This window comes from Conger conger, chromosome 12, assembly GCF_963514075.1.
Source record: "Conger conger chromosome 12, fConCon1.1, whole genome shotgun sequence".
In the NCBI taxonomy this organism is placed as follows: domain Eukaryota; kingdom Metazoa; phylum Chordata; class Actinopteri; order Anguilliformes; family Congridae; genus Conger; species Conger conger.
The window spans coordinates 43,653,849-43,725,937 of NC_083771.1; the positions used below are offsets into that span (position 1 = coordinate 43,653,849).

General features: G+C 42.5%; 1 protein-coding gene across 2 annotated transcripts; it reads right to left on the reverse strand.

The window, feature by feature from the left end:
• Positions 1 to 9,929: 9,929 nt before the first annotated feature.
• LOC133142152 (zinc finger and BTB domain-containing protein 7C) lies at positions 9,930 to 35,300 on the reverse strand. Of its 2 annotated transcripts, XM_061263184.1 has the most exons (4): positions 35,125 to 35,300; positions 24,032 to 24,238; positions 15,668 to 16,912; positions 9,930 to 14,419 (listed from the first exon to the last, which is right to left on the reverse strand). In XM_061263184.1, exons 3-4 carry the CDS (start codon positions 16,894 to 16,896, stop codon positions 13,813 to 13,815), a joined length of 1,836 nt encoding a protein of 611 aa, XP_061119168.1. In that variant the 5' UTR covers positions 16,897 to 16,912; positions 24,032 to 24,238; positions 35,125 to 35,300; the 3' UTR covers positions 9,930 to 13,812. The 2 variants fall into 2 exon arrangements, with proteins under 2 accessions (XP_061119168.1, XP_061119167.1); XM_061263183.1 differs by lacking the exon at positions 24,032 to 24,238.
• Positions 35,301 to 72,089: the final 36,789 nt, after the last annotated feature.

The window sequence follows — 72,089 nt, forward strand, 5'->3', positions numbered from 1 at the left end:
TTTTGGACACAGTTTTTATATGCCAACCACAAGGAGTTGAGGGTCAGCAAACACTTCCAGCATTTCTGGCTCATTCCCCTCTTTGTCACCGCTAATTTGCTGATGTGGGAATCAATGAATTGTAATTTTTTATGCAGATAAATAGCAATTCAGTGAGAGTAGGGTTTATCACTTAACTCTTACCAAAATTGAATGTACGGTCTGTTAAATGGAAAGTGTTTAAATATGTATGATGTCGGTGAACATAATAGCTGGTGATAAAATTATTAAACGGAAGAAAAACCATAAAATTAAATGTGTGCACAAGCAGTCTATGTGTTAAGGTACTTAAAGCATGTCAGGCATACAACCCTACCCATTTATATTTGTACGCCTTGTATGTATGTGGACCTTGTATTCAAACTGGATTTGGTCCATCTGGTCTGCCAGCAAAGCCATACATGTATACTGTATATTGTTTACAGACAGCCTTTTGCATGCATTTTCCAAGTGTAGGCTGTAGATGATCTAGTTCGGATCAAGTGAATAGACCAGTCAGTGCTGTTATTAACATATTTTAATGAATGAATGTGTCATGTTGACAATTTGTTCACATTAGCCAAGACTGACACGTAAATCACGGAAATCCAATATACTACTACAACAGAATGCGCATTGACATAATGAAGACTAGGATAGTGAAAATGATGTTGTACCTACATGTAAAATTATGTTTGTTTTTTCTTTTTTTTTTAACAAACTCGTACCTATGTACGTTTTTCACCCAGTTTGGGAGTTGTAACAAGTCTTCCCCACTGCTCTTGTATAATATCCTATATTTGGGTATTTGCTGACAGCCATCATTTCTTGTCACTCTCTAGTCTACCTGCTGAGCTGCATACTGTAATTAATCATAATTGTTGCTGCCATCTCTTATACTCCTTGGCCCCTACACACAGTTCCTGTCTCCGTGTCCGTACACTTAGAAGAGCCTGCAGCCTGTGGATCTATAGTCATGACATCGCCCTTAGCTTGTGAGGAGTGCTTTTACTGACCTGCCAAATGGGAGGCCAAATATATTAATTATAAATAATCAGCGCATACATTTTTTATATTTCCTCATGCATTTTCCGCAGTGAAGGATGTCTTCCCCGTTTCTGTGTTTGACTCAACTTTTGTCGATATTGAGCACTCCAGAATGATGTTTGCGCTTGATATGAAAGCGCAGTACTGCTCAGCAGAAGCTGAAGTTCAGTTTCCTGGGCACTGGTCTATGCTTTTCTGAAAGCTTAGGACTCTGACCTATGTTGGGTTTTTAGCTCAAGATAGAAAAGGACTTTTGTAGCCCAAAGCCCAGCAAATCGACCTTGAACCAATCCAACATAAGCAGCACATTATGTTTAAGAGCGAGTTTTTATTTTGAGATTGTTCGCTCAGTTCCTATGAGGGAGCATGTTTTTATTGTCACACGCACATTGTATCAGACCCAAAATAAACAGCAAGGCACGGCAAATTCCTCAATACATTTGTGTTGTAACAGGCCATTGCCTGGTTGAAGTCTTTACCTTTTCATGATTTTTCGAAACAAAGGTATTTGCCCTGTAATGAGCTACAGTACTTACGAACAAAAGATTTACATTACCATTTTCACTATATTTTGAAATGATATTTTAGCTATATTTTTAAAGAAAGATACAGTATACACTCAGTGTGCACCTTATTAGGTAGCAACAACTCAATGCATAAAACCATCCAGACATGGAATCGCATGTCGATAAACATACACACTTAAAAGTGGAGTGCACGAAAAACTAATCAAGCACGTTATGGTCATCAGCTAAGTCATTTCCATCCTCACAGATCAATCTAACTTTGGCTCAGGCAGACAAAATATTCAGACCAATATTCCCTGTATAACAGCGCTGTCACTGTGTGGAAAGGTACTCATCAAAAACACTTTTTACAGCCCCATGAAATAAGCCCTGCCTGTAAATAAATATGTCTCAAATAACATTTTCACATTTCAACGAGGGCTGTAATATTTATTAGTGCAATTACTCAATTAATCCTTAATGTTTAAAAATGATCGGTCATTTTAATGTGAAATTTTCACTGTTCACAAAAAGAATTTTCACAACATCTGGGTTGTTAAATCTGACAGGTAAAAGTTAGAAGCAGAGAGAAAGTTACTGTCAAAAGGGGTGCTGTCTGCATTGTACAGTAAAACAATTATGAGGGTTGTTTCACATGTTTACATTATCACCTGCAAGCAATGCATCCCTTCATCGCTGCCATTAGCCAGCTCAATACAAATGGAAACGGACAAACTTTCAACAACCCGCCTGACTCAGCTAGACTGCCGGTACATAATATTAAGCAAATGACTCTTTGTTTCAGGTCAACACTCTGAGTGCTTGAAAAGAAAAGCACTTACTATCTTTCAGTGGGGCAATTTGTTATTGAACTAACATTGTAAATACTATAGCATGCTTATTAGGACAGATTGGGTGGTATACGATGTGCAATATTCACTTTAAGAGTAGCTGCATATACCATTGTGGGAGAATTCCCCCTTTTTACAAAATATTCAAGAGTTACAGCTGTTCCAGTAAACATTTCCATGCCCATAGGATTAGATTAACATCTCATGGACTTTTATTGAGGTTACTTCCGGCATTGAAGATTAAAAACTTTAAGAAGTAGAAAAAAGCAGCCATGTTTTTTAATATATATTTTTATCTTTGAAAACCCTGTTGGGGACTTGTACAGATATGGACGATAACAAAGTTTAATCTGATTGCTCAAAAGTTAAGTGAAGAGTTATAGGCATTTAAATGTATTTACTGCTTATAGCTTCACCTATTTGCTGAGAAATTGGCGTGTGACCACAGAATCATGGACCGACAGTGTACCAAGTTTGGTGAGGATCAGACCTACTGTAAGCTTAATAAGTTACAGCTGTTTTAGAAAAAACATCCACACCCACAACAATTTAAGTAATGGATAAATACCAGCATGCTCTCTGTCAAATTTGGTGAAGATTAGATTACATTTATAGAATTTTCAAACTGGTGGAAAAATTCGGCAGACACGAAATGAATCTGAAATATACTGTACATTTTGTTTGTAAGCCAAGGAACCTGGGGAAAAAATTGGCTGATAACCTGAGTGGTGGTGTAGTAATGGAACCTACCTGCCAGCTTAGTAGCTCTACATTTTTCAGTTTATGCCACCCATTCAATTTTATTGGAGCAAAAAAATTATTAATAATAATAATAATAATAATAATATTAATCATCATCATCATCATCATCAGAAGCCATCACATACCATCGCCATAAAAAAAAAAAAAGAAGTACGCCAGTGGTTTTGGCATCCCTGTTGCCAGCCTGCTACCTTATTCCCCTAAAAACCTTGATGACAAAAAACACAATTAAAAAAAATGTCAAGTGGTGTGTTGTGGTTCATTTCTGCCTCACGTTGCACCCCATAAATATTTGATTAGTTTGGCTTTTGCGACTGGTGCCTTCCTGCTTCGACAGAGAACCAACGGGAAATGGAAGAGAGGGCTTTATCTGCTAGACTTCGAGTCTGGAAGAAGGAGGCTCACTCGTGGCACCTAAGGAAGCGTATTGATTTTTGAAATAGTCGTTTTAATTTTCTGGATATCCGAATAACCCTACGGCATTAGAACACGCTGGAATGTAAACATGACAAGAAACAAGGTTGCTCAACTTTCCTTTGTTAAAATGACTTTAAAAAAATATGTGCGAACTAAATAATTGTTTTGATAGTTACAAATAAATCAACAACCAAAGAAAATAAATAATCCATCCATCCATCCATTATCTGAACCCGCTTGATCAGGGTCGCAGGGGGGCTGGAGCCTATCCCAGCATACACTGGGCGAAAGGCAGGAATACACCCTGGACGGGTCGCCAGTCTATCACAGGGCACACACACCATTCACTCACACACTCATACCTACGGGCAATTTAGACTCTCCAATCAGCCTAACGTGCATGTCTTTGGACTGTGGGAGGAAACCGGAGTACCCGGAGGAAACCCACACAGACACGGGGAGAACATGCAAACTCCGTACAGAGAGGCCCTGGCCGACGAGGATTCGAACCCAGGACCTCCTTGCTGTGAGGCGGCAGTGCTACCCACTGCACCATCCATGCCGCCTAGAAAACAAATAATGTGATATTTATTTATATTTTATTTTTATCCTGAAAACAAAAAAGTTATTGTACTGTCCACTGCTGAGGATTCGGTACTGGCTCAGTCCTACCTGTTCAGGAATTTTGGACCTCAAGCAAGAACCACTCATACGAACAGATTTGTTCTTAAATGATTTAAAATAACTTTTAAAATGATTCCTTAGGTAGGAACGACATTTACGAGTGGTCCCGACCTGTCATTTGAATCATGTAAGCAACGCAGTCCATTCCTTTCCTATTTAAAGCCTTGCAGTGCAGAAACTCGTTTCAAACTTTCAAACTAAGTGATGCAGATCAAATACGAATCAAGATTCAGGAACATATTTCAGTGGACTGTTTATGAAGAATAAGAGAAAGTTTATCAACGGCCCGCCATATTATTATATTAAGATAGCTGGTTGTTCACAGGGCTTGTGCTATTGAATCTCGCATTTACAAGGCAAATATTCAAACAGAGGAATTAACAAATAGTGTATCTATCACACGACACACTAATTGAATTATTTCAAAGTGTGACAAAGTGTGATAAACTATGATAACTTATTACGATAAGTCCGCTTTACAGATTATGTTGCCACCCTTCATTTATCTTTTGTATTATTATGTATTGGGTCACATGTAATGTGATGCTAAACAATGGAAGCTTTTGAATAAGGGCTATTCCTATCAGGGCCAGGAAATCCCCGGATAGATCCAAATCCATAATTAATCCCTACAGCATTCATTTCCTCGTATTGTTCCTAGTGGAGATGATGTGTGGGGTCAGCCTGCATTTACTCTCTTGTAAAAGCCCCACTGTGTGCGTGTGACATCAGATCTGCTGTATTTTGAGGGTATTTACACGAGTGGTCCGTGGAGGAATTACAGCACTTTATACACCCCCTCCCCATCAGCTACTCATCTGTTCCCTGGCCAGCTATGTGTCTTCGCATCATTAGTTCATGCTCAGGAAAGCCAACAGAATGTCTGCAGTTGATTCTAGATGTGGACTTTATATTGCCTGTTGTCTCTTCACTTGACAACCGAATAAGTGTCAACGCCAGTAAAGCAGTCCGGTGAGGCTGAAAACCTGAATAAATCGATGAGGCATATCCAAAACATTGTCAAAATCATGGCTCAGGCAGTAAGAGCAGTCGTCTGGCGGTCGGAGGGTTGCTGGTTCGATCCCCCACTGTGTCGAAATAGCCCTGAACAAGACACCTAACCCCCAAATGCTCCTGACGAGCTGGTCGGCGCCTTGCATGGCAACCAATCGCCGTTGGTGTGTGAGTGTGTGTATGAATGGGTGAATGAGAAGCATCAATTGTACAGCGCTTTGGATAAAGGCGCTATATAAATGCCAACCATTTACCAAATCAACTGTTAGGTACATTATTAGGAAGCAAGAATTCACTGGTGAGCTCAGCAATAGCAAAGACCTGGTAGGTCACAGAAGACTGTTGTAGTAGATTGTTATGTACGGTGCAGAGAACCCAGATGCAGACCACAGGATAATCCAAAATCGTAGTTTTAATGTTCAGTAGTCAAAAGCCAAGAGATCCAGTACACAGCCAAAAACGAAAAGCAAAAGAATGGTCGAAAAACAAGCAAGAGGTCAAAATCCAGAAAATCACAGGGCGAAGGTACAGAAGGGCAAAAACAAACTCGTCGTCAAAAACACAAAGCGAAAACGTCGAAAAACCAGAAAAACAAACAAAACAAGAGGGCAAGGCAGGTACGGAAGTCAAGGCAAAGGGGTGTCTATCAAGAATCTCAATAATAAGGCTTACATAAAATCGGCACTTACTATGATCAACGTTCTGACAAAGAAGCATACTGAGAATGGGGTTTAAATACAAGAGGGAAGGTGACAATCTAGGCGGGGCAGAGGAAAAGGTGGGCTAAACAAATAGACAACAGGTGGGGAAACATAATAGGGTAATAACATAATAACGGGAGGGAGACGAAAACGCGGACTGGATGCACGAAACAAAACATGTAAAACATACGGCTCCGGATTAGGGAGTAGACATTTGCGTAGACGTAGTGATAGTTAGAGACAGGTGCGAACACTTCGCTGAAACTAAACGAGTAATCAGGGATAGCATAGGGAGGCGGAGTTACAGAACAGTGCAGAAATACTAAGAGATTGCGTTAGTGAGTTAGTTACGTGAATATTTCTAAACTACCCAATAAAAGTGATTGTTAGTTAGTTAGTTAGACAGACAGTAAGTGTATTAATCGGATTAGTACTGTACAAAACCTAGATTAGTAGTAGTTAGTAAGAATCGTGCTTTACAACATTTAACTACCAAGAAAAAGCAGGAAGTAAGAATCACGAGTTTTAGAAGAAATGTTGAAAACCCGAAAACTACCGTAACCACCCGAATAGTGGGACGCAGACAGGGGAGTGATTAGACTGGTAAACATTCAGACGCAGACATAACAGGGGAGGACAATAGAGAACTGTAATGGAAAACATAAACCTGGTAACTATGAAAAATGAATAATAAACAAGAATAAACATGAAAACATACAGAACAAATACTGAAACATTACAGTAGATAACCAAAGAATGCTTGCATAAAAGTGTGAACACATTTCACACGTTTCAACTATCAGGCAGATCAACCTGCAGGATGTATGCATGGATTAGTCAAAGATTAGCATAAAAAGACGTACATACCATATCACCATAACTACAGAGAGTTCACCACAAGATGCAAACCCATGTTAAGTCTCAAGAACAGAACGTTCAAGTTTTTGGCGCACATTAAAAAACGGTAGAGTGTCTTATGGACAGATGAGATGAGTATTAAGCTGTACCAAAGTGATGGAAAGAGGAAACTGTGGAAGAAGAAAATAACTGTTCTTGATCTTGATTATACACTCATTGCACAACTCCGGTGTTACTTTCACTTTTAAATTTTGCGTTTAAAAGCTTGAAAACTATATTGCTACTCTGAATTTGGCATTAAGATGTGCATATTATGATATTGTTCTGCCAAATGAAGATGAAATCCCAAAACAGCCTAAAAGAAATAATTTTAGATAAATGTGAAATTTGCTCATTATGATAGAACGGGTCACAAATGTACCCAATCAAGTGAACACTGAGTGTATTTATCGTCTTTCTTTGCTTCATTCTGTATGATACTGGGTTTCATGGCTTAGGGGGGAGTGCACCTTTATTTTAGGTGACTACCCAATCATAAAGGTCAGAGGTCAAGGCATTTCTGATCAGTTTCATTGTGGTATATTTAGTTTAGTAACATCCATGGCATGCAAACTGCTATGCAAATCACTACAACATTATCAAACTTACTGGAAATAAATGGGGAGCTTCACCTTTCGTGAGCTTTCGTGACTCAGGGTTGACATCACTTTCAGATCTATCAATGTATCTCAGAAGCCACTTTTTGCTGTCGTTGGAAGCGTTTTTTCTGACTCAAAATGACATAACACGAAGAGGTAGCCCTCTTGTGGCTGCACAGTGTGTATACTCTGTGCTAGATTTGTGTTTTTTGTGAATTATTTGTGTTCACTTAATTATGTTTTAACCAAGTTATGTGAAATGAATTATGTCATGTGAGTGCAGAAATACTGTTGAGGAATTCAGAAATAAACAGATACCACAATGACTTCATATCACCAATCATTCTAAATAAATAGAATTGGAATGGCTGAATGGCTTCTCTGAGTCTGCGATATCATGTTACAATGACTCCCTCTTGAGGAAGAGATGCATCATGGACATGTCTGAGATTTTGTAAAAAGCTGGTTGGTGGAGTGTCATGTTTACAAGCTGTCCTGTGTGCAACTTGTAAACATGAAAAGGTCTGTGGCGTCTTCATCTTATTCAGATTAGCTGACATTAGTTGATACTACTACAGTGTCTTATAGAAGCCTCTCAGCAAAATCACACGAAAGCTAAGAAATGTTTTCAGAAGGATTGGAGAATTTGCTGGTGTAAGCAGTGGAATAGGGCACATAATTTCTCGCCAATTACCGTTATCCAAAAAAGTATGGGTAAACATCATATCTACAGTGTTGATGTAAAAAATTAGCCGTAGCTCTGTGTGCGCCTGGTGTTAGCTGCCTTTCACTCAGCCGTTACTGGCAGGCTATTGCAGCCTATCCCCCGACAGGCATCAGGGATGGAGTACAGATGGACTGCGGAGGTTTGTATCGCACAGGACTCAATAAAATCATTGTTTATGTGAAGTCAATTATTTTCGACAGATGAATCATTAATTCGGCCTGAAAACATGTGTCCTTGCATTGATGATGCATGCCTTTGAATCAGAGGGCCCAGAATATGTTGCAAGATGTTAATAACTGAGGCGCTGTAGGATATGTTGTTTTTGAATTTTCATTACGAATATGATCAGGTGTGTAGAATATTTCACATGAGTGGAAATGTAAATAAGTAGAAATTAAATGGCTGCCAGGAGTCTTGAAATATTAGTGGACTGATGAGATTAACCATAATTAAAAATTCATATACAGGTAGTGGCCAAAAAGGTGGAAATGCCAATATGAATTCACTTGTAATAGATCATTGGGCCACCATACTGCCATAACAGCGTGTATCTGATTTGTTATAGAATCTACTGTACCAGCATCTGTAATTCTGTAGGAGTGATACACCACAATGAAAGTCAGTCATCTCCTGCCTTGTTTATGGAGGTATGTATTTTTTCTTCCACTGTTTCTTGCAGTTGTGCATTCCCTGATGAAATGAGTGGTTTGTGCAGTACAATCTGACAATAATACTGTATCATGTTCTCTAGAGCTCTCGAGAGACCATTCTTGATTAAACTTCCTGCTAATACCCACGATTTAAAACATTTTCAGCAAATTGGTTTAGAGTTGGCGGCACGGATGGTGCAGTGGGTAGCTGCCTCACAGCAAGGAGGTCCTGGGTTCGAATCCTGGTTGGCCAGGGCCTCTCTGTGTGGAGTTTGTGTGTTCTCCCTGTGTTCGTGTGGGTTTTCTCCAGGTACTCCGGTTTCCTCCATGCAGGTTAGACTGATTGGAGAGTCTAAATTTCCCAAAGGTATGAGTGTGTGAGTGAATGGTGTGTGTGCCCTACGATGGACTGGCGACCTGTCCAGGGTGTATTCCTACCTTTCGCCCAATGTATGCTGGGATAGGCTCCAGCCCCCCTGCGACCCTGTTCAGGATAAGCGGGTTAGGATAATGAATGAATGAATGAATGAATGATTTAGAGTTGGCTTGTTTGGTCTTCTACATTACCTCAAATGAATGTACACTGTACATATTGTATGCAATTCTAACCACTGTTTACCTTTGTTGTGATGTCTTTCCAAGCTGATCTCACCTTAGACACCATGTTCCTTATGAAAAATCAGCTAGTTCAGCTGTCTTCATTTAATCTCTGGAGCTCCTGCAAAACAATATACCCCAAAAATCCACCCCTCTTTCAAAAACATAGAGGTCCTTCCTTCTAGACATGCTAGCCATTGATATACACAACTAATTCTGCACAGAATCTCTATGACAAGCCTAAGCATACTGGAATGTTAATTACTTAATGAACTCAGGAACCAAACCAATGGGAAAGCAACTGCTTTCAATGTCTGTCTTTTTCCAAAGGGGTTCCGCCACTATGTGTGGTATTCAGACTCAAACCACTATGCACCAAGCAGAATAAAATAAATGAGTACTTGATTTAGAGAAAAACACATTTGAATTTAAAAAAAAACAAGAGATTGAGGCATGTCATCTGATTGGAAAAAATGCCATTTTATTTTCTTGAACAGTTTTTAAAATTAATATAGTAATTGCACTGCTTAAGCAGCACAGGCACATTGTACATACGTGAAGTCTAATTCAAACTGCAGCTCTGCCTCATGTTAAGACTGATAAAGTGCATAACGCGAGTTCAATATGTTCATTCAATTCATTTAAAGGAATTTTCAGCAATTTAAAGGAAAGGTAACAGTTAAGCATCAAAAGTAATTAGTGCAAATACACTTTGTTCCACATTTCAGGGCACATTATTTCTTTTTTAAAAGCAAGAGCAATCCATGGAAATGATCTGTGCATTGAAGAGATTTGATTAAATGTCTTATGTTATCCAGAGAGAAATAGATACTGTCTTGCAACACACCAAATTAATGTTTTTGTGAATATAAGATTTTATAATGTTTAATGTTTGACCTAAGTCACGTTTCATTGTATTGCAAGATACACTCAGTGAGCACTGTATTAGGTATTTATTAGAGTACTTATTGGTCAAATAAGTCTGCTGCTGTAGCCCGTCTACTAAGAGGTTTGATGCGTTGTGTGTTCAGAGAGCTCTTCTGTATACCACTGTTGTAATGCGTGGTTATTTTCCTGTGACTCAACTTTGACCAGTCTGACCATTCCCCTCTGACCTCTCTCATTTTTTGCCCACAGGACTGCTACTCACTGGGTGTTTTTCTTTTCTTTTTTTTTTTTTGCACGATTCTCTGAAAACTCAACAGACAGCAGTTTCTGAGATACTCAGTCCACCCTGTCTGGCACCAACAATCATTCCTTTGATCATATTTCTTCCCCATTCTGACATTTGGTCCAAAAAACGGCTGAACCTCTTGACCACGAATTGCTGCCACATTATTTACTGATTAAATATTTGCATTAATAGTCTGGTGTACGGGTCTGCCTAATAAAATGATCACTGAGTGTAGATACTTAAAACTTTTCTATCTTGTCTGGAGGTTAGACAGTATATTTGACCCAAGCCATGAGAATGGGTATACTTACTCGAGTAACACCTCAGGGAAAATCTATTAATCTGTAAACACAATTACTAGTTGAATGCCCTTAGTTTGGAAAGATATTCTTAATTTGAAATAAGAATCGTCCAGTTCGTACCAAACACATATAAAAACAACATGCTCCCATGGACTGCACATCTTGGAACAGGACCCAGCCCCAGAGGAAATATATTTTAGTGTCTTTATAAAACATCTTAACAAAATATAGCCAAGGCAAATTTAAATATGCATAAATAGAAAATATTTTCCATCTCAATTCAAACCAACATGAATTTCACTATATTTCTTTTTTTAAAGAACTGTAAATAACGGAAGAGTGCACAGTGCCCCTTTGATTTACTAAGGCAAACAGTTACACACCGAGAGTAGCAATCGCAGTTAAAATTTTCATATGTACAAAATTTTTTAGGAATGTATGCTTCTCAAAGAGACTGAAAACATACCACAACACTGCTTCAAGTTTGTGAATTTCCACATCTTTGGATAATTCCCATTTATAAAAAAAGAGACCAAACCACAGTACACATTGAAGCTGGCTGAAATTACCATGGTTAAAAACATTTTTCTGTACATATTATATTTACACTTTTGCAAGCTAGACTTGTCTGAAGCTGAAATAACCATAGAAAACTGTGGGTTAAATTGTTATGTTTATAATTATATTTATATACTGTATCAGGCAACACATTAATCTGAATTATTATGCATTTAATTATGAATTCACTTAGAAAATGCCCAGACCCTTTTCAATATAAAATACATCTACGCAGCTGGCTCATATCATATATGATATCAAACTGGCTAGCCCGATGTCACTCAAAACATAGTTTTTTGCATTTTTTGTCACAACTGTACATCTTCCACATATGGCAGCATAATAGCATTGATGCTGATTTTCTATTACAGCATAACATTGATAACATCTTATGCATGAATTTTCAAGTAAACTGTGCCATTATGTGTCTGCTGAATGGGACTTTTACTGTGGCACTGACAAGAGTGTATGTACATATTCACACATTTCTAAATATGAAATATGTCAGGAGGAGGAAAGGGAAGTTCATACCCTCTTGTTATTTTTATGCAGCGACATTATTGATACAGTCTAGAGTAGGAGAAATCCTCAAAAAGCCCAATGGTGGTTGACCAGTAGGGGGCAGTAGGAGACATTGAACTGAGGCCAATATTCACTTTAAGCCATAATATTTGAATTTGGGAAGCTGGCTGTCAAATTTAGAGAAGTTACATAACAATTTTTGTTGTGGCCTGGCCTAAATCCAATATTAATATAACCTTACTAACAAGTTAACAGATGAGGTGTGAGTAACATTCAGCAAGTTCAAATAGCAAAATAAATGTTTATTATATATTTTCTTCACAACATGCAGTTCAGCCCATTCTCACCATTGTGCAACATTGCTGACACACAATGTTAGCTCATGTCCTCTTTGTTTTAGGCCTGATTCAGAAGCTAGACTTCAGTTTTATTTTTTTATTTTTTTCTCATTTTGCATTAAATGGCTTCTCATTTTTCATTTGTAGCTCTGCAAAAACAGGTCAAAAGTCCATATTTATGCATCATATAAAGAGAATTACCAGCACCAATCTTAAGCCATAGCTGCCAGACCTTTTTAATGTTTTGCATTAGAAAGTATTTCCAGATGAATATTACACCAAAAATAAGATGTGTGAAATTAAAGCTTTGCTGTGAAAGTCTTCCTGAGCTTTTGTACTGAGCAAAGATAGTCACCTAGGACATACTTTCATTGAATTGTTTTGGAAATATAAGAGTTGTAGGGCAAATAACAGCATACCTGTTATACATTGATACTTAGCTGATTTCACATAGATGGTTTTCATTATGCGTTTCATGGGGGTTAATGAGTATAATCAATTGGCAAAACTAACAAGTAATCATATGCAAGAATAACAGAACAAGTAATATTGTCACACCGAATTTAGATTCTAGATTAGGTTGAAAAATGGCAAATAAGCCATGATTTGAATTAAAGTGTCCTGAGTGATCGTTCATACTTTTTCATACACAATTTTTTTCATCAATAAGCGACACTAGTATTTTTCAGAAGGTATTTCAAAATGTAAATGGTAATGTTACTTGTTCTTTCATTCCAACTTAATTTATTGTACAATAATGTCATTAGAATTGTATAACCAAGTCAAGTGGCTAGTGAGCTATTCATAGTTAATGTGAATCTTAGAATATGTAATCATTTCTCGTCGATCGAACCACAAATGTTTATAATAATCAGACAGCAATGTGATTGGTATGAGTTTGTCAGTGGCGTGGTGATGAAGTTCTTAATCTCACCCATGAATCTCAAAAATGAATAAGAAAGGAGATCATTTGGATCCACTGTCTTCTGCAAAGTACTGTGTATACACGCATAAGCACACAGTCTGACTTCAGGTTTAAGACCGAATCTCATCCTGTCCGTTTATTTTGTTTCGGTCCCTGGACAGTGTGTTCCATTTAATACAATTTCATATGAAATCAGCGGGAAATGCCTCCAGTCAAGTGAAGTGAAGGAAACATTCGGAATGATTTTATGACTAAACTTTGTTTTGTTTTTTTACAAAAGAAAAATGTACAGAAGTTGGTAAATATCAGATTAATCATTTAAGGTGGTAATTTATGAATTACAAAAATATCAAGATATTTACCAGTTAATTTGAGTTCTTACCCAGTCAGTCCTTTAAAAAAACAGGTGCATATAAGGTGCAGTTCATGATGTAAGAATAAGTCCCCTTATCTCAAGTGTGAAACTTCCTGGAGGCATTTATTGCAAACATCTATAAAAAAAAAAAAAAAAAAAAAAAAAGCCTTAGCTTGTTGCCTCTGGAATGGGTGGGATGTGTCCCAGCCTCAGAGCCCAGGGGTCAGAGGTCGCGGAGTAGAACGGCCGATGGGAGAGCATGTCCTCGTGCGCCAGGGCGAAGGTGAACACCCCCCTCTTCCTCTCCGCCTCCTCCGCGTGGCTGCGGTCCGACTGCCGGGCCTCCACGCTCTCCCTGCTGTTGCTGTCCAAGTCCTCGAAGCTCAAGTTCCTCCCGCCCAGGTGCTGCCTGTCCATGAAGCCGGGGTTTGTGCCCGCGCGGGCGGCCGGAGGGAGCCTGCCCCCCGCGGGGTCGCCCGTGTCCTCGCGGTGGGCGGCGGGCGGGTAGAGCAGGTTCGCGGCGCGCCAGGCCGCCGGCTTGCGGCCGCGGCGCGGACGTGACGCCCGGCAGCTCTGCCGCTTGATGTGGCGGTGCAGGTGGTCGGAGCGCGTGAAGCTCTTGTAGCAGTGCTCGCACTGGTAAGGCCGCACGCCGGTGTGGATGCGTAGGTGGTTCTTCAGGTCGTAGTTGTGCACGAACTTCGAGTTGCAGTGGAGGCAGATGTAAGGGCGCTCCCCGGTGTGCTTACGCATGTGGATCTTCAGCTTGTCTTGCCTGTGGAGAGGCCGGCGAGAGTGTGGGGCTTATTCACTGTTATATATAGTGTACGCTGAGTATTGTACATTATGGCCCATATTTTAGTGACAGCGGTAGCACAAATTGCCTGGGCTCTAGTGGAATAGTTGTTTTCCTCCCGTTCATATAGGATATTTTTCACTTCAGCCCAGTTTGGTGACTTTGTGGCCTGCGATGACGGCCTTTGCGTCAACATGGGTTGGGCAAAGCACTACTTGGGGGTGTGTCAATGGAACATTTGCCACCCAACCCATATCGATACAAAAGACTTCATTGCAGAGACTGCTCTCATTCCGTAGCCATAAACCTTAGTTTAACAAAACCAGTTTTTTCAAAATCTGCTTTCCGAACATACATGCGATTTTAACCGACTATGTCACAGAAAACATAGATGTTATTCCTTTATATCAGAAAGCAGTATAATATCGCACAAATAATGCCTAGATATGTACAGACATGTGAAACACAGGTAAACTGGCACACCATACTCTTTGGAAGTGGGCAAAATATATCTTTCCACAAGTACAAGTAATACAGTCTATAAACAAGTGCTACATCTCCATATAAAATACACAGACTAAAATACAAATAGGTGGCAAGTCTTTCTCCTGTAGTAGGGCCTTAACCCCACAATGCTCCAGGGGAGGATTGTCTCCTGCTTAGTCTAATCAACTGTACGTCGCTCTGGATAACAGCGTCTGCTGAATGCCAATAATGTAAATATAATGTAGTTTGACCGAACATAACTTGCTGGAGGAGGCATTTTCAGATGCCATGCCCCTTGACTGTGGCCTTGATGAACACATATTAAAGGGAAAGTCCAGTCCCATCCAGTACCATAGTTCATATTAAAACCAAACCCCAAATAGTCTGCAGTCACAAATTTGCCAAAATGGAATTGCTGTGAGTTACCACTAGTTGAGTCTTGATTCATGATGGCATACATACCATACATGTTAAGACTGACAGGAAACATGCTGGACAATTATGAAAACTAATGCTATAAGTATGAGATCATGGGTGAAAATGATTACATTTACACCAAAAACATATTTTAGTTTTGGAGATTTTCTTGAAAAAATTATTGCTCCTACGTCCCCAATGATTGCAACTGGCACGTGTCATATGATAAAAAGAACTGACGATAAAAATGTTGGCAAATATACAATATACATTGTTCAAAATGGCGTTCATACAGTGAATAAAATCACAGTGCTTCTCACTGACCTGGTGAAGCGAACCTCGCAGATGTTGCACATGTAGGGCTTCTCTCCCGTGTGCGTTCTCATGTGCCGGGGCAGCTTGCCCGCGCCCTGGATCACCTTGTTGCAGATGGGACACTGCTGCGAGGCCTTGGGCTTCATCTTCCGCTCCTCCTCCAGCTGCCAGGGCGGAAAGAGGGAACCCAGATGCGACGCGCTGAGGATGCTCAGGTAGGACCGGAAGTCCGTCTCATCCTTGACGGCCCCGAAATGGCCCTCGGCCCCCAAACCGAGGCCTGCGCCCATGAAGTCCTTCAGGAAGTCGCTGCGGAAGAGACTGGGGTGGATCTCCTCCTTCAGCTCTTCCTTGATCACCTCTTTCTTTACGGCTAAGTCCAGCGGCCTGTTGTGGAGCTCTTGGTGGTACAGGTGAGGACTGGGGTTTGGGTCCAGCATTTGAGGGAAACCGGGAAACTCCCCCCACAGGGGAGGGAAGAAGCCGGGGAGAAGTGGGGAAAAGTTTGACATTCTGTCAGCGGCGGACATCTTGGGGTACAGGCCTTCCTGCAACAACGATTCGATGGAAAAGTCCTTCAGGGTTCGGCTCTCCAGGCCTTCGGAGTCTGTGGTCTTCTCATTGACATGGTAGTTTCTCAGGATGTCCGACCGGTCTTCCTGCTGGGAGGTGCTCGGAGTGCAGTCCACACTGTCATCAACCATCTGGTCTTGATTCTCAGAAGCCCACGTCAACTTCTCGCTGGCCTCCTCTTCAGGGTCCTCCTCTCTCGATTCCTCTCCTTCCTCTTCAGCATCGTCGTCGTCGTCATCCTCCTCCTCCTCCTCCTCCTCGTCTTCGCCTCTTCCTCCCCCCGTGTCCATGATCTCCAGGCACACGTCGATGATGCACGGGATCTCAAGCATCTGGGCGGCACCGAGGATCTCTTTAACGTTGGAAGTGGTGACGGTCAGCGTGGAGGTGTAGGCGAACTCCAGAATGGCGGTCAGAGACTCCGGGGCGACAAAGTCGATCTCGTAGACGCTGTGCTGATCGCAGTCCATTCCCACCGTGAAGAGCTTCTTGAAGTACTGGCTGCAGGCGGCCAGGACGGAGCGGTGCGTGCGGTACTCTTGGTCTCGGACGATGAGCACCACGTCGCACAGCAGACCGTCCCTTCTCTGCTCGTTCAGACTGCAGAGAACATCGCTGCTGTGGTTTGGGAAGGGGATCCCGATCAGCTCCTCCCTGCTGGCCATCCTCTCACCAAACGCTCTGCAAAAAAACACAACATTCATTCAGGTCTGAACATTTATTCAGGTCTTTCAGCTTTCTTGGAAGTGGAGTTTTATGCTTGGCCAGAACTGCAGCTCTTTCATGAGCAGTAAGACGAGCTATTTGCTCATTGCTCATTTGTTAAGTTTCTGTCCTTTTTGCCCACTTTTTGCCCCCTTTTTAAAATAAATATATTTTGGGTCATATGTTTATAATAGCTCAAATTTTAGATGGGCTATTAGTTCATTCATTCTTCAGTTCTATCATTTATTTTTATATATATGTATTCTTTTTAATGCTTCTTACTGTGTTTTGTCACAACACAGTCAAATCTGTCCTGAAACATGAAAATGTATAATTAAATGCAGTTACCTTAATTGGACGATGTTTACCTATACAACCGCTCATATCTGCTGTCTACAATCCTGTCAGAATGAGTATTTTTATTACACAGTTAATGATGAATTTGGCAATTTGTTATATATATCAAAGTGCTGAATACTTTCTTCTCTGTTGCTAGGATACCACTGCAACAATTATCTTATACATGAACAGTTCTGTAAAATGTCAGCAGTCCTACACATAACGTCGAGCGCATGATGGAATATGTTGGTATGCAGTTGGGTATACTCCTTATCCTCAAAAACCTTCACGGAACAACACAATTTTTTAGAACTAGTTTTACATGAACAAAATATGAAATCTCCACAAAGCAGTTGGCAAAACTGAGTATTGTATGCAATGTTCCATTGTCAAAGCAGAATTTTGTTTACGGTGACCATGGCTCTTACAATTTCATGTAAGGGCGCCATTTAGGGCTGTTTCGGCCTTCTGCAACATAAAGGCTCCTTTTATTCATGCCACTGCTATTCACCACCACTATTCATATGCAGCGAGGACAGGAGAAATGCCATTGGGCAGAAAATTTGACTTTTTAAAAAATGAAAACCCTTTTCATTATCGACTCGCCGTGGCAAGCGCCAAGCTAAACTGTCGCGTTCCAGAGAAAGGAAAATAAAAAACAAATTAAAAGTGAGGACTTCGGATCTCAGCGCGATGGACGTGGAGAAAAGGATCTCGTCCTCTTTTTTTTTAAAGACAGGTTGCGTTACCGTGTGGCTGGCTGCCCCGCCCTGAGGAGCCCACAGTCACACAGCTGTGGGGCTGAAATAGCAGGCTTGATAAGAGGGGCCAGGGGCAGCGCTCTCCCTCCCACCCTGGGAAGACACGCCCACTGAACGGGCTCGAATGCACAACTCCACTCGTTCACTCGTCCAGGATGTGCCACAGAAGCAGTGGGGGGAGGAGGAGGGGGTCTCTGGTTCCCACCACAGTGTCCTGGATCACGATTCATTACAGGAGGCTTAACTCTTTCTCTCTGGGCGAGTGTACCTGGTGTAGTGTCCAGGGGCATACAGAGTTGTCATTTTCAGAGAAATAAATTAAATAGTCGCTCTAGGAACATGTGCTGGTGTTTCCTTAATACATAGCTCTACCAACCTGCCCGACACTAAGTTGCTTATAGGCTATAGTTCATCCACACAATGACAGTGACAGCATGCCTTGACCACCGCACAGTCACTGCAAGTTAACCTGGGCTTGTTTAGTACTTTACTGATGACTAACCGAATGATACAACCCTGTAAGGAAGGTTCTAATGCCACATTTCTGTTAGTCTACACATAGGAGACAGTAACTGCAAGGGGTACACTTTCCATTATGTTATTCTGCATTAACTTCAGTTTCCCTGGCTGACAAACAGCTTCATTATGTCACAATCATAGTGTGACTTCAGATTGGCAGCTCAGTCATGTGTTCATTCTGAAAAAGCACTATCTTGTTTTCATGCCAATATTCGCACGAATATCACTGAGGCAGGCAGGACTACTGTATATTCATAGCAACATGAACATGATTTATTTATGTATGGATAGACATATGCATAGATAAAATACAATATATTCCCTGTACATAAATCACACTTTTTAATTTTTATAAAGCATATTCAAAGAAAATAGCAGAGGCTGGCATTTGAGGCATTGCCTCCTAAATTTTTTGAGTGAAAAATATGTGCACAATCAATCAGTTAAAAGTTACGGCAGTGTGACGTAAGCATAGGAGAAACACCGTATCCCTGTGATCCATATGAGAAACAGTGCCAGATATTTCCACACCTGGAGTACAGATGTGTACTGAAATTGAAACTCTTACTTATTCTATTTATTTAAAAGGTGCATTAGTGCAGACCAGGCTACCGCAGTCTCTGTGACAAAGGAGCGTGAACTGCTTTCTGCTGAAAATGCCACGCACAAGCCAAAGCTGTATCTGTGACATGTGATCATTTTCCGGGGGCCAAGCAGTTGACATACTGGATACCTATTGTTTCTTTTTCTAAATTGCAATGTTGCCATTGCAAATTACAATGTGAATATGGCGCAGTTTGGCCACATGGTGGCAGTATAACGAATTAAACAATTTTAAACTTTGAAAAGGGTCAGCCCAACACCCCATTTGACCTAGGGCCCTGGAATTTGATACATACTCCATGTCCCTCTTCTCATAATGGGAACATGCAGTAGTGTGCAAAAATTTGGGTACCCCTGGTCAAAAAGCCAAAAGCTTCATCCGCCTTTCCTGGAGGTATTTTCAAGGTTGATTTGGAGGTAAACTCTGAATCATCGTCTTGCCGGAATACCCAGTCTCTTTTCAACTTAAATGTCTGGACTGACCTTTGAATATTAGCTTTTAGAATTTCTTGATATTTGGTGGAATCCATTCTTCCTTCCACTCGCACAATATTTCCTGTGCCCCCAGCTGCCACACAACCTCAAAGCATAATGGATCCACCTCCATGGAGAATAAAAAGTTACGCCCTGGAATTATTATTTATGAACAGTAAAAAATGAATTTGTATTTTAGAATTTTAGAATTTGTAGAAAATTTTTACAAGTTTACATTTAGTTCAGATTTGCTTTTGATACACATGCAGATTCAATAGACATTTAAACCAGGGGTGTCCAAACTTTTTGCACCCCACTGTATTTGAATTAATAACCTCTGTAAATAGATCTGCCATTTTGAAAAGCATTGAAAAGTATGATGAACACTGAAGTCCCACTGATATCAAACTTAGAACATTTCTGTCAACCGTCCCCAAAAATGGGTTTGAGTATTTGTTTCTGCAAAAAACAAATTACCATTCAAATGTATGTATTAATGTGCAATGTTCTTGGTGCTCAGTGGAAATGCCTGGATTAGGCAAAAAAAAAGAGAAAAGAAAAGCAAAGAAAAAGACCCTTCATAGCTATTTAGACCCTGGTTCCATTGACTGGTTATCTGCCAAATCTGCTGGATGCAGAGTTTGCAACTGGGCCATCAGATTGCTAGTTGCTATGTGATGGCCAAGCTAAATCTTGCAAATTACTGTCTCTGTTGATTCCTCCCATGGACTGCTTGGACTCCAGACACTTTCTAAACATTACATTTTAGATTGTCTGGAGATTATTTTAGCAACGATGCAATCTATATTGGTAATGACATGACAGTCCACGAGAAGGGTGAGGAAAGTGTTCAGTAGGTGAAAAAGTATGCTAATGAAAATAAGTACGTTAACACTTTTGAATGCTAATATTTGTATTCTTGATATTTTATACATTTTATTTTTACATTTGTGTAAGATGAGCCAGTATGTTTCACTGCAAAATACAGTATATTGTTCCCAAGCTTGGGGTCTGTGTGCAAGGAATTTACCATGAAATAGAAGTTAGCATTTTAAGCATTTTCATTCAGGCCTTTTTTAAATACGGAAGCTGGTGTGTTGAGCCTTTGCAATTACCATCCAATGGTTGAAGAATAGCGAAACATATTGTGGTACATACAAATTAGCACCCAAAACAACAACACCAGCTAATCCAGTTAACACCGGACACGATTACAATGAGGTATGGTGCCCATTTTAATTGTTGTAGGCTATTTTGTTGAAATGTATTTTGCCACCAATACCTGAAGAAGTATTGCTTTAAAGTATTTAACTCTGTATTGATTCCGGGCATAGCGACTTGGATTTTCAGATCCGTCATAGAAACGATAAAAGCTGATGAGCTGTTGATTAGAGTCACACAAAGCCTGGTTAACAGTGAAACTTTAAATATTCACGCTTGTTGTTATTTTTATTCTTATTTATTTTTTTGTTTACAGTTCTGGCTTGGAATCTATGCCCCCGCTGTTGTTAGCTCTGTTGCTAAACAGCCTACCTTGAGGCCAATACTGCTGTGCTAGTGCCGTAGCCCTGCCAAAGAACAAGAATGAGAAGTCAATTGAGTTTGAACATTAAAACACATGGTAGCCATGGCCAATTCTATGCCTTTCTTCATAAGTAAAAGTGGGCAGTAGCTTATAGAAATTAACAGACATATTAAAGCACAATGTTTGTTTGTCACAATTTGTCAATGTGAGTTAAGGTCATAGGAGGCAACAGAGTACGGTATGTTGCATGTTGTGTTTAGCTGGTTTTTCTAAATCACACTTTGCCACAGGTGTCTTTCGTTCTTAAAATACGAATCTTCATGAATGAAATGCATTAGCACTTACCGTGTAAAATTCAAGATGCCAACAAAATTTTGGAATTTTGTGGGAATCTTGAATTTTACCTGATGGAAATCATCATTTTAAATGGCTTTCAATAAGAGAAACAAAGGTCTCTTTCGCATATAGCCATAGGAATCAGTTGAACCTCTCTGCTCTATTTTAAATATTATACTACAAATAATACAGGGTTAACCCTCTCCCGTGGATATGGATTTACTGACAATTTATGCAATAATTGTTATCATGGCAGGAATTAGTCTGCTGTACTTACAATAGATGCCAATCTTACATTTGCAAGCCTAAATAAATCAATTGAATATGACTGCCTCGCTACCAGACGTTTCCTACCCCACTTTCCTTCAGTGTCTCCTTTCCTTTACCTTTAAACGGGTGAGTTACTGAGACAATTCAAAAGGTTTTGTCTCAGAAAACAAGATTAGTTTTCTAATATACTGTGCATTTGTTATCATATTGGCTGTGCAGCTGTGGGGTGTTGTGATATGTCCTAGAATGATTGATTGTGCCTGAATATATTGAGCTGGGCATGTTTAGACAAAATATGATTCCCTGCTTTTCTTTCTTTTTAGAGAAGCTTCAAGTTTTATTTACCTTTACATTTTAGAAGTTATCAGAATTGAGTAGCTTACATTTTATCAGCTACTCAATCAGAAAATAAAGAAATCAGAAATAACATTGGAATGATGTGATTCTAGGAGGAATAGTGTTAGTTGTTACTATATAGTTCTTCAATGCATGAACTACATCACCTCTGTTTAAAGCACCAGTCAAATTTGAGCATATACAGTGGCTACCTTGTTTTCGGTAGTACTGTATATCAAAAAGGCAAGCAATTGAATACCAGATGTAACAGACCCGACCCCAAAATTTTTGTTTAAGAATCAACAATCCAACAACTACTTACAATGAAAAAAAATGTTAGTTATTCCAGGGAGTGCAAAGTGCTGAAACTTATGGAGTGATAATTTCGTAACATTTTCGTAACATGCTTTGATAGATAAAATTCAAGGGAGGACAAAACAAAGATTTAGTATTAGCGTAGGGTCTATTTTGAGCTTTTGTATGCACCTTCACATGAAGGTGGCTAAATGAATGCCAAAACCTAAGATGATATCAACTAAGGGTCATACAATTACAACAGTCAGACAAGTCAATTTCCTATTTCACCTGCTAGGCAAAATGCTATTGGAAACAAACCCACAGATCAATCTGTGTGTCTCACTATCCAAAATAAGTTCACATTCTGAGTTCAGGCATACGGGCAAGTTTATGAAGCTAGGTTTTTATTTTACTGCTGGGAACCATGATGTGTCGTACACATTTACTAACAAAACTGTCACACACTGCCTAAATAACAAGTAAAATGCTTTGACCACAACAGGTAAAACAACTGCCCTGAAATTCCTTCCAGACTTCATTCACCAGTTTGCAATGGCTGCTGAATAATCCATGGGTCTATGACTTACACTATAACAACAGCGGTTGGCACACATTCACAGTAGTAATGCTGAGATTCAAAGCATGGTGACTATCTTACCATCTGGATCAGGCCTTCTTGTAAAAGGAAACATGTTTTCTTATTTGAAACACAACTCCGTAGAGCAACTACTAATTACTCTGTTATTTCATCACCATGTGAAAACTGCCTTTTACCTAAACCCCCCAAATGCTCCTTTCTGTCGAGAGAATCCACACTGTGCTATGATAATTACGAATATAATAACAGTCTTTCCCTTAGTTTGTGGCCCAAGTCCTCATAATATGTGGGTAGGTGAAGTAGAACACTTTGTAACTCAGTCCTGGTAACAACAATGTAAACAAAAACACTCCCACCTGCTTTAAGTTCTACCCCCTCCCTTCCTAAATATTCTCTGAATCTTGAATGCTGTTTTTACTTTTATGAAGAGCTTTTGAAAAAATATTTCGCGTACTATTTAAAACAGCGATTTGACTGAAAATGTCCTGTAAATTTAATCATTACAAAAATGTAAAAACAATAATGCCTCAAACATTTAGAAAAATATGTTTCTTGGATTTTTTTCCCTAAATATAAATTAGTCAATTTCAGTCAAACTGGATATCCTATTCAATAACATTTTCCATAAAAAAATGTTTGAATCTAGTTGCTACAGCTAGGTACTCCTCAGAAAGGTGTTTGAATGTAGTACGTTTTCGTAAATACTTTTACAGTGCCATCATTTCCATTTTATTGTTTTAGAGACGTAGAACTAACTCTGCAACCTAATTTTCTAGCAATGCTATCTGCAATGCTGTCCAAATACTTATATGAGTCATCAAATTACCGTGGTACAACAGACTGAGCTACTGTCACTGTTACCGCCAGGCACCTGATAGAAACACAGACTCAGACTCACATGCCCCTCGCTCCAGACAAACACACGCACACACACACACACACAGACATACACACACTCGCGCACACACACACACACACGCACACGGCAGCCCTCACCTTTCCTACTATGTCAATTGTGTAAAATAATTACGACCCACCTTGTCTCCCCCCTCGCGATTTATCCAAAGGTCTAAAAGGTGGTTGGCAGTGACCTTTCTCATTGCCTCTTCATGCCGAGGAGAAGCCGAGTTTCCATTCACGGCCGCCTTTCGTCAGGAGCAGGAAATATCCAGTAGTACCAGGAGAAAGGGGTAAGTTGCAGGAAGCACAGGCAGTGCTCCTCTCCAGAAACAGGCTGAGGAATACTGTAAGGGAGGAGAGGCAGGCTCGGTTTGCGCCTCGATAGGGAGGGAGAGCAGCAACACTGCAATGTGGAGATGTCGCACCACTAGTTTTTATAGCAGGGTGGGTAGCTGGAAGATAATAATACCCCATCCTCCTCCACAACACAAGTTAAGCGCAGTGTGTAATAAGCTCATGGCTCAGACACCCTTTGATTTAGGTCAGACGAAATGAATTTTTAGTTTTTGTTAGAGTGACGTTGGGCAGGGAGGGAGCAAAAGGGTTTGGGGGTGGGGGGTGGGGGGGGGGACTGCAAGGGGGTACTTTTGAAAAGAAAAATAAAACAAAGCAAGAAATAATTTCTTAAGCATATACGCCCCCCGATCCTTTCCTCCAGATGGGACAAAGCAAGTTCCAGAAATCACACGCCTCGGCTTATCTCCTGTAAACAGAGCTTGTGGTGGAAATATTGGGTTGTGCAGTAGTGTAGTGGAACAATGCTTTAGTGCAGCAAATATACGTTAAAATATGGCACTATTATTAGTTGTAGCAGTAGTAGTGCTATTATTATTATTATTATTATTATTATTATTATGAGTAATACTGTAAAAGTGGGGGATTTCTGAAGGTTTGTGCCTCATCATGACCTTCTGCCTTCATCCCACGTCCTGTTTTTTAATTAAAAATAGTCACCAAGATCAATATTTTTCACAGATTAAAATATTGTATTTTTGTAAGTTGTTGTACAGTATTAGTCTTTCCATGATACAAAATGATGTTCTCTAAAATAGGACCTATGAGTAGTACATACGGTATACATACATTTTAATTTATTTAAAAATATTATAATTACAAGGTCAATAGATGCTGCGTCTGACACACCCACACATGCACGCACACGCACACACACACACACGCACACACAGACACAGACATGTGCACACAGAACTACGAAGAAAGATACATTTTAGACATTTTGACTGAGACTAAGCAAATTAATGGCTGCCTAAGTGGTCTACGTTACCTGTTAAAATGTATGAGGCACTAACATTTGCTTCAGCTGAAACCTTTTGCTGAATTGTATTGTCATTCAGAAAATAATTAAATCAAACGTGGAGCTTCAAAATCAGCCAAAATACAGGCAACACAGCCAAGGATACAGAATGGCAACTGCATTCTTCGGGCAGAATAATTCATGCATGCAATGGGTGTCACCTACGTATTTCATTATGAAGAGGAAGCGAGATCCGTAGGATTTGTGCCTCTGTGGGCTGAAAGGTTAAATCGTTTTATGTACAATATGTTACACTTTGTATCTTGTGACTTGTATAGTGAAACTGAAGGACCATCGTTTCAGCTTGTAGCTTAAACATTTACACATTTACCAAAGTAAATACTCGTTGATATTAATAACTGTGAATATTTGTAACCTATTAACAAGGGAAATAGGACAACCTAATAATTTAAGTCAACTTGCTGTACGAATTTATTTAAGATAATACGTATTTTTGGAGTCAATAAACATTACAGTTGACGGCACCATTTATTATGTTGGAACAAGGTAATTTTGGTCCATTATCACTTAACTTATAAACATAATAATGTGTATTTTATGACAGTAAGTTATGCCAGTGATGACGTTAAGTTAATTTAAATGAATGAATATCATAAAATAAAATACTGCATTTATGGTTGGGATTTATTTTTTTATTTATATTTTATATTTATGTGTATGATGATGATGATGATGCTTATTACTATTACTGTGATTGTTACTGCTGTTATGTCCGAAATATGATTAAACATAACAGTTTGTCATTGAAGATGACAAAAAAAAAAGGCCTATGTCCACTCTTTCCCTGTGCATGTCAGTGTAAGACTCTCTGCCGCGTTCATCACTGTGGTTCTCAGGCCTCCACACGTATGACTCAGATGACTGAATTCCTTCCGTGTTGTACACTGGCCCACCACAGGCTCCATCTTACATGTCGCATTGAAACTGCCCTCTTCGTTAATATTATTTAGCTACTTTTAGCTACCTCTGAATTAATCCAGTGTTTTTACGGGTATATGTTACTATTACTATTGAACGACAGCATGGTTTAATGGGCCCGCCAGCCATGAACTAGCCGACTGTTTATGACCGTTTATAATTCTCAAAATGACTGTAGTTCTGGAGTTTCTCTTTTTACTTGATTAAAATACATGACATTTTTAGAAATATTGAGATGAATTAAGTTGAAATATTTCCAACTTCCAAATTAAACCTGCCGTACCCAGCAGCAGTGAACGATAGCTTTGAAAAGGGAGAATACGGGGGAATAGCGAATTTAGCCAAATTCATGTTTTCCACTTGTGGGCGTGTGCTGGGATGAACTAAGTTAATTATATTCAGTGGAGCCCAGGATGGACTGCCTATTTCGCATATTAGCCTGTGCACTAGTGACTGGATGAACTCTTTGCACTGCATGGTGCATGAAACTCCATGGCAACTCCCTTGCTGAACCACACAATAATGTGATTTTTTTCATTTTAACCATGTGGAAGAAAGGTACTGTTGCTACTCATAAACAAGTCATACCCCGAGAGAGGACATAACGAGATGTGTGTCTATTACGTAATCACCAGAAACCTATCAGGGAATGGGGAGGTTTTGATGCAATGCAGGAAACAGGTTGTGAAATCCTCCATTTTAATATCAATTTGTTTGGCGCCGGTGAGGTAAATATTTTTCGAGGTGATCAATGGTAGGCATAAAGAAGTATCCGTAGTCTTACTTGGACGGCCATGTAAGTCTTGTTTTGAATCACACTGCAGACTGCAATGAAACTGCACAGTGCCAGTGGCCAGTTGTTGTGTTCTGGCTTCCCTCTGTAGTGGTGGGTGTTTACATAAAAAATGCTAAGGGAAGGCAAAGTCATTCTGCTCTTCAATTTCAAAAGGGAAATGAGCTGTCTGGCTGTTGGAGCTGATGAGTGAGAAAAGGTTGAGAGAACCTCAACACAACGTTTTAGAATTAGGAGCACTGAAAAGGTCAGAACAGAACTTTTTCTTTCTCGCGTCCATACCTTTCAGTCTAATGTCAGCCTTGTTCATTTGGCCCGGCGACGATTCACTCATTAACCTCATAGACCTCACCTATGTGCTCCCATTTACACATAAAGCACACATCTCTGTCACCACATGCAGGTGCAGTACTGGATTGTCCTCAGCGTCTGCAGTACGATGTTGAATTACAGCACTGGGAGCTTGTAGGAACATCTTCATCTGCACTGCATTTCAAGCAACTGTGGTGCAGCTGCCTGGTGTCAAACAATACAGACAGAAGGTTCAGAAAGTATTTTACTTTTTTAAATTCAGAAATGGGATCACAATGAGGTACAGAAAGCACTTGGATTAAGCTTTAAGCTTATATTTGAGTTTACACATTTACAGCAGAACTCTAACCAATTGGCCAATTAAATCAGCTATTTAATGAAATCATGGTTTGTGTGATGTGTAATATACTGTATATTACAGTACATTTTGGTTCTCAATTGCTTCAGATTAAATGTGGTAGATTTGTTATGCATGTTTACAGATAGTCTCCCCCTGGGTGATTTTAACCCAAGACCTCATACTTATTCTTGGTGGTTTCAGTGTTTGTAAATGGTAACATTTTTTATATACTGTGATTCTACGCAAAATAAATAAACAGAAAGCCCACTAAATGCTACCAGACCAGCTAGCCAAGCAACCAACATCACACAGGACTGGTTATCAGAACTGTCAGCCTGTTGTCATAGAAACCCACTGCAGATATCAATGGTTTGGAAATAGTACATTGACTTTGTAATGCTGCTCAAACACCTAGTAATTCTACTTTAAACATTTTTAACAGAATTGTGTCTTCAGTGTTGCTAAAAATGGGTCTAAAGCAGTTTAGTACCATGTCCTTATATGCCCTGCCCAGCCTTCTGGTGTAAGGTGTTTTTTTCTTATCTCTTATGTATGATTTTTCATACTACATATAAGCATGACTGCTGTTTAATCATGTAGGCCTACACATGCCAAACGCATTTCAAGCCATCGTAAGATGAGGTTGTGTGGGTACATTAACACACAAATGCATTTGCACACACACACACATACACACACACAGACACACACACACACACACATTATGTACTACGTCAATATTGAAAGTAATACTTCCTTCAGCATGTTCATTTTAACTGCACTGAAAAGCTTCCCTTACTTTCTCACTCTGACATTTTCTCTCCATTTTCTATTAAACATACAGCATATTCAGAGAATTAGTTTTTTTTCACCCAAATAAAATACAAATTCTTTCATATTTGCATAATCGTCCACTACATTAAACCCTTTAAACTTATTTGGAGAAGTTGTGCTGCCAGCAAATGTTGAAATATGGTCTGGTTCAGCTGGGCTGCTCGCTGAGGGTGTGTGCAGTCTGTTCACACTCTATAGGCTGAGTAAGTGTTGAGTACTGCAGTACCTAATTGCTGTCACACATGCTGTTCCTGTCATGGTAGCCTAGTGTGTGTTCAGCTCCATATCCAATTTCTTCCTCTGTTATGTTTTCCGGAGGAAGGGCTTATGGGAGTCAAGTGTCTGAAAAGTGATTGGGAAGAGTTTAGAAAAAAAATAAATCTTTAGATGCAATCTTTGGGGCGCTGTTCCACCAGGCCCCGTTCCTGACAGACCTCGTCTCCTTTAGGAATCGCATGTGTTCTACCACTTCCACCATTTTCATACATTTATGTTTTCTGTGGGTAATAACGCTGAGCCTCCCTGGCACATCGACGACAAAAAAAAATGAATCTACATTTAACCCTTTCGTGCCACCGAATGTATTAGATTGAGCGACTAATCTCTCAATACGCTGTCACTACCAAAGAGATTCAGACAAAAGACTCAACTCAATGTTTGGGCAACAGATTCTCCCGTCCTAAACCAACAAATGGGTTCTTAAAGACTAGTTTCCTGGTGGAACCACGTGCGATGTGACAGATTCACAGTAACCACAACTAAACACAGACTGCACACACTCTAGTGGGTAGTTTGGTCCACCATCAGAAGGTACTGATTAACACCATTTTCGCCTTTGATCACAGATTTTCAAATAGGAGATTACCAGAATCGACAATCAATCAAAAGGTGTTTCCCTACCTAAATATTGGCCTTGGCATGACATTCTAACAGTTTTTTTTTTTTTTTTCCAAAAGGCCAAAGACCATTCGCGTGGTGTTTGGCAACGATAACGTTTTCCCGCAAAGTCATTACAAACAAATCAAAATGGCCGCCCATCGGGCAGGTTGGTTCACGTAAAGGCCGCGCGAAGTTGTAAAATCGGATTCATCGCGTGCCTCCGGATTGCATCAGTCTGCTGCTGCGGCCCCCGGACTGTGCTGTGTACCGGCCTCTCTCCCGCGGACGGTCCCACTCCGCCTCCTCGCCTGCTGTTTCCTGGGAAGCCCGGGGTTGTGGGAAGGCTGCGGGCACCCCCACGGCTCTCGCCTGCCAATAATGCCCTCCGCAGACAGGACCCACATTTCTCAGACCTCCTTAGGTGGGAAAACCTTACTTTCAGCCCTCCAAGGACAACACAAACACCCCCACAGCCCCAATCTTCAAACTGCAAGCAAGGTCATTACTGCTCCACAGCAAACTATCTGCGAGCGCTTGAGGAGGGAGGGCCAAGACTCATTGTGTTGACATATTTATCCTCGTTTTTTGGTCACTTGTTGTGCCTCCTGATTTTTGTTTTTGAGTTTGAGGGGTGGGGGGCTCAGGTATTGCAGGAATAACTGCTGATTTACATGTACTACTCAGTACGGTAGTTGATCGGCCCTTTTTTTTTTTCATATGCAAACACTGTGTTCGTCTCAGCCATGTGTTTTAATTCAAAAGCCTTCAACATGATTTAATATGTTTACTGTGTCTGCTGGGAGCTGGAGGTGAGCGAGGACATCTTGTCCATGTGATAACGAGGGGGAGCCGACGATAGCCGGAGTGGCCCGCTCTGCCCTCCGGCTCCTCTGGCACCTTCTAATTAAGAGCAGCCGGGCTGGAGGGCAGAGCAGACAGATGCCTGTCAATACGGCTCCTCACCGGGGCTGTGTCAGGGGCTGCCAGCGCGAGAGGCCGGCAGCCGTTTCACCTGCTTCTCCCCCTCCGCCCTGCCCGCCTCCACCTGCCCCCCTCCCCCTGCGTCCTGCCCCCCTCCCCCTGCGTTCTGCCCCCCTCCCCCTCCGTCCTGCCCCCCTCCCCCTGCGTTCTGCCCCCCTCCCCCTGCGTCCTGCCCCCCTCCCCCTCCGTCCTGCCCCCCTCCCCCTCCGTCCTGCCCCCCTCCCCCTCCGCCCTGCCCCCCTCCCTCTCCGTCCTGCCCCACAGGTGACCCGCTGCCCCCCTCCCTCTCCATCCTGCCCCCCTCCCCCTCCGTCCTGCCCCACGGGTGACCCGCTGCCCCCCTCCCACTCCGTTCTGCCCCCCTCCCCCTCCCTCCTGCCCCACGGCCGACCCGCTGTCCCCCTCCCCCTCCGTTCTGCCCCCCTCCCCCTCCATTCTGCCCCCCTCCCCCTCCGTCCTGCCCCCCTCCCACTCCGTTCTGCCCCCCTCCCACTCTGTTCTGCCCCACTCTGTTCTGCCCCCCTCCCACTCCGTTCTGCCCCCCTCCCCCTCCCTCCTGCCCCACGGGCGACCCGCTGCCCGCCTCCCCCTTCCTCCTGCCCCGCGGGCGACCCGCTGCTCCCCTCCCCCTCCCTCCTGCCCCCCTCCCCCTCCCTCCTGCCCCCCTCCCCCTCCCTCCTGCCCCGCGGGCGACCCGCTCCCCCTCCCTCCTGCCCCGCGGGCGACCCGCTCCCCCTCCCTCCTGCCCCGCAGGCGACCCGCTGCCCCCCTCCCCCTCCCTCCTGCCCCCCTCCCCCTCCCTCCTGCCCCCCTCCCCCTCCCTCCTGCCCCGCGGGCGACCCGCTCCCCCTCCCTCCTGCCCCGCGGGCGACCCGCTGCCCCCCTCCCCCTCCGTCCTGCCCCCCTCCCCCTCCCCCTCCGTCCTGCCCCGCTCCCCCTCCCTCCTGCCCCGCGGGCGACCCTCTGCCCCCCTCCCCCTCCCTCCTGCCCCGCTCCCCCTCCCTCCTGCCCCGCTCCCCCTCCCTCCGGCCCCGCGGGCGACCCTCTGTCCGTGCGCGTCTCACTCATCACAGCCCTGCCGTGCCGCACTCGGGTGGGCGGATCGATTGGTGGCCTCTTTTTTTTTTTTTTACGAGAGCTCAAACCCACACACTTATCTCTGTTAGTGTGATCCCTCCTCTCCTCGCATCAGTGGGTGGACCCAGTTTGCAACCGACGTCTTTCAAAAAAAAAAAAACGGCGAAATAAAATGTGCCAGGACTTAATGCGCGCGATCCAGACACGGGCCGAACGCTAAGCGTGCTCCCGTTTCCTCCTCGTGCTAATTCCCCCTGAACGTCTTCGAATTATGTTTCTAACGGCTTTAGTCACCGACCCCAATGTTCTCATTTGCCTAGGGACAGGATGGAAAGAGAAGTCAGCGAGTTGCCAAGGGTTACAAAGACTATTTTTGCCAGCGCAGTCACTCTTCACAGGAAACACCTACGTAAGAGTAGGGTACTGAATTACTGCAGGTATACACGCACTGAGCACTTCATTAGGTAGACCTGTACACCAGCTTGTCAATGCAAACATTTAATCAGCCAATCATGTGGCAGCAACTAAATCCATAAAAAAAACATGCACACATGGTGTTTTTTTTAGACCAAATATCAGAATGGGGAAGAAATTGTGATCTTAGTGACTTTGACCGTGGAGTGATTGCTAGTGCCAGACAGGGTAGTTTGAATGTCTCAGAAACTGCTGATCTCCTGGGATTTTCATGCACAACAGTCTCTAGAGAATGGTGCAAAAAACAAAAAACATCCAGTGAGCAGCAGTTCTGTGGGCAGAAACGCCTTGTTAATGAAAGGTCAGAGGAGAATGGCCAGACTGGTCAAAGCTGACAGGAAGGTGACAGTAACACAAATAAGCACACATTACAACAGTGGTATGCAGAAGAGCAACTCTAAACACACAACACATTAAACCTCTAAGTGGATAGCAGCAGAAGAACAGCAGAAGAACAATAAGCCTAAAAAGGAAGTCTAAAGAAGTCTAATAAATACCTAATAAAGTGCTCACTGAGTGTATATACATGGTGCTCTCACAGTAGTGTCAACAGCATAATTGTCAGATTTTGTCCACAAAGTTTAAATGAATGGACATTGTATTAAGGGATAGTTTGCTAGTAGTTCTTGATATGAATGATACATATACAAGAAATGAATACCTGAGTTATCATTTTCCCTGGTTGGATTATGGCGATGTCAGTTTTCGTTTGACGGCTTTATGAATTTTCTCCAGAAGGGTGGAGCAGAGGAAGGTGAGGATCGGGGAGTGGGTGACATTCTCTTGTGACTAATTGCTCTGTACTGTACCTACTCTGAAGTATGTGGTTCTTAAGAGCAGGCAGAAAGGCCTCTGGGTGTGTGTGAATGCGTGCCTGACAGTTTGAAAAGGAGCCGTGAGTAATAAAATGTACACAAATCCCTAAACTTGAATTTTGGCACAAAGCTTGCCTCCCACCCTGATCTCCCTCCTCAACCCTCCCACTCTTTATTCAATCGTGCCCCTCCCAAACCGAGCCAGCACTTACTCACTCAAACTGCACCTCTGTTGCTATGGAGGAGGCTCACACTCACGCGAAGGACACGGGACAGCTGTACCACACAGCATTATTACCATAAATAAAGGTCTAAAGCGCAAATACAGTGGACATGTCAATATCCACTATTTATTCTCAATCATTTAGAATGTACTGCTGGGTTTTTAAAAATGGAAAGTACCTAAAAAGAGTTCCGAGTTTTCAAATAATCCCCTGACTGCAGGTCTGCATTTGGAGAAAGAGGTGTGTGCCCAGGTGATATTTTTGATACCCCAGCTAAAATCACGTCACAAGTAGTACAGTTTACCGTATTGTACAGTAGATGGAACTGACAAAACCAATTCCTAAATCTTTAACTGTAAACATGGGTCTAACATCGATAGATATTCTTACTATCTTGTTGCAATATTCCATTAAATAATTAAATCAGTTCTTGTCTTTCGATCCAGGATATATTTATAAGCCCTCTGATAAGCCTATTCTCGAAACTCTATTCTCTTGATGTAAATCTGTGACAGTTGATACCTGTTGATGAACTGTTAAAGGCTTTAATCAGTGTGACCCTTCATTAGTGCTCTTAATAATTCCACTATACATATTTCATACTTTCTCATGTCACTCCTCTTGTGAAAAAATGAAATAAAATTCAATACTTTATACATACAATATGATGTATTATGTACATGAAATATTAGAAAGCTGCTCATTTTTACTTGTATTCAAAGTAATATTTTAATAACACTAATATTTGTGTAATATTTTCTCAATCTGCAGTTCTTTGTTCCATAAGGCTATGCAAACAACCAATGGCAGGGATTGCCACAGAGGCATTTGAACTTGTATGCAGCATAGGAGCATGAGAACAGAGTTTTTATAGACTAACTTGTATACCTGATTTTAAAATGTGACAGAGAAAAAGCCATGGCCTTTAATTAGCATATAGATAAAGACTCTGTGCGTACACAGTTCCCACACACTACAAAGAGGTAGGTAAATAAGGGCAGACTGCGGCATAAATGTTTGTGAACACACCAGTGTAAAAGTATCCTTGATTCAACAAAGAAATGGGCTCAGTTGTGATAAACCAGGTCCGAATGAGTGAAAGCCATTTGATTCAAAGGCCAGAGGTGTGGTTACTATCCTCACGTAACCCTACCAATCAGGCTTTTGTGCAGAATATGAATGACGACACACATATGTATATGAATTTTAGATTAGTTACTAAAGTGTTGAGCATGTAAACACTCAACATAATTGATTTTGATTGAAATACGGTCCCTGAACAAAGAGCATTGTAATAGTGTCACGTTCTGTTGAAATTCTTGAAACAGGTACCGTAACTTGACAGCTGATTCATTTTTAGGACTGAGTCATCATCCATTCCTGATAGCCAGCTGTGTTCCCTGCTGCATTAAGTGTTACCTCAAACTTCAATCCAGGGATCTTGCCATGTTGAAGTTTTTGGTATATTAAAGAAATATTAATATAAAATCATTTGTTCAGAGTCCAAAACAGTATTCAACAGTATTCCATTAAAAACCCGAATGGCTAAATTCTCCAGTATAAAGATCACAATATGTATACTTTCTGATTGTTTATCTATTTGGTATTGTTTTGATATTAGCTCACTAAATGTGATTGGCTAATCTAGTTTCAGCCGCGCTTCCAATAGAACAAGTTGGCTGACTTAATTTATTATTCACAGCCTCAAAAAACATACAAAGTTTAAAAAACAGTAATACATGCAATACATGTATTCAGTAATAAAACATTTTTTTAGGAGAATTGGAAATAAATGATGAAATGGTCTAAATCTAAATATCTTTCTTCAACAATATTTTCCTAAGAGTAAAAAAAAAAGTCTGCACCAGAGATAGAGATAGAGATCTCCAGTTGCCAGAGGCTACATATAGTTCAAATGTTGGCCTGAACTGGGTTAGCAATTCATCCTATGGTCCTGGCATCCGAGAATATAGTGATAGTGTACTCATGGCAGTCCCCTTGTTTGGGCACGCAGACCTGGCTTTGAAACTGAATCCCCCCCCGCACATGGCAGACGTAAAAAGCCCCACATAAAGAAGCCCTACAGGACGTGTGAGGGCACAAGACGCACAGCCTCCGCCTGACCTTAATAACCACATTCGCCGGCCACACACGAGAGCGAGGAAGAGGAGGAGAGGCGTTGCTGACCTGGTGCTGACGATCGCTGAGGCTCCGTCCCCGTGTCTCCGCGGCCCTGTCGGGACGAAGAGCCGTATCCTTTCAGGCGAGAGAGAGAGAGAGTGTGAACGAGAGAGAGGCAGGAGAGCCTGATTTTTGTGCTGGAGGTGTGTCGCCGATTCGTGAGAGGAAGACAATCCCTTCCACTAAACGCTTACATAAAAAAAGTGCACACCCACCCACCAGCACCCCTCCCTCCAAACCGAAACTATTTGGCGCCGTTCCCAACGCGTCCACCTGCGCTGCTGAGAAGATAATGACGCGCCCAGCAGCCCAGTCTGTGAGCCTGCTCATGGGCCCTGGCTGTTCAGCACTGCCCCGCGTACAGCAGGGAGACTACGGCGGCTTGGGACCGAGCTACACCGCCAGAGAAGAGAAAAGAGAGAGAGAAAAAAAACAAAAAAAAAAACAACAGGATATGTGAGGTGTGTGGGTGAGTTCATTGGCCCCCGAGTCGTATACCTGATGCAGAAGCAGAAACTAACACAACTCTGTCGTGCAATTTCTCTTTTTTACATTTTCCATAGGGCACGGTCAGAAGTGTGATAAGGGAAGTGGCTGATTCAAAAAAAGAAAACGGGTATCTCTCCACATCCTGTGAAGTGTCTTTCATGTCTTCAGTCTTGTTTCATGTACAAATTGGCTATAGCAAAAGCCCCACGATAATTTTAATATTTCAAAGGGTAGGCCTGGTATATGCTGTATGTTTGTGTATGTCTGAGGGTGTACGTTTGAGGTCAGCTTGGTCTTGGTGAGCCATAGCATATTCTGTGGCATTATTGAGAGCCAGGAGCTGATGTGGGATTGGGCGTAGCGGTTAATGTAAAGTAGTAAAATTAAATACAACTGAAAAGGGGTGTGGGGTTTTTTAATAAGCAAGCCATGTGGAAAAGCAGGTATACAACTTCAAGATAATTATTGCATAATTATACACGAGCTGTGATAAAATGCAGTGCGTCAGTGATACCACATATGTGACCTGCTCTGTCAAAATCAGTCGTATTGACCCCAAAATATATGTTTAGTTTTAGACTCCATTGGAAGGAGGAGAGTGTAAGCTTTCTAACAGTACTAAAGTTATCTATCTGCTCCATATATCAAGGCAGTTCCCGTTGAGTGCCACCAAAGTATGTTTTTGAGAAAAGTGACTTCAAAAAAAAAAGTAACTCTAGAATGGCAAATCCAATGAGGCTAATGTTTTGCATGGAATTTTTATTGAATTTTTAGGCCCTAATGTGCCTATAAATCCAGCCTTTTCATTTTCTCTACAGGCTTCCAGGTTATCCCACCCCAATATGCAAATGACATAAAGCAGTTAAAATAACACACGTGGATTTCTATTTTCAACGCTGTGCACTCTTCTTTTGCTTACTGGGGATTTTATACAACACGTCTGAGTCAGAATCCTACGTTTGAGGGTAAGCCTTCCAAAATTGCACGGAGGAGCCAAGTTAAACCCTCTGTCAATGATGTAATACAACTGATCAGACTGGGAGTGATACATTCAGGGCTGGTACTCAGGTAGTCAGAGTCTGACGAGGAAGGGTAACATTACGTTCATAAAATACCCTGAAATTGGGGGAACTATGTACAAGATTTCTATGCTATCCACTCAACGTGGATGTAAATATCCTGAAATTAAAGCTGAAAGTCGTTTAGTCATTGTTTCATTTTAAATCCAGTGTGCTGTAGTATAGAGCCAAAAAAAAAAAATATAATAATGTCACTGTCCAAATACTTATGGACTGCAGTCTGTACTGCATTAAAACATAACATACACTCAGTGATCACTTTATTAAGTAGACCTGTACACCAGCTTGTTAATGCAAATATTTAATCAGCCAATCTTGTGGCAGCAACTAAATGCATAAAAGCATGCAGATGTGGTGAAGGTGTTCAGCTGTTTTTCAGACCAAATGTCATAATGGGGAACAAATATGATCTAAGTGACTTTCACTGTGGATTGACCATTGGTGCATGAGTATTTTACTGTGGTATGCAGAAGAGCATCTCTGAACACACAATGTGTCAAACCTCCAAGCAGATAAGCTACAGCAGCAGAAGACTTAATAAGTCTAACAAAAAAAAAAGCATCGGCTCTTGATGAGATGTTTTTTCACAGTTCAAGGCATTTCATTCTAATGCTCCATGCATACACCTACGCGCAGACAATAAGTAACATTTATATGACTGTTAAAATGAATCACACAACCTATGACCCGTGCACATACATTTTCACACGTCTATTTGTCACAAGTGCCATGGTTTCTCAGGTCCGTCCTGCAGGGGCTTGAAAGAGCACTAAAATGAGTACACACTTGACATCCCCAGTTATGGTAAATGAGTCTGAAGGCACATTTTATGACACCCCAAGGCCTGGCTGGAACATCCCAGCAAATTACAATATTTTGTTTTTATAGCTGACTAGATAAATACCATTGCTCATACCTACATGTCGCCTGGTTCTTTCGTGGGATTCCAGGTCTGGGTGCCATGCATTCACAGGCCCCAAAGCATGGTCTTGCCAGAACAGAGGTGACTAAATATTAGAAAAATTCAGCTATTTTGCTGGCCAAGCTGGTCATGAAGCTGGTCTACCTGGATATGAGCTGGCCAACCAACTAGTGCTGGTAGCTTGTCTGAGTCTTGTCTGTTTCAAAACGTAGCTTGAGCTGGTTAAACCACGTCAACCTGAGAGCTGGTCTGAACTGGTCAACCATGTCGAGCTGGGAGCCGGTCTGAACTGGTCAACCAGCTACCAGCTGTTTCTAAACCTAGCTTCAGCTGTAGGCTTCAACCCAGTGACAGTACAAGTGCAGGAGCCAGTCAGTTAGATGCATCCAAAGCTGTATTTAGCGACCTGCTCAACCATAGCTACTACAACCTTGTATGTTGGATGTTCCAGAGTTCTGACACTAAAATATACACCTACCGCATATGGATTTTTGATGACCTAACCACTTTCGATGTGTTTTTCAGGGTTCAGTTTTGTCCCGGTCTTATAATTGCTGACTGCCAAAGCTGAAGTGCTCTTCCTTTAGACAGCTTGCATGTAATGCTTGTTTACCTACTTTTCATAGCAAATATGATAACCACCCCCACGCACACCTCCCTCGCCACCCATCCACCGAGCCCCCCTTTTGGAGAAAATCTGCTGAAATGAACACACTCCCCCTTGCTTGGAAGTGTAATGTCACAAGAGACCCTCATGTCAAAATACATCAGCGAAGACTCAACAAAGAAAAAAAAAAAAGAAAAAAAAGGAGGCTATCTGGAACTTTGTACTGTAGATGCATGGCTGCAAGTTCTACGGCTAGAAGCTTAACCCTCGATAATAAACTCCTTCTCCTCTCATATAATGGCAGTTAATCGGTCACGTAGATTCTTCTGCGCAACATGAAAAGACCCTGCCTCCTTTTTCCTGCCTACTCTACACAGCTCTTAGCCCTGGCCCTGGATCTCTCGTAGCTAATATGGACTGCAGCGGCACAGTTCGCCTACAGTCCTCCAGGCATATGTTTGCCACACCCTTACTCATCTCTCTTCATTGGTCGACTGTTTGCGTCAAGTTTAAAACCTAGGTGCTAGCCTACAGGGCAGTTTCGTGGAACAGCTCCAGCATACCTCCAGTCAATCTTCAGACCATGCACCCCGGTCAGATCGATCTCTCTGCTCTGTGGACCTCGAGGCATCCCCTCCCTGCACTCACCCTGCACTCACTCCCCCAGGTCCCCTAGAAGGCCTGCCTGTACTAGCCCCCTGCACTGGTAAAACACACTTCCCATGGTGGTCGGGACAGGAGAATTGTTGTCTGTCTTTCTGTATTGAAGACCCACCTCTTCAGGATGCATCTTGTTTTCCCTCTCATCCCGAACAGTCCTACCTTTTCTACTAGTCCAGTTTGTGCTATTTGTTTTAATGCCTTCAGGTTTTTCTCCTTAGGGTTGCTATAGAGGTGGTCTGTATGTCATCAGGGTTTGCATTTTGTATGTGTAATTTGCATTAGTAGTTTAGTGATGTTACACGTATATCTGGGGATGTCTGGGGAGGTTGTTAGTCAGGGCTGGCGAGATTACTCCCATAAATCCGGTGAATGCATGTTTGCTCTCCTATAATGCAAGTTGCTCTCGATAGCAGCGACTGCTACATGTAATGTGAAATTACTTGCATTTGTGTAATGAGAAAAACGTGTTATTGACCAAAAAGCATGGAATTATAACAGAAGTCAGCAGATGGTTAAGTTAAGAAAAAATGCTATATGCCAGTAAAAGACAACTGAAAACAAATAGAAGCCGTTGACCTAAAAGTTGAGTGGCGGAGAGAAAAATTGCACCCCTGACCTCAAAGTTTGTCAGTACCCTTGAAGGACACAGAGCCACTGTACGGAACATCTGGTGCTACAGACTTGAAGGATGCCCATCGACGTCTTTGGACGTCCAAAGCTGTCTTGGCTGAGTACCAGTTTTCTTCACCTGCAGGAACTTGATGATTACTGTCCTGGGCATTTTAAAATTAATCAGAATATTACTCTGAATTATCCTCATCTGTCTGTGTGGCTTTCACAGATGGAAGTGGACTGAACATATGAGGGCAAAAGCCTGATGGTTTATGAGCCTACATTGTAGATAGATGTAGGTACGGCATATTTTTTAACTAGCCTGCTGACATTAGCTAGCTAGTTTGCTAGATGTGGCCTATATTTAGTTTCATACAGTTAGTCGTACCAGTCGTTAAAACCAATGGTAATGTGATTAACTAGTAATGTAGTTGAAAAAAATGGTGTTTGTATTAAGAAAGGTAATACATATAAAAAAAATTGAGTGATCCATGCACTACAAAGGATACCAGACCTGTGCCACTGATGTGCATGTCGAAAAAACCTTGAAAAGAATCAGGATATGGTTAAAAAGCACAGTGATCTTTCTGTGTTTAATGAACTCAGCTATTGTATCATCGAGCTGAGGTGAAGCTTGTTATGCATCCTGTTCTGCTGACCCAAAAAACACTGTACTGGGGCTGAAAGAGCAGCTTTGATAGCAGTGCACTCCCTTCACCTGCAGGCCTTTTGTGATAAGATATACTGTATATACGTAATGGTGGGTGTTTCAGAAGATGCAAAATACCATTGTTCACAAGATAAATCAACACACAACCTCTTCCAGATCTGCCCTTTCTGCAATGGCAAGATGCCGCTATCAGGGACTGTGTAATCAGCAGAGTTATAATCCGCCATGAACATTTCCCAGTGAACAGCTCTCTCTGCTCTCCCCGATGTGTACTTGCAGCGGAAGGTGAGCGTTTGTACGAGTGTGTTGGGTTGGTTGGGAGGGATTGGGGTGGGGGGAGGGGAGAGGGGGGGGGGGGGGTGTCTTGTCAGTCATGTTCAGTAAGACCCTGCCAAAGCTACGCCCCCTAAGCCACAGGGCTAGCTCACACCGCTTGTCCCTCTCCCCACGCCCCCAGCCCCCACATCCCCGCTGCATGAGAAGACAGAAAGAGGAATGTGATCTAACTGCTCTCTCCCAGAAAAATTACCTCACCTCACCCCCCCCCCCCACCCATCTCTTTCTTTCCCTAGTCCCCCTCCTCCCCTCTAACAATATTGCTGCCAGGCCGGAATGTTTTTCTTAGCCTCTCCTACACACTTTCACACAGCTCTCTCTCAACATACATCCTACCCACCCAGGTTACTGGAGGAGGGGGTGGGCAGCAGGTTTATTACACTCACACTGTTAACCGTTTCAGAGCACTTGAGACAAAGTTTCGGGAAGAAGATTATTTTTAAAAGTTTGAAACTACATTCCGGGCTAATCAAAGTGAAGTTGCTAGTCCTACGGTACCACAAAAATATTGTACGTTCTGTATGATACATCTACAGGTATTCCTCAATCTGTGTACATACACAGAGTGCCTTTACCCTCAGTGAGCACTTTATTGGGTATTTATTAGACTTATTTTTTAGACTTATTACATCTTGTGATGCGGTAGCCTCCACTTAGAGATTTCAGTTCGAATAGAGTTCAGAGATGCTCTTCTGCACACCACTGTTGTAACGTGTGGTTATTTGCGTCACTGCCATCTTCCTATCAGCTTTGACCTGTCTGGCCCTACTCATCCCACAAGGCGTTTCTGTCCACAGAACTGTCACTCACTGGGTGCTTTTTGTTTCTTGCACCATTCTGAGTAATCTCTAGGGACTTTTGTGCATAATAATAATCCCAGGAGATCAGCAGTTACAGAAATACTGAAACCACCCTGCCTGGCACCAACAATTATGCCACGGTCGAAATCACCGAGATCCCATTTTCTGATGGTTGATGTGAACACTAACTGAAGCTCCTGACCCGCATCTGCATGATTTTATGCATTGCACTGCTGCCACATGATTGGCTGATTAGATAATCGCATGAAAAGGTAGATGTACAGGTGTTCCTAATTAAGTGGTCAGTGAGTGTATTTTTCTGGCAGAACAAGCTTGTTTACTTGTATTCATGACACAGTGGTCATAAGGTCAAAAGCAGGGCAAACTCTAGTCATTAAAAATGGGTTCACTATCCAGTGCATCTGACACATCCAGGTGCCTGTCTAAAGTCTTAGACAGCATAATGTCTGGCTGTGAACATGTTTGCCAACTGTGAGCTCAGTATTGGTTGATGTTGTTTGAATGGATTAATGCATGGATCACCTTTAAGTGCATTTGATGGAAGATTCCTTTTTAGAAGATGCCTGTAGTTTACACTTTTACAGGCGATGTTATATTTATACAATAGTAAAAAAGGAAAATTCACACTTTGTTTAGCGAGGTGCAGGCCTAAACTTAAAAATAAAAGTTGCACACACTTTTTATACATTTATACAATATTGATGCATTTCAGATTGTTTAACAGATTAAATGCCCTGTTTTTTGTGTGCAGAATTAATCTGTGCCACTAAACAGTATGATACAGGGTTTAATCATTAAATTATGGGAAGTAAAGTGTCAAAAAAAGAATATGAGAACTGACCTTTAACTTTATCTTTCTTCAAGGCAATCTTCTGTCATGCAATTATAACCTACAGAAAACTACATTTTAAATGCATTTTTGTTGGTATCAAAAAAACATAAATGTATTTCAAAAGCAGTATTAATATTTCATCTATTAATAGTCAGCAAGCAAACTTTGAGCTTTGAGGAAAATAAATGTGACATGGCCTGTTTGTTACTATGTGAATGAATGGAGCATGTCTTGTGATGTAATTGGCGTAAAAATTGTACATAATTAAAAAGTACATAATTAAGTGGCAGATAAGGAACAATGCACAGTTGATTAGACTAAGCAGGAGACAATCCTGCCCTGGAGCAATGCAGGGTTAAGGGCCTTGCTCAAGGGCCCAACGGCTGTGCGGATCTTATTGTGGCTACACCAGGGATCGAACCACCGATCTTGCGTGTCCCAGTCATGTAGAAGTTGCTTACCATGAGCGCATGGAAATATCCTGATATTCATTCTAGAGCATTATGACATGCAAACCTGCTGCAACTAGGCCTACTTATGACCATGTTATGTGTCATAAGGCCAGGTTAACTGAGAAAGGCCATTCCCAGCCCAGGGAGGTATACCTGGAGGTACTGGTTCTTAAACTTTAATATCTGGACCAAATTACAAATTCAGTTCATTCCAGTGACATTTCCAATGTACATACTAGCATAGCCTAGTGGACTACTGACTAATACAATTGAAGCTGGAGACCAGACATGGAAAATGCAATAAAACCCTAAAAGATTGTTCATTGTTCATACAACTTTTGAGAGCATCAAAAAGGTTCCCCACCCTTGGATATCACCCATCACTTGTGAAGTTCTAGCGAATACTTGCCTATACCAATTGCTGCACTCACACGCACACGCACACACACACACACACGCACAGAAAAAAAAAAAAAATACATTTAGAGATTTTGACTAGGTCTGTACAATCAAAGAACTGTCTCAGTTCTAAGTTGACAGCTACAGAATATCTTAACACTTACATGTGCTGTAAATACGACCATCTTTTCTGTCAGAGAGGTCCTCTTTGATTTGACAAATAAGTGGCAGAAAAAGTCCATCTCTGGGGGTTTCACACAGGAAGTAAGACACGGTTACTTTTTGACACTAGAATATTTAAAAGGTTATGTAAACTGCTATCTGCCTTTTGACATTTAACACATTGCTGTGGTTTTGTACAAGAACAAAGGTTTTCTCTCAAAACATGTCATATCTCTGACCACTCTGTCCCACGTAGTTATCGAAAACACAGGGGCACCAGGCTAATGTCTTCAAATGCTTTTTTCCTTGAGTCAGACCATAGGCTGAAAAAACTATTAGATACATTGTACTACGTACTTCATGCAAAATACATTTTTATGTTTTGTCGACCTTTTCTTAATACTGTAGCCTACATATATCAAAAACAGTCAGACATCAGATTTCATATCTTTCTGTGAATCGGGTTTCCAGAAAGATATCTAAGGACGGAAGCTGATGAGAGCTGTAGAAATCGCAGATAGCTGTAGTTCTGTTTCTTTTCTTTTTTCCCCCTAATTGTATGGAGAGGTATACTGCTAAATGCTATGCTAGTGCATTTTATCATAGGCGGCAGCAGTGACAACTTCATATAAGCAAATGAAGCATTAAATCGTTCTGCAGCCACAGAATTACAAGGCTCAGTATCATCAGCAAATGATCGACATGCAGAAATTGTCATTACTTTTTTTAAATATCGTAGTTACGAGCGCATGTTCAGATTTGTGTACCAAACGCAACAACAAAGATGACATTATCTGTCCTGGGCAGGCCAGTCTCAAGGGACATACCAAAACATTTGCACATGGGTTGTTTTTTTTTTTTCTGAATTGCGCTTGACATCGGTTGGCTGCTGCCCTCGATAGACGACTGATTCCACAAGTGTATCCTATTTGTAATCAAGTCAAAATCATGCCGGTTAAGTCCGATTTTTAAATAGACGTTAAATGAATACAGGCACTACTCTCGGTGGCATTAGGATGTTCCAGTTATGGAATTCCATGTCGTCACAATGAAATGGAAAGCATTATGGGTGAGTTTAGCCGAGTTTATCTCGCTGATCTAAAAACGCAAAACAGTACTTTTTATGAATTTAAATCACATCGTATTCTGCATAGAGCCATGTATTTAAACCATGAAACACATAGCTTTGAACTTCAACACTACGTAGTTTGCTTGTATTTAGCTTTTGCCGCTATATGGATTAATATGGATCTGTATACCGGAAGTATCATTCGAAACATCCGCTTTACCTCCCCGTTGTGGTACAGTAGTTGCAGTGTACATTGAGCAGTTAGAGTAAACACTTTTCTCATTGCCATGACGTCAATATTCTTTTACATCTTTAAGATTTAAAATGATAGATCCATTATTTTAGGTCAATAGTTCTTTTAAAAATAAAATGGTTTTATATTTTAATTGGTATGTGTGGGTGTATGAAAAGTTTGTAGGGCTTCAAAATTCATTGTAAATGTACTACAGGAAACTTGCAAGCAAGTTAGCAGTACCAGAGACTATAATATTAGCTCTAGAAGTACTAAATGAAGCAGGAGAACAATGGCATCTTTTTTTCAATAGTCCGGTCATCATTCCTTTCAAAAAATATCAATAGTTGTTTTTTTAACCCTTATGACATAAATTATGATATTTGCATATGAAAACAATAATAATGCTTTTCATCCAAATGTTTTAGTAAAATCTGTAAATTTAAAAGAAGCAAATTGCTATGGTTTTGTTATTTTTCATTATTACTTTTCCTTTATAATTTTTCAAGGTGATTCTGGGTGGCAATCTAATCTTCTTTGGGGACAGGCTACACAATGCCTTTTGCATGGTAAACCTTCAAATCCACGGTTTATTTCATTTTGGTTGGGCAGGCAGGACCGGAGTTGCTCGTTGGTCTGCAGTTTTTATTCCCACTCCCCCATTCCCCACCCCATTTCCCTATCCTCTACCCCATTATGGTCTCACCCTAGACGAGGTCATAACAGTCTCTGAATTATTGTAAGAATATCAAATAACATATCAAAGAAAATAAATGTTTGAAAACATACAGTATGTTTTTTTTTTGATGGAACGAATTGCCTGGCCAGCAGCTAACAAATTGTGGCCTGCATAACTTTTTTACCTCAATACAGAATCAAAGACTAGTCAGAAACCATACATCCTTGCCGCATGAGGAGAAATGTCATCACTTGTGGTCATATCCATCGAAAGGAGAACACATTTCTCTGGGTAGGAGGCCTCTTATTACAAACAACAACAGAAATTGCAGCTTTGGAGATGTAGTTTGCCTTTCTCCTCCAAGGGAGTATTGGGAGTTATACATTTCATGGCATGCGACTGTCACTCATCCGGATGTCTACGACTGATGTGTTTGTAATGAGTATTGCAAAGAGCATTTCATTCCTGATTTGATGATGCACAATGTTCAGTATTCAGTGCCAGGAAAGAGCGTGTGTCATCAGTAGAGTAAATTAAGATGTAGTATGCATTAAAGACATCGTTATAGATATGTTTGGAAGGAATACATTTAAATGAATACATTTAAAAAAAAAAAACATGTTTAATAGTGGCATGGTACTGTATTTATATCTGCCAATTCATAAATGATGTTTAGGTATTAGTTACCCCCAACACCATACACTGTAACTGCGGTGTTGTAGGAAAGTGCTCTCAATCTAAATGGTAAAACGTTAATTAATATAATTAATATTAATATAAAGTTAATGAATCGATAATTTTAAATAAAATGCCTTTGCTGTTTTGATTCAATTAAGGGCTTAATTTCCCAGTAATTCATTGCCGTGGTGCACTTAACAAAAAAAAAAAGCATGTTCAAGAAGACATTTTTATTCTCCAGTTTGTTCAGATTGTTTGGTCTAACTTATGTGGGTTCTGTTCACAGTTATGGCTAATCAGTGTCTTGATATGGTTAAACACAGAGGTGATGACGAACAGAGGAAAAATATGAGTTCTTGCATTTTATGAAAACTATATATTTTTTGTGCATTTCCTGTGTGTGGAGTGACCAGAGTCCATCCCTATCGTGAGTGCGAGAGTTCAGCGTGGTACATTGCTTAGGCTTTTTTAAGGCATATAACGGCTCTAAAATGTTTCTTTCTGTCTAGTAAGTACTCAAGGGTGGTAGAGGGTTGAAGATATTCTCAAAATATATTCCATAAAACAGTCAAATAAAATATTATATTTATAATGTACACATATAGATGGCTTAATAGAGCTAGGGGCTCAAACATGCAGTAATTGGGAAATGGCCTCTCTACGTTCTCCGGCAGCAGTGACAGCCCGGTCCAGTTGCCAGCGTGTATCTAGAGCTCCAGCGCTGGCTTAATTACAGGAGCGCGGCAACAAATTTAGCCGAGATGTTAACCAAAACGGGGGAGGCTGAAGGGAGGGTTCACTTGGGAAGTCACGGCTGGATGGGAGCTTCACAAGAGCGGACCACAGAGAAGAGGGGGGAGGCTATTTCAGGATCCGCCGCCCTCATTATTTATCATAGCTCCCGTCTCCACACGGCGTGGCAGCCTGCAATTCTCTGTGTGCAAACGGGCAGACTCTCTCTCTCTCTCTGTGCAAACGGGCAGACTCTCTCTCTCTCTCTGTGCAAACGGGCAGACTCTCTCTCTCTCTGTGTGCAAACGGGCAGACTCTCTCTCTCTCTGTGTGCAAACGGGCAGACTCTCTCTCTCTCTGTGCAAACGGGCAGACTCTCTCTCTCTCTCTGTGTGCAAACGGGCAGACACTCTCTCTCTCTCTGTGTGCAAACGGGCAGACTCTCTCTGTGTGCAAATGGGCAGACTCTCTCTCTCTCTCTCTGTGCAAACGGGCAGACTCTCTCTCTCTGTGTGCAAACGGGCAGACTCTCTCTCTCTCTCTGCGAACGGGCAGACTCTCTCTCTGTGCAAATGGGCAGACTCTCTCTCTGTGCAAATGGGAAGACTCTCTCTGTGCAAACTGGCAGGCTCTCTCTGTGCAAATGGGCAGACTCTCTCTCTGTGCAAATGGGCAGACTCTCTCTCTCTGTGCAAATGGGCAGACTCTCTTTCTCTCCCTGTGCAAATGGGCAGGCTCTCTCTGTGCAAATGGGCAGACTCTCTCTCTGTGCAAATGGGCAGACTCTCTTTCTCTCCCTGTGCAAATGGGCAGACTCTCTCTCTGTGCAAATGGGCAGACTCTCTCTCTCTCTGTGCAAATGGGCAGACTCTCTTTCTCTCCCTGTGCAAATGGGCAGAGTCCCTGGTCCTTCCCTGCAGTCCGAGGCAAACACCTTGCGAGGATCTTGCTCCGCCAGTCTGGGTTGACTTGAATTCGGGGAGCCCCACAAACTATCTGCCAAGTTTGCCGTGCTGGAGCTGACCTCCCTCACCTCCTCACCTCGTTTCACCTCCTCACCTCCCTCACCTCCTCACCTCCCTCACCTCCTCACCTCCTCACCCCCTCACCTCCCTCACCTCCTAACCTCCTCACCCTGTTTCCCCTCCTCACCTCCTCACCCCCTCACCTCCCTCACCTCCTCACCTCCTCACCTCGTTTCCCCTCCTCACCTCCTCACCCCCTCACCTCCCTCACCTCCTAACCTCCTCACCCCATTTCCCCTCCTCACCTCCTCACCTCCTCACCTCCTCACCCCCTCACCTCATTTCACCTCCTCACCTCCACACCTCCTCACCTCCCTCACCTCCTCATCTCCCTCACCTCCCTCACCTCCTCACCTCCACACCTCCCTCACCTCCTCACCCCCTCACCTCCCTCACCTCCTAACCTCCTCACCCCATTTCCCCTCCTCACCTCCTCACCTCCTCACCCCCTCACCTCATTTCACCTCCACACCTCCTCACCTCCCTCACCTCCTCATCTCCCTCACCTCCACACCTCCCTCACCTCCTCACCTCCACACCTCCCTCACCTCCCTCACCCCCTCACCTCCTCACCTCCACACCTCCCTCACCTCCTCACCTCCCTCACCCCCTCACCTCCACACCTCCCTCACCTCCCTCACCTCCTCACCTCCACACCTCCCTCACCTCCCTCATCTCCTCACCTCCACACCTCCCTCACCCCCTCACCTCATTTCACCTCCTCACCTCCTTCACCTCCCTCACCTCCACACCTCCTCACCTCCCTCACCTCCACACCTCCCTCACCTCCCTCACCCCCTCACCTCCTCACCTCCACACCTCCCTCACCTCCTCACCTCCTTCACCTCCCTCACCTCCCTCACCTCCACACCTCCTCATCTCCCTCACCTCCACACCTCCCTCACCCCCTCACCTCCACACCTCCTCATCTCCCTCACCTCCTCACCTCCACACCTCCCTCACCTCCCTCACCCCCTCACCTCCACACCTCCCTCAACTCCTCACCTCCCTCACCCCCTCACCTCCTCACCTCCACACCTCCCCACCTCCACACCTCCCTCACCTCCACACCTCCCTCACCCCCTCACCTCATTTCACCTCCTCACCTCCTTCACCTCCCTCACCTCCTCACCTCCCTCACCTCCTCACCTCCACACCTCCCTCACCTCCCTCACCTCCACACCTCCTCACCTCCACACCTCCCTCACCCCCTCACCTCCTCACCTCCACACCGCCCTCACCTCCTCACCTCCACACCTCCCTCACCTCCCTCACCTCCTCACCTCCACACCTCCCTCACCTCCTCACCTCCACACCTCCCTCACCTCCTCACCTCCTTCACCTCCCTCACCTCCTCACCTCCCTCACCTCCCTCACCTCCACACCTCCTCATCTCCCTCACCTCCTCACCTCCACACCTCCCTCACCCCCTCACCTCCACACCTCCCTCAACTCCTCACCTCCCTCACCCCCTCACCTCCACACTTCCCTCACCTCCTCACCTCCACACCTCCCTCACCTCCACACCTCCCTCACCCCCTCACCTCATTTCACCTCCTCACCTCCTTCACCTCCCTCACCTCCTCACCTCCCTCACCTCCTCACCTCCACACCTCCCTCACCTCCCTCACCTCCTCACCTCCACACCTCCCTCACCTCCTCACCTCCTCACCTCCACACCTCCCTCACCTTCTCACCTCCCTCACCTCCCTCACCTCCTCACCTCCACACCTCCCTCACCGCCCTCACCTCCTCACCTCCACACCTCCCTCACCTCCCTCACCTCCTCACCTCCACACCTCCCTCACCTCCTCACCTCCCTCACCTCCACACCTCCCTCACCTCCTCACCTCCACACCTCCCTCACCTCCCTCACCTCCACACCTGCACACCTCCCTCACCTCCCTCACCTCCACACCTCCCTCACCCCCTCACCTCCCTCACCTCCACACCTCCCTCACCTCCTCACCTCCACACCTCCTCACCTCCCTCACCCACGCACTTTTTCAAGGTACAGAAATGTACAAATTAAATACAAATAGCTACATATTCATAATTCATTGCTGGCTATGGGTACAATTTTATGTACCTATAAGGTAGGTAAAAAGAATTCATAACTTTTAGGCACTTTAATTCTGAGAGTGTAGCTGTAGAACACTGTATATAATTCACCTTTCACGCTCGGGGAAGGTAATAACAGCCAGGACAGCTGGGCGTATTCTCTTTCAGCTAAAGAAGACTCAGCAGGGGAAAACAAATTAAGATTTCATCATTTATCCTGAATGGACAATACAGAAGTCACAGAATCTGCTCATTTCTGCTAATTGTTTAACTTTGTGATGGTACTTTGTACTTTTTGCCAATTTGGTTTTAAAATACAAAAATATATGAAAATATAAAAATATCTGAAATGTAAAACAATCCATTTCTCAGTGCTATTGGTCCGTTTAGCAAATTAAAAGCCTTCGCAGATCTGTTCACAAACTGTTAACCAACTGTTTGCCAATGACTCTGCAGGAAGTCCCTGCACTTCAATAACATTTTTTTCACATCACAAAACCTGCTCTGTCCCCCCAAACTGGCCTTGTGTTCTTTGATATTTCCTGGCATCTGCATGAACCTTGCCCGTTTCCTGTGAATGACATGAACCCGCAGACCCGTAGGCCCTTCAGGATGGAGCTACACTGCGTGTGCAGTGCGCAGAGCCGTAGCGGGGCCCGTTCGCAGCATAAAAAGACGAGATTGAGGGAAAACCACATGAAAGAAAAAAAAACTTTAGTGGAGTTTTTGAAGTCACAGGAAATGACATGCCATTGTGTGCTTTGCGTCTTGAGCAAAGTCAACTTCAAAGAAACACTGCCATTGTTTATAATCGTCTTTTTTTCTGTTTTACATTCAGTGCATGACATATGACGTCTTAATTGAACTCTTGGGCTTAATGTACTAAACAACTGTTGGGCCCTCAGCTGCAAAAACTGTGTCGAAAACAGCAGGTCACACGTTTCCTCTTTGACGTGCCTAAAGAGAGCTTGTCTGAGAACATTCAGTTGTGAGTTTCTGCCAGTGACGAAATTGCATATTAGCATATTATTGTCATTAGGATTTAAGGATTTATTAAAAAGCATGATGTTATTTAGAACAATGTACAAATGTAATAGCCATTTATGGAATATGGAACTATAGACTACACTCAGTGAGCATTTTATTAGGCAGATCTGTACACCAGCTTCTTAATGTAAATTTTTAATCAGCCAATCATGTGGCAGCAACTAAACTGCATAAGGTATGTTCAGCTATTTTTCGGTTGGTGCCAGACAGGGTGGTTTGAGTATCTTGGAAACTGCTCATCTGCCGATTTTCACGCACAACAGTCTCTAGAGTTTGCAGAGAATGGTGCGAAAAAAAACACCCATTTCTGCAGACAGAAATGCATTGTTAATGAGAGAGGTCAGAGGAGAAGGCCCAGAGTGGTCAAAGCTGACAGGAAGGTGGCAGTAACGCAAATAACCACACATTACAACAGTGGTATGCAGAAGAGCATCTCTGAACACACAATGTGTCAAACCCCCAAGGCTACATAGGCTACAGCAGCAAAAGTGTTTTTAAACAAACCCATTCAAATAAGCTGGAAGTAGCACTGTAATGCAACAGGATTTGGAAGTTGCCACTTCAGAGCAGATTGTTTTTTGGAAGAAAAATAAATTATGCATCGCAGTAAATAATTCAGACGGTTTAATAGCATTCTTGGTATGTCTCGCATGCACGTTAATAAACAACAAATTCACTTTACAGTTACCGTGCCTCAGTTTTTCACTTTTTCGTGTTTAAACCTGTCAAAAAAAAAAAAAAAGGCCCACTCTTCGTCAAGCATTAGCGATAATAAATAAACGGAGCTGTTTTTTTTGTGAACTGTCCGTGAGTTTTACGGACAGTTGGCAGGAGCGCCCAAAGCCCGCCCACGAGCTCCACCACTTCCACCCACTCTGTGCTCTGCCCAGCTGCTCTCACTGAGACAACCTCGCACTTCACTCTCCTGCTCCCCCATTTCTTCTCCTCCCTTTCTCTCATCCCTCCCTCCCTCCCTCCATCGTTCTCCCTTTCGCTTCACGTCTCTTTCCAGCACGGGCCCACGTGCTATGGATCACGTTCCTTCTTCTGTGGTCTCATTCTCATTTCTCCAACATTCAAACCAGGCATTTCTGTCTTATTCATTTAAGCCTTGATATATATACCTGTCCAGGTACCTTTTCAAATCTGCCACTTGTTGGAGCTCAACGTAACATTAGTAATTGGAGGTTAATTTCTAACGATACATCTATAAGATCACTCTGTGTAAATGAACAAATGCGGTTGGTATTCTGCCCAATTTTATACTTTGTTTCATCACGTCTAAGAGATACTCCTATCACATTGAATCAGATGATTTACAGACACAGAAACAGAAAAATTATGGTTATATTTTCTATGACATCTCATATTGCATGCACCACAGTTCAAAAGTAGTTCCATTACAAACCTGGGGTGGTGTGATTTCTCAGATGTACTCTCGTAGGTGCCTCGCGTTACAGCTTCCTACCAAATGAAGGCAACGCATTATGAGTAATGTAGATATTTAGATATGGGTACTTCCAGAATGAATGCAGAAAATGCTCTCCTAGTCAACATCTGTTCAGTAGGATGTGGTTTGTGCTGTACAGATCATCATGCATGCTAGTTGCCCCCTCTTCTTAGAGGCAGAGAAACACACAGGTAAACAGCAATATGATATACAGTATGGAGTTGTGAGGATCGTAGTGCCTAAAGCAGAAGTAAACACGCTACCTTCTGATCACGGGCCCTCTTCCTCAATATTAGTTCTGAGAAGTACTCGGAAACTTGTGATTCTACTTCACTGTGTGCACAGCTATGCATATTATGGCAAATACATGCATATATTTGCTCTATCAAACCACTTCGGCGTGCCTTTAGGAGTCACGTATCTGACCTTTACTGTGAAACAGATCACACTGGAAGGTCGTACTGTACCTACTCAATATTAGCACATCTCTCTGTTTTCAGTCCAAACCATACATCTGTAATTTAGTGTGGGCCACTTGTTTGCAAGTCTGCAAGAGCGCCGAAAAAACAAACCACTAGAGAAACTGCATTGAGATTTCATTAGCATTTTACAGGAAATGAGAGTGATGATAAAAATTCATGATTATGATAATCCCCCCACCCCAGGTGCACCCACTGGTTTGTGCTCTTCTCTGGGTTATCTTTATGGGAAACCGAGAGTGGGTGGGATGTTGACCTTATGTCGCCCAGGGCGCTGTGTGTCTATGACATCCTCCAACAGTTCTATTTCAATTGATCTTTTTCACACTTTTTTTCTTTTTGTTCTGAATTTTCTGGGAGCATGCCCAGACGCAAATGAACACTTGTCTCATGCAGTCAAGTGCAGCAGGTACAGTGTGCTGTGAACAGCAGCAATGGGTATAAACTTTTACATTAACACATAGCAGTTATTTTCTCTCTTTGACAATTTTATTCTGCTTCGAACTGGTTATGTTTCATGTGAAAACTGGCCTTTACTTCCAGTACTAGGGAGGCAATGTTACCTGCATCCACTCATCTTGCTAATAATAATAATAATAATAATATTACTAATAATAACAATAACAATATTAGCGAAGAAGAAGAAGCAAAGAAGAATTCACAGATTTATTTCACAACTTTCATTAATTTCAAAGCACTTTATAGTATAGAGGTGACTCATTGCCACCATCAGTGCATTTCACCAGTGTGATGTAGAGCTGCCATTTGGCAGCAGGATACACATCAGTTAAGTTGGGAATAGGGGGATTTATTTGCCTCGGATGTTTGACGGCCCTTTGTGTAGGCTATAGAGGCAGTGCCAGGACGGCCCCTGCTCCTCACGATAAGGCCTACGGAATCTTTCAATGGCCACAGTGAGTCAGAGCCTCCCTTTCACTAAGTAATGTGTGATCTTCCTGAAAATCTGTTTATTCAGTAGTTCGGCTTGATGAGTTTCATTCGTTTTTCCAGTATAAAGCCAAGCCGCAGTGTCCCAACTGGCAGGCTCTTCTCTCTTCCACATTATGCGTGGTACCTATTTTTTTTTTTTTTTAACTGTTCCCAGCCAGCTAAGATGACAGGCTGTATGGTTAAATATCAATTATCAGAGTATTAAACTGACTCGACTTCCTAGCAGAGGCAACCTGATTTTCTGCCATTATTTCCTGGTACTTTGTTGAATTCATTATGCCATTGTTCTTAAATAGTACCCCTGGACTACTGGCAGCAAAAAATCTCCAAAAAATCAATTACTCCCTCCCATATTTGACAGAAGGTATGCATCTCCTTGTATGCATTCCGTTTTGCCTCCAGACATATTGATTGTGTATATGGACAAAACATTAAATTTTGGTCTCATATGACCATAGCACTCTCTTCCAATCATAATTCCAAAGAGGTTTTGCAAACTCAAGATGCTTGGTTTTGTTTATTGTGCTTAGTAAGGGCTGTCTTTGTACCACCCTCGTATGCAGGTACCATTTTTTGTTTTCTTTTGACTTGGTGACCCCAAGACACAACCAATACTTACCGCCTCCCTCACTATCTTCTTTACCATCTGTGGGGATGATATGGACTTGCATCCACTTCCTGGCAAGTTTGCAACCATTTCATATGTTTTACACCTTTTTATGATTTCCCTTACAGCGTTAAGTGGCGTGTTTAACTGTTTATGTATTTTATTGTACCCATTACCTGACTTGTGACGGTCAGTTACCATCTGTATCTGTCTGAATTTAAAGTTATTTGGCTTTTCCCATGCTAATGGTTGACAACAGGATATTGCATGCTTGTTACTTTCCTTTTATAAACAGGAGGTGATGGAATGACACAATATAGTTCTTTTAGACTGAGATTAAGTGAATTGAAGTAATGTATTACCAAATTTCACCTTGTTCAATTTTATATACAATAATTTGTAACTTTTGTGAAGATCTTCAGTGGGCAATGTGTAAACCAACACAGCTCCCTTTCATCTCTCTATGACTATAATACCAAGTTGGGTGAGTTTTAAGGTTTGGGGGGAATTCATCCAAAACAAACAGTCTGTATGAAACTGGTTTTCAGATTACTAAACAAAAAATAATAATCAAACATGAGATTAAATGTATTGAAATAAGAGTATAGAGTTTTCCTGTTTGTTTGAACATAAAATAATAGAACATTATCCATGTTGTTTATTTTATGCAACTTTTTTATCCATTTTTATTAAGGGTGCCAATAATTCTGGAGCCAACTGTATGTATTAATGACTGAACAGAATATCAGTGTACGGTAGGTTGAGTTATTTGTCTTGACCCTTATGTATTTGTCTTAAGCCTAATGTATGGTATTTTGACTTATTAATTAATCGACAACTGTCATTAATTATGAATTATTTATATTTCAATTTTAATGGTTTAAAGCTTGAAAATGGAATGACATAGATCTGCCAATTTTTACTGTATATAACGGCAATAGTCTTGCATGTGACGATTGATTGTATGTGTCACATGTGCCATGTTCACTGGTATTATCTACTCGTGGTCCACATTTCATCCCATGTATTTAAATTCGACATTGTGTAGACATGGCAAGAAAAGAGAAGCCACTACAAATTGTAATAAGAAAGCCAATGATAGTAATACAGTAAGATCTTTTGGGTGTTTTTATTATGTAAATAAATGCATAAATTAATGTTAAACAGTTGGCACAACCCTGATGTAGGTTTGACTTCAGGATTTCTATGTGAACCTGTGCCTATCCAACTGAAATATGTTTCCTGCATTAAACTCCATAAATAGTTAATTCCCCTTGGTTGACATCTACAAGGATTTACTGTAATCACCTCAGTTCCTTGGGCGGTAGTTGCCCACAGGCCTCGTCCCGGCCCTCTGGGAGTACTGATCGAGCCCTCGTTCGAGCAATAAAGGGGCTAACTCGCACACACCTGCTAACGAGCGCGGGCAGGGCTCTGTTTATCCGAGGGCACTCAGGAATCGGGCGAAAGCTCGGTCTGCCACACTGAGTCATTATAATTAACACTTATGGATTCTGGCAAGGTAGAGGGACTTAGAGGCCGGAGCACATTTTCAAGAATGACAAATAATCTCTCTGACACGACATCATTCAAATTTGCATTCAATCCCCAAATCCATCCAATCAATTTAATGTCAACTCCCTGTTAGAGTGAGAAACATATTTGGGGAATGGAGCAACTCAGGGAGGATGGCTATGGGTACTAAATAAGCATTTAGGTACTGTTGCTCTATTTAGGAGGGCAGTAGTATACTCTACCATTAGACCTTAATGAGTACTAAAGCACGGATCCAATTAAACCATTACACGCTGTACGGGTTATTTAGATTCTATTTATAGAACACCGCATTTCCCTCAATCTCAGTGATAGACAAACAACTGTGTAGACTCTTTGATTCAGTCTGTTGTTTAAAAAGCCTATTGTGGGGAGTTTGAACCTGGGCCTCAGCCAGACTATGCCAAAGAATTACCCTCTTTCTTACCATTGAAGAGACAGTGAGGTCTGTAAGTATTTGAACAATTGTACAATGAATGAATGAGGGTAATGTGCAGACTGTCACCTTTAATTTGAGGGTGGTTACATCTACATCGGCCGATCCGTGTCCGAATTACATCCCTTTTCACACACAGTCCCCAATTTTAGAGAACCGAAAGTAATTGGACAATTGACTTCTCAGCTATTTCTGATTTTGTCTGGCGAATTCAATCACTTCCTTCATGCACGAATACGAAAGCTTTCAGTATCTAGTCTAGGCTTTTGTTTGCCATTGGAGTCTGTTATTGCATTTGTCAACATGAAGACCAGGGTTGTACTAATGACAGTCAAGGTAGCCATTATGTGGCTGAGAAAAAAAGTCTGGGGCATAAAAATAAAAAAAACTGTCTGAGACAGTAGGCTTACTGAAACAAACTGTTTGGAGCATCAATAAGAAGAAAGGGAGCACTGGTGTATGTTTAGGATCATTGCCTTGCTGTTGGATGATGCACTGTCCAATGAGTTTGGAGGCATTCGATTGAACTTGAGCACACAATATGCATCCGTACTCTTCAGAATTCATTCTGCTGCTGCTTTCAGCAGTTACATTGTCAGTGAAGACAAGTGAGCCAGCACCTGTGGCAACCATGCATGCCCAAACTATAACACCCCTACCACCGTGTTTCACAGATGAAGGGGGTGCTTTGGATTCTGGGCAGTTCATTTTGGCCTACACACTTTCCTCTTGCAGTCAATCTTGTTCTTATCTGTCCTCAATAACTTTTTTTTCAGAACCGTGCAGGCTCTTTTAGGTACTTTTTTTTTTCTTTTAGGTTAGTAAGCTGTAACCCATCCTGTTTTTGCAGCGTCTTCATGATTTGCATCTTGCAGTGTTGCCTCTGTATTTCTGTTTGTGAAGTCTTCTGCAGACACATCCACGTCTGCCTGATGAAAAATGTCCTTTCTTTTAAATGATGTTTAAAATAATTTATTTTGGCAAGCCTCTTGTTTGGCCTATGACTTTTTTTTTTCTTATTTCTCAGCCTCATAATTGCTTCCTTAACTTTCATTGGCAGAAGCAATAACAGTCATCAGGCAATTAAGACTCAAGAATTAAGACTCAATTCTGAAATCTTTCTTATACCTACACTAAGGTAGCCATTGAAAAAACCTGTCTAGTCAGAAACAGCTGCGATTGTCCAATTACTGTCCAATTACTTTTGGTCCCTTAAATGGGGGGATTATGTATAAAAGGCAATTCCTACTCCGATCACCTGATATGGATGTAAATATCCTCAAATTTAAGGTGACAGTATATATTTTAAGCTCACTATTCAGTGCTTTATTTAAAATCCAATGTGAGCTGGTGTACAGAGCCAAAAGAACAGAAGTTGTAGACCTGTATAAGAAGACATTTTAACTTTAACATTTAACAGGAAAGTTCATGCCTGCTCCACAGATATACAAGTGCATTTCAAAGTGAAAAGCTACATTATCCAAGCTACTCACAAATCAAAAATAGACAAAAGGAGCAAGATTGTGTATTTCATTCATTTCCTAAAAAAATGCATAATACATTGCATTCAAGATTTTTATTTCAAGTGCAAAATGAAAATAAGAAAAGTTCCAATTATTTTGACACAATAAAAATAAAAAAGGACGTTCAGTCAGTTTCGTGCAGACTGCTTGTTTTGGATGAATTTCACCCCCGAGCCTTCAAACCCACCCAACTTTATTATCGTCATGGAGAGATAAAAGGTGCACCGGTGTTGGTTTACACAATTGCCCACTGAAGATCTAACCCCTTATCAAAGCTATTGTTTTTGTCAAACCAGTGCTGACACAGAAACTAGATTATGGATGCAAGCAGATCATTTGCGATTTGGACATGTAGAAAAGGGGCTTACTCACTATCTCCACAAAACCCTGCACGTCTGCAGGCATGGGACCTTTGATGGACACTGATAACGGGTCTCACACACACAAACACACACACACCCACACACACACACACACACACTCACGTGCGTCTGACCACGAAACTGGAGCGTAAGCAAGTCCAAGTGTGGCTGAAAAGATGATGTACCATGAGATTTTTTATCCTGATAATGAGGGTAAGTTGAAGGTTCAGTCTAAAACCCCATCGATGTACATACACGAGCTTTAAGTTATGACCCCGCTGTAAATGTAAAATAATGTACGGTACTGTAATGTCTGTCCGGTGGAAATGTCTTTAAGTTGCATTCCAACATTGTAACAATGATGCTGAAGCATGGGGAGTTAACTGGGGCGGCCTGTAGCACAGTGGTTAAGGTAAAGGACTGGGACATGCAAGGTCAGTGGTTCTAATCCCGGTGTAGCCCTTGAGCAAGGCCCTTAACCCTGCCTTGTTCCAGGGGAGGATTGTCTCCTGCTTAGTCTAATCAACTGTACGTCGCTCTGGATAAGAGCGTCTGCCAAATTCCAATAATGTAATGTAACTGGGTCTAACTTCCTGTTACAGCTAAGACATATACCGTTATAGCTTTTAAATGTCCTTTCTCAAGAGAAATTCACAAGAAAATAATATTTGCTTATTCAAATATGTTCCAGGCGATCGATTTTCCTGGTCTGCACAGCATGATACATGTAGCCAAACAATTGCAGAAAGTATATACTAGAAGCAACAGTAAAATAGTTATGTTTGACTTTGACAGAATGCAATGTGTGCTGACTTTGATGTTCACTGCAGAAGGTGTGGAGAAATGGAGGGCTGGTTTCTAGGTCATCTACAGCAGGTTCAATCTTGCCACCTTCACATAAGACACTACCCTTTGCTTTAGTGAAAAAACAGACTGTGTTGAGATAACTACACTTAGAGAGCACTTTATTAGGTAGACCTGTGCATCAGCTTGTTAATGCAAATATTTAATCAGACAGCAACTAAATGCATAAAAGCATGCAGACATGGTCAAGAGGTTCAGCTATTCTTCAGACCAAATGTCAGAATAGGGAATAAATATGATCTAAGTGACTTTGACCGTGGAATGATTGCTGGTGCCAGACAGGGTGGTTTGAGTATCTCAGACACTGCTGTTCTCCTGGGATTTTCATGCACGACAGTCTTTGTAGAGAATGGTGCGAAAAACAAAAAACATCCAGTGAGCAGTAGTTCTGCAGGCATAAATCCATTGTTAATGAGAGAGGTCAGAGGAGAAGGGCCAGACTGGTTGAAGCTGACAGGAAGGTGACAGTTACAACAGTAGTATGCAGAAGAGCATCTTTGAACACACAACGTGCCAAACCTACAGCAGCAGAAGACCAATGAGTAAAAAAAGAAGTCTAATTAAAAACCTAATAAAGTGCTAAATGAGTGTTATGTGAAATGAGTAATCTCCACTGAAACTGGGGCCACACGACCCTGCTCTCTGTTAACCAGCTCATACACATTGTGAACAACAGGCGGTTGTCATGTCCCTGACAGCGCCGTAAGCCTGACGTAAGGCCACAGGAACAGTTAGAAAGGAACATATTTGTTGAGCAGAATATCGGCTCCAGCATTGCCCCACACACTACTGTCTACTACTACATCACGCTATTCGAAAATGTTTACATTATACATTATTATGCATTTTGACAATCTACAAGAGTGCAAAAGTCGTCACTTGGCTGGTGCGTGTGATATTGCTTGTGAGTATTTCAGTGCAGTATTTCAGATCTCGTATCTGTATTTTGATTGAAACTATTTTTAAAGGCAAAGTTTTTAATCCTGTAATGCAGTTCCCAGCTTTAAACCCGGTGAAAGGCTTTTGCTGTGGGAAGGCTTTGACCAGAAGATTTTAATTTTGCACAGCCACCTCTTTTTAACCGTTTTGTTTCTGCAGTGGTTTCCGAAAAGGAAAGAGCAGTAATTTGTGGTGTTTAATAAGGACCTCTGTGACCAGTTTCCTTTTGCTCATACACAATCTTCACTGCGGGATGCGAAATTAAAAAACCCACCGAAATGCTTTAGGATCTGCATTCTATCTGAAAATGTGTCAGTTGTAACTCATCATTCAAACTTATATCTTAAAACTGCTGTTGAGCAACCATCTGGTTTGGACCAACCTGGCATGTTACATCTTTTTATACATGTTTTTATATTTTTATTTATCCTTTATTTAGCCAGAAGTCTAAAAGTTTCACGTGAGGATTTTGTAAAAAAAAATATATATATTTATGCAATGCATAAAAATTAAACACATAGAGAAGTATTTTCAAAAGAGAAGCATGTAGGCCATACCAATGATATCCATAATACAGTCCAGATTATATTGATTCAATGATATGAAAAACAAGTTTCCTTCAAGGAAGTTTGTTCAACATTTACTGGATGCAATGTTTCTCCTTGGGCTCATATCGGCAAATTCATTGTTTAGCAACAATAGCAGAAAAGTCCTTTGTTTGTGGCTGCATCATTGGTCAATAATTAGATAGATTTTTTTTTTTGCTACAGGAGTATGACACTATACACTGAACCAGTGCTCCTTGTTTTTTTCATGGGAATTTCAATGGATTAAACTTGTGTATCGTGCATACTGACAATTGCATTGTAATAATAGCATAACTATTTGTCATTTAGCTAACGCTTGTATCCAAAGCAATTTACGGTTGTCTAGATTAAGCAGTGAAACATCCCCCCTGGAGCAATGCAGGGTTAACGGCTGTACAATCGTAATGTAGCTATCGTGGATCTTATCATGTTTTCTTTCGTGGGCAGGTGAGTTATTGCAGTATTTTACAACTTTGAAATGAAAGCGAAGTCTATGTAGGTTATCTCCGTGGTGACTAACGGGGACTTCCTCGCGGTTTCCTGGCGCAAATCTAACAGGGCTGGCGATGACAGAGAGTGGCCAGGCCCGGCCATCTGAGCCTCACCTACCGACGGAGTGAAAACTCCGCACGTTTCCATCCCCTCATCGTCGGACTTCCTGAGAAACGGTGGGAACCAGAGTTCCCTGCGTCGACTTCAGAAACGATCCCCTGGGGAGAGATCTTACTCAGTGACCTTCCATCACCTTTTCCCACAGCCCGGGCTCTTCAGTCACAGATTACTCTCGATTAGACATTCCGAGGCCCGACTGAAAATGTAGCAATACAGTATTTCCACCCAAACTGATGCATACATTTTAGACATTTAGAGAGAGTGCGTATTTTTGTGCATGTTCACAACCTTTCAACTTAGTACTCTGACAAAGAATGTACCCTTTTCTCCCCTTCTCTCTAGTTATTGAGATTACTGATGATACACCATGCACGGGAGGCAGAAACCCCAGCCGAGAAAAACAAAACAAACAAACAAACACATAAAAAACAAGGTGTCACAGTTATTGCACTTGACTTGTCCGTTAGTCATGCTTAACCATCCACCCACAAAGCCCCCCACCCCTCCGTGTCCTTCCAGTCATTCAGACAGACAGACCAGACAGATACAGTAAGCAAACCAGACATACTAGAACAGGGACAGACAGACACAGACATACTGAAAATGTCATATATAAACAGAGAAATTCACATCTACTTAGTTCTGGCTGAAACTGGACAAAGGCGAATAACTGTCAGAGCTCAATATTCTAGGGGATATTTTTAGAGGTGACAGCTTAATAAATAATAATAAATCAGGTCTTAACCTACGATTAAGTCCCCATTTCTGCTTTAAAAACAGATACATTAACTACAGAAAATTAACGTTTCTCTTCCTGGAGGTGTGACTAAATGAACTAATATTAGATTTAATGCACGGCAATGGTATTTAAGCAAGGCACATCATTTATTTTTTTGAAACAAGCCGTCCCTTTTTTTTTGCAAAACCCAATTACTGTTTTCCTGGGCTTCTTGCGCCACGCTCGGCTCTGGCACCCTCAAGGCTACCGGGCTCACTGTAAACATTTCATCAGCTAACGAACTCCGCCGGAGTTACCGCACTATTACAGCACATTCACCGGCGCCAGGCCAACCACGCTTGCTTCGTCACTAATATCGTTATCAATCGTCTGCGGGGGCCGTTCGTCGAAGAGGCCTTTTTGTCGAGTGAGTTCGGTTTATCGCCCGTTCCGAGCGCCCGAAAACTCACGACCCGTCCGGCCTCAAAGCCCCCCCCCCCCCCCCCCGCGCGCCCTTTAACATCGTATCCGCTCCGCCGTCCGCGCGCCTCCGAGCTCGTTCCGCCGACTAAAAGACGAGGAGGAGGCGGCCGGGCGGCTCTTCAGAGCCTCGAAAAACCGCGCTCTCCCCGCTCCGAAGGCAGCGGCGACAGGAGACTTGGCAGAGGAGGTGAAAATTAAAGACGGTGGGCAGCGTCTCGCACCTCGCCCGGGCCCCGTCTCTCAAGAGCAGCCGCGGAGGGTCGCGCAGATGACAGCACCTCTCATGGGCTCCGACACCTGCTGCCGCCCCGCAATCACAACACACCTGCATGCCTCTGCGCCGCCGTCACGGAAACAGACAGCCACGTCGCGGGAGGGGGAGCCGCGTTCCTTTTTCAACCCCCCCCGAAAATATTCCGACTACGCGCCGCCGCACTGGAAATGTTCAATTCGACACTGGGGCTGCCGGTCAGTATGTTCGACGATTAGGGTGGCATGGAATGGAGATGCCATTTCAGCCAGGGCCCGGTGTAGGGGGGGGGGAAATCAAAATGGCGGCTGGTGTGGATGATACTTCGCATTTTCAGACGCAGCTGGAGATGGACCCCTCAGTTGTCCATCGTCTCTCTCTGACTGGGTTCGCCAGTGAAACCGCACGGTATGGAAACTGCCGGCTGGGTCGTCTGAGGAAGTTTTTATCATGGCGAATGTGGTCCTTCAATTATTTTAATATGGTGCTTGCAGTATTTGAAGGGTTGGGCCGAGAGGTTGTGTGCCACATGTGGAGCCGAGGGGGCTGGTCCCAGCGAACGCTTGTGGGACCGTCCATGACCCTCCCTGTGACCTCCACGGTCCCATCTGCACTCTGCGGTCAACACGATCTGGGCACGCTTGCGCATAAACTATAATCATCCCCATTTACATCTCGCTGTATTACAGGCGCATGGTCACTCAGGTTTCTGCTTTTAAACATTTGTAATCATAGGGAGCAGGCTTGCTCTTGTTTGTAATTGTGTGCTAATATTAAAGTCTGGACTCTTTTCAGATTTGTAGTTATTTCTGAAAAGTTGCTTGATAATCCAAACAAATTTTATAGTAATGGTAAATGGTTGGCATTTATATCGCGCCTTTATCCAAAGCGCTTCAATTGATGCATCTCATTCACTCATTCAAACACACACTCGCAAACCAATGGCGATTGGCTGCCATGCAAGGCACCAACCAAGCTTGTCAGGAGCACTTAGGGGTTAGGTGTCTTGCTCAGGGACACTTTGACACACCCAGGGCGGAATCAAACCGGCAACCCTCCGACTGCCAGACGACTGCTCTTACCACCTGAGCCGATGCCACCAATAGTCTGTGAATATGGCAAGTAATTTTGTCTGAATATTTCAATTAAATTACACTGAACAGCTCACCTTTTGTTATTGGCAAGTGAAAACAGCTGGGAGACTTCAGTGACCACCAGAGACCAGAACCACAATAATAACTAAAATGCCACTATTGAAGCTGCGTTACATATCTTCCAAGACAAATGGAAGGTAGAGTGAAACACTGCTGATGAAAACTGTAGACCAGTGGTCCTCACTCCTGGTCCTGGAGAGCCGCAGGGTGTGCTGGGGTCCTCACTCCTGGTCCTGGAGAGCCGCAGGGTGAGCTGGGGTCCTCACTCCTGGTCCTGGAGAGCTGCAGGGTGTACTGGGGTCCTCACCCCTGGTCCTGGAGAGCCGCAGGGTGTGCTGGGGTCCTCACTCCTGGTCCTGGAGAGTCGCAGGGTGTACTGGGGTCCTCACCCCTGGTCCTGGAGAGCCGCAGGGTGTGCTGGGGTCCTCACTCCTGATCCTGGAGAGCCACAGGGTGTGCTGGGGTCCTCACTCCTGGTCCTGGAGAGCCGCAGGGTGTGCTGGGGTCCTCACTCCTCGTCCTGGAGAGCCGCAGGGTGTGCTGGGGTCCTCACTCCTGGTCCTGGAGAGCCGCAGGGTGTGCTGGGGTCCTCACTCCTGGTCCTGGAGAGCCGCAGGGTGTGCTGGGGTCCTCACTCCTGGCCCTGGAGAGCCGCAGGGTGTGTTGGGGTCCTCACTCCTGGTCCTGGAGAGCCGCAGGGTGTGCTGGGGTCCTCACTCCTGGTCCTGGAGAGCCGCAGGGTGTGCTGGGGTCCTCACTCCTGGAGCGCCGCAGGGTGTGCTGGGGTCCTCACTACTCAGCACTTCATCAATTAAAGAAGTTCACTACACAGTTAACTCACCTCACCTGGTGTCTTGGGTCTGAATTTGTGGCTGATATTAAGGCGAAAACAAAAAGCAGTTCTCCAGGACCGGGAGTGAGGACTACTGCTGTAGAGCATGGTTAATATGAGTACAGCACACAGCTTCTAGTACAGAGTTGTCTTAAACACAAATGTGCATTCATAAAGAATAGGACAGCTGAGGACAGGTAATATTAGTGTCAGCTCATTACATAGGCAATGTCTACAACACAAGCAATACAATAACAAATCAGCAAATTATTGGTTAAGCAGTACTTTTTGAAACACAATGTTTGCAGTTGGTGAATAGCAAACGTTGTGTGTCTCTAAATTAATCCAGAGCCTTATCAGTGTTTTGCTTTTCAAGAAAATCATACAACAAGCGAGAACAATATTCTGTGTATCTACCAAGTGTAGCATGATAGTTTTCCAAACTATTAAGCTGTGATCAATTTACTTAATGGTCGAGACTCTTATTAACACACAAGCATCCAATTGATCGGGTGAAATTAGGGCCCAATTCTCGGATGCGTTGACACGCCGCGAAGTACTGCATCAGCGCCACATCTGTGCCGCCTGACAGGACGAAAGCAGACTGGTGCACTCGCCCGTCCCAGACTCCCGCCAGTCTGTGCCAGGGAGAAGCCAGCCGGGGCGTGGAGAGGGAGCCGGTGGGGTTGACTGGGAGTCGTGTTGTGTTTTCTCTCCCCCCCCTGCTCCGCAGTCTGGGGTGCGCGTGGAGCCTTCTCCCGAAGGCACTCAGCAGCTGTCCCACACTGGGGTGAGGGCAGGGAAGCCTCTAAATCAGGCAGGAGGAGGTTTTCTCTTTTTTTTTTTTTTTTTTTTTCGGGGAGGCAAAATCTGGTCTGAAGTAGAGGGTGGGGAGCTGGATGGGGCACAATCACTACGTTTCCATGCAAACAACATAGGCGGTTATGGGGGAGGATGTTAAAAAGCAGGCAACACCCTTGTGTGAAGCTTTGTTGTGTGACACATACGCAGCCCACCCTAGCATTCCAGCTCCTATATTTGGCCCTGAGTACAATTGCAGGTTGCGAGTAGCAAATCAGCCTGGTCAGGCTCAGCTAAGGACAAGGGCAGAGAATATAAAACCATTAAAGTACAGGAAGGATGGCTCTTTTATAAATACATCTAAATGCTGGAGGATCTGAGTGTGGGTGTGTGTGTGTGTGTGTGTGTGTGTGTGTGTGTGTACGTGTGTGTGTGTGTGTGTGTGTGTGCGTGTGTGTGTGGTGTCTGTGGTGTCTGTGTCTGTGTGTGTCTGTGTGTGTCTGTCAGTGTGTGTGTATGTGTCTATGTCTGTGTGTATGCGTGTGTGTGTATATGTCTATTTCTGTGTGTTTGTGTGTGTGTCTGTGTCTCTGTGTGTGTATGTGTGTCTGTGTGTGTATGTGTGTGTCTGTGTGTGTGTGTGTGTGTATGTGTGTCTGTGTGTGTGTGTGTGAGTGTGTGTGTGTGTGTGTGTGTGTGTGTGCGCGCGTGCATGTGTGTGTAGGGTAATTATACCCTGCTTGGACTCATGGCAGGGCCATAAATCAGACATAGCTGGGTTTTCACTGCCCTGTAGGCAGAGTCCCACACTCAGTTGGGTTGCCTAACAGAGATCCAGGGATGCTCCACAGGGAACAGACCTGTTGCTCTGTATCTGTCTGCTGTGTTCTACACTGTGCAGACTCAGTTAACAGACCTGTTGCTCTGCGTCTGTCTGCTGTGTTCTACACTGTGCAGGCTCCGTTAACAGACCTGTTGCTCTGTGTCTGTCTGCTGTGTTCTACACTGTGCAGACTCAGTTAACAGACCTGTTGCTCTGCGTCTGTCTGCTGTGTTCTACACTGTGCAGACTCAGTTAACAGACCTGTTGCTCTGTGTCTGTCTGCTGTGTTCTACACTGTGCAGACTCCGTTAACAGACCTGTTGCTCTGCGTCTGTCTGCTGTGTTCTACACTGTGCAGACTCAGTTAACAGACCTGTTGCTCTGCGTCTGTCTGCTGTGTTCTACACTGTGCAGACTCAGTTAACAGACCTGTTGCGCTGTGTCTGTCTGCTGTGTTCTACACTGTGCAGGCTCAGTTAACAGACCTGTTGCTCTGCGTCTGTCTGCTGTGTTCTACACTGTGCAGGCTCAGGAAGCAGAGGGGCAGTCATGGTACAGTCACACTTTACCTGATAGGGGGCAGTTGTATTGTCATATGGCTATACTTTGAAAACCAAAAAAAACCTCATGTTCATGCCTGTTTTCCGTTCTGGTTCTTCAGTGGTGGAATGACTTGCCTACCACTGTCAGAACAGCAGAATCCCTCCCCGCTGACTAAAAACACACCTTTTCAAACTGTACCTTAGTCCTACCTCCTGATCCCCCCCCCCCCCTTTCCGATATCCCTATCCCTCTTGTCTAACCCAAAAATAAATAAATAATAATTGCACTTACGATGACTGTATGTTTAGAACAGCACTTCATGTGTATTTTACTAGTTATGGATGGGATGCTTTAACTTGTGGAAGAACCTATGCGCTTGTAAATCGCTTTGGATTAAAAGCGTCTGCCAAATGACTAAAAATGTAAATGTAAACGTGTGCATAGCCATATATTTTCCCCCAAAATATACCAAAACTATTTTAAATTGGACAAAACAGGCAAAACATTTCAAAATAAAAAAGAATCAATGGAATTCGATGGAAGGCCAACAAGAAAGGTGAATATGTTTGTTTCAACTCAAACGAATATTGGAACCTTCTGTTTTTGCATTTAAGAACAACATACAGCATTAGTGTTTCGGGCTGGCTGTCAGGTGACCCTGTAGGAGCGCCGCGTGGCGGTATTTGGGCGGGAGGGAAGACGTGATTACAGGACAAGCCCTGTCAGATGCGGCTAACCTGTCGGGAGAGGCCAGGGCGGCTTTGGTCTCACTGACATGTGCAGACATGAGTCAGGTGCGGAGTCACACGTGCCGCATGCACATATGAGCGCACATTGGGGAAAACACCCAAAAATGCGCACACCTACACGTGCAGATAAGAACTACAGAAGCAGTCAGTTTCAATACTCCCATTTATTTTTTTATCAGGGACAGTGCACAATTATCAACATTTTCAGTTTCCACATCAGTGCAAATGCGCCAGAGTTAGTTAATGAGCTAACAGTTTACAAACACTTTAAAAGAACCACTTTAAACATTTAAATATTAAACCATTTTAATTGACTTTTACCTATGTTTTTTCCTCATAGTTTTCTGCACTTTAATTACATTTGCACATAATGTGAAAAGTTTCAGAAAGAAAATAAACAAATAGATGTAATCAAAATACACCTCTGTGTGTACTCTATTTTCATCAATGATCACGTACCTGCACACCTATATGAGTTAGATCACAAATTGAGGGCAACCATAGGAAGACATCAGATCTAAGTATTTTTTGTTGCTGTGGTAACTATTGTCAGTGTAAAAGTCTAGTGTGCCTGTTGAATTGTCTGCCCAATCAGATTAACAAAACTACTTTAGCATAAGAGACAATAGACTGAAAACCTCAGCATCTAACGCTGACACTGAGCATTATTTAATTTGTAGAAACGTGCACACACATTTTCCTTCGTTGTTATCAGTTTGCTAATATTTATAACTAATAAAAAAGGATAGCATCAGTACCTTATATTGTCAGACCTTATGAGCATATAACTTGACATGTACAGTGAAGTGCACAAAATCTATTCCAGTTTAGTTGCAGATAAAAATGAGGGACAAACTCAAAACTGTGCCCATACTGTATGTATGCGTTGTGTTTTGGTGTCTGGTGAGAATGCACAATCATTTTCTACTAAAAATGTAAGTTACTCTCATTAGTCTCATCTCAATCACGCTTTCTGTATTCTGAAAATGAGCTGCCAGTAAATCTGATTTGAGATTGCAGATAATTTTAATCTCTTGAATGTAATTAACTGCCCTCACAACATTAATGCACGCACCACCACATATGTATTAATAACCATTTAAAAATTCCCACATTTTCTAATGAGATGTCCTAAGATTTCTCACTCCAGATGACAAAGTGCATAATCAGTCTATGAAAACGGCTAAAAACATATTTCGCATATAAAAAAAAAGATGTACAAACATACCTTTGCAGTGAATATCTAGGACTCAGTTATTTAACAGAAAAGTGTAAAATGGAATATTACACCAGAGCCACAGTTGTATAAAGAGAGTTTAATTAAACAGCCTGAAAAGCATGAGTTTCAAATACGTGTGGGAGGTCGTTTGGCTTGAAATGTGTGGAAGGCGTCCAGGAAGACTTGTTTTATTTTGCGTTGCTTACGCACATTTCAAAAACATTATGCGCAATGGGGACACAGCTGTAACTGGAGGACATGCTCTCAGACCTTTTTGTGGGTGTTTTGAAGGCCCCCTCCCCAGCTGCAGTGGGACTGGGACCCTGTCTCCCCTGGACCGCAGTGGGAACCAGTGTCAGACCCTTTTGGGGGTGTTTTGAAGGCCCCCTCCCCAGCTGCAGTGGGACTGGGAGCCTGTCTCCCCTGGACCTCAGTGGGAACCAGTGTCAGCCCTTTTTGTGGGTGTTTTGAAGGCCCCCTCCCCAGCGGCAGTGGGACTGGGACCCTGTCTCCCCTGGACCACTGTGGGAACCAGTGTCAGACCCTTTTGGGGGTGTTTTGAAGGCCCCCTCCCCAGCGGCAGTGGGACTGGGACCCTGTCTCCCCTGGACCGCAGTGGGAACCAGTGTCAGACCCTTTTGGGGGTGTTTTGAAGGCCCCCTCCCCAGCTGCAGTGGGACTGGGAGCCTGTCTCCCCTGGACCTCAGTGGGCACCAGTGTCAGTCCTGGTCACGGCGTCTCAAACCCTGCTTTTAAGTCACCACATCGGCCATTTCTTTCTGCTGGGTGAGCAGGTGGTGTAATGATTAAGACATGGATTGTGAGTGGCAGGGCTAGGGGTTTGAGTATGCAGGACGATTGCATTTAGATTATCACATTATCATCAGTGTGAATATTGGGCACAAGTGAACATGTGAACATATGCGTATGTGGATAAATATTAATTGTCTTCACACAAACAATCATTCTTTTACATTATTGGCATTTGGCAGACACTCATATCCAGAGCGACGTACAGTTGATTAGACTAAGCAGACACTCATATCCAGAGCGACGTACAGTTGATTAGACTAAGCAGGAGACAATCCTCCCCTGGAGCAATGCAGGGTTAAGGGCCTTGCTCGAGGGCCCAACGGCTGTGCGGATCTTATTGTGGATACACCGACGATCGAACCACCGACCGGCTACAGGCCGCCCTTTTATTTATATATTCAATGTGTCATTGATGAGAATGAATGGATGAATGGGTGGATAAGCCACAGCAAAACAAATCACAGATTGGGCAGGGTAAATTCACAGACTATATATACCGTAGTTCCCAACAGCAGAAGGATAAAAGCCCATTCCCTGGCAGGTCAGTGGTGGTGATATAATGGACCACCTCTTCACAGCCTCCCCCTGCATATGCTTGGCTGTAGAGTAGTGACCCCCCCCCTCCCCCCCCCCATGATCAAAGTGGTCAAAGCACGCTCACTGTGCCTACGCACTCTTCTGCATGGTTCAGTGTGGGAGTTGTGCATGCCACCCAATAAATATAATTACACCAGGCTGCTTATGTGCGTATCAATGTAAAAAACATTGTTTTTTTCTGCCGAAGCTGTAGTCAATAGCGATATGCTGTTAACTGGTATGGTGCTAACTGGGAATTAAGGTGCTAACAAAAGCCTCAGTATTTTAAAAACATATTTTTAAGAGAATGCATGCATTATAATAATAATAATAATTATTATTATTATTATTATTATTATTATTATTATTATTATTTATTATGTAGTTGACACTTTTATCCAAAGCAACATACTTTTCTCTCTGCAGCCCTGTTGCTTTGCTGTGCAGTAATTCTGTCAGAGGACACATTAGCCGTGTGCCTGCCATAGATTATAAAACTTCTATTAGTTATTTTTGTACTCGGGGTGTTCTAGCTGCCAACCGTTGTTGGTAAGTTGATGTACTCTTCAAGGGTTCAGTTTGTATCTCTGTGGTCACTCAAGGACTCAAACCGTACTGTCCTCTAGTGTCCTCACCGCACGTGTCCCTGGGTTTGATTTGCACTTCATTGTCCGTCGCTCTGAATAAGAGCGTCTGCTGAATGCCTGTAATATAATGTCATGTATGTCATGCACAGTTACTGTAATATACGAAGATTGCAGATGCACCAACATCCAGAGGAGTCCTTCTTTCACCACACAATGGGAACAATTCTGCCAAGGTCACATTTGCAGACCTTCAAGGTGCATTACTACACCAAAGATTTAAGAGGATGTAGTACAAACAGTGCCTTACTTTTATTTTTAACAAGTCAGCCTATCAAGTAATGTCACTAAATATTCCTAAATAATAATAATTATGGTGATAAAGAAGCCAATTGTCAATTGATTAGTAAGTTTATTAAACTAAATCTTTAACCAAATATTTGGTTAAAAAAATCTGTTTCTTTTTATTTAACATTATAATTGTGGTACACGTAGTGCTGTTCTATAAAAAATTATTTTAGCTCAATATAAATGGAAATTTCATTGATTTACTTGTCAATATAAAATTATTTTGCATTTTCTCATTATATTATTTTGGACTGGTTCTGTATGAATAGTTGGCTGATTCACTATACCATAAGGTTTGGAGCTATTTATTTGCCAAATGGTTAGAAAAGGGCTTACATTATCAAGCGGACATTGTGGGCAGTTGATTTTTAAATGGATTCTAAAGGCAGATCATAAAAAGAAATTAAAAGTTGATGGGTGAATTGGTGGGAAATTGGTCGTTTTGTGTTTTAAGTGGAAAACCTTTTCCGCGCTGTAATTGCATGTTCTGTCAAAAGCAATTCACTGTTCACTACCTGTTTATTTGGTTGAGGGCAATATCCTTTCATATGCTTTTCAAACCTCTTGAATGCCTCAGCTCTTAGAGCAGTACTATTGCAGTATAACAGACAGGCTACTGCTGAAGATGACCCAAACAAGGAAAGACATCAGAGTAGGAATCCAGACAGTACAGACAGACAGACAGACATGTGGCAAATAGCTCACAGCTCACATCCAGCACAGCTGGACATTCTAACCTTTAAAACCATCAAAACGTTAAAAAAGGGCTGATTAAAGAACCAATCCAGCTTGTTTTTCTAAATAAAATGTGGTTGTGGAAAAAACATCAGACCCTTCAAGCATTTCTCCCTTCTGGATATGAGTATTATGCTACAGAAATAGATACTACACTTTTAAAATATGTATGGATGTTTGTGCTTTATTAACACACTGGCATAATCAATAATCGTGGATTATTTTTGTATACTTTACAATTATATACATTATATACTATACATTACAGTACCTAGTATAAGGTTGTATCATTGTACCATAACTTCTCTTCAGATCATGATGCTCTGAGTTCTAAAACACTGCCAGGACAAACTATTCTACGTTTTTTAAGAGCAAAGCATTTTTCAGTACTTTGATTTGCCAGTCACTATGA

What these genes read in the sequence shown, in the direction of transcription:
- LOC133142152 (XM_061263183.1), bottom strand. Translation starts at nt 16,896, where the DNA reads ATGGCCAGCAGGGAGGAGCTGATCGGGATCCCCTTCCCAAACCACAGC. An exon ending in TGCGAGGTTCGCTTCACCAG is followed by an intron (nt 14,420 to 15,667) that starts GTCAGTGAGAAG and finishes GCCTCTCCACAG; the next exon opens with GCAAGACAAGCTGAAGATCC.